The sequence below is a fragment of the Acanthopagrus latus genome, chromosome 23 (assembly GCF_904848185.1).
Source record: "Acanthopagrus latus isolate v.2019 chromosome 23, fAcaLat1.1, whole genome shotgun sequence".
Classification (NCBI taxonomy): domain Eukaryota; kingdom Metazoa; phylum Chordata; class Actinopteri; order Spariformes; family Sparidae; genus Acanthopagrus; species Acanthopagrus latus.
The window spans coordinates 12,168,512-12,229,459 of record NC_051061.1 but is presented as its reverse complement, the minus strand read 5'-3'; the positions used below and the strand labels follow the sequence as shown (position 1 = coordinate 12,229,459).

Sequence of the window (60,948 nt, the reverse complement as noted above, 5' to 3'; positions counted from 1 at the left end):
AGGTGCATCGATCTTTTGTTTCCCCTCCAGGAGAACCCAGAGACTCCCGGGCTTCCCCCACAGCTTTATAGAGACATCGCTTAGGGGGATGAACGCGCTGAAGGTCTGAGAGGAGAGATGTTCGAACCGCCTCGACGGCCTTGAAGGGAACTAGGCAGCGTCAGACCTGCATACTGCCCCGAATTCTACATGGGAGTCATTTACATGGGAGGAAGAGTTTGCTGCGCTAACTGATAACTGATAAACATGTGTAGCGATGCAAGCCCACAGATATTTTTCATACAAACAAAAATGTATGCAAAGCTTCCTCGACCGCTGGAAACCAGCTGCACAGAACTATTTCCAACGTGTCTTTCATCTCGGCAATAAAAGCCAAGATGCCTTTCCAGGGAGCAAGTCCGCACAGGAGTCCCTTTTCCAGTTTTTTCTTTAAAACTGTTATTTACCTTCTCCAGGTGCTTTATTGTAGCGGCAGAATCAGGCAAACGGGAATCTAAAGAGCACAGGGGGAATTAAACTGGATGACAATCATGTCATCACACAAGCCTCAGACCATTTGGGAAATGCCTTCTTTTCTAATCCGCAGCTCTGCGGTGAAAAGTGGGATCTGGTGGTTGACTCCTAAGTGATATTGGGTGTGTTGGGGAAGGGTGGAGGCGCAGGGGGGAGAGAGTGAGGGAGGGCCTGTGTGTGCGCGCCTCTCTGTGTTTGTGTCTTCCTTCGCCGAAGAAGAAAACGGAGCGATAAAGAGGTTTAAAAAAAAAAAACAAAAAAACGAGACAACCACGATGAGCTCGGGATACAGTTTCATGCCTCCCAGCTCACTTCGGGGGGATTCGCTCAGACGTGTGGCTGCAAATCTGACGGAGCCGTGGAGGTGAACCTTCTTGAGCTGCAGCATGTGTCTGTTTATGTGCAGTGTGCGGATGTGCGTGCAGAGGTTCCATGCCTCCAGGGTCTCTTGCATGCATCCATGTGCCTGTGGACGACTATTGTTCAAGTCTGCGTGCACATGTACCACTTGCGGTACCCGATCCCAGACTGTTACTTACTGAAATGCTTGTGGGCTGCTCTGTGTGGCTTTTCCTTCATTGAAAGGCCTCGTCGACTTAAACGCTGATTGCCATGACGTCAGCTCCAAACCGCAGCGCTGCCTTTTATGTGTCACTGTCACCATCTATTTCCGCCCAGTGTGTGAAAAAAAAAAGACTTCATTTCCATCTTCGCGATTCACTGACATGGACGGTCAGATCGAAACACTGCGCTACTGTTCCCGGGCCAGAACCGCCACCCAGATGGATGCGCTCGTTAATTTTCGCGCTCACCCAGCCAGTCAAAAACAATCGGGTGGGACGAAGACGCATGCGAGAAGAGCCGCTGGGTGACAGTCTCATTATTTAACCAGTGGCCATGTGCTCATTTGTGTAAACAACTCAAACCTGGGCGATCTCGGTAAATAAAAACACAAACAGTCATCAGATGGGTGTTAACTGAGCGTAATTACTGGTGTAAAAACCGCAGCAGTTTGTCTCTCTGCGCTCTGGAGTTTCCCATGTTTTTCTAAATTCCAACCTGTCACAGCGACTGTGAGAAAAAGAGAGCTGTCATCCCAAAAGGGGGAGAAGCAACTGCCCTGTCCATTGCTTCGCTGTTGAGTCAGATCTGCTAAAATAGTATCACCTGTCCTGTGAAGGCCAGAGGGGCAGTGTGTGTGTGTGTGTGTGTGTGTGTGTGTGTGTGTGTGTGTGTGTGTGTGTGTGTGTGTGTGTGTGTGTGTGTGTGTGTGTGTGTGTATGTGTGTAACAGAAACAGGAGATGTGCTTCTACCCTGTGGGGCCTGTCTGCATTTCACAGGAATGCAAAATCATGTGGGACTCAAACAAGCAGCGAAGGTGCTGATGGTTGTTTTGGCCATAGGGGACAGGAGTGTACCAAATATGTGACCTCCCAGGAGAAAAAACAGGCTGGTGGGAGACAAATGAATTTGAAATATTGGATGTTTCACAGTTTGAACCATTTAAGTTTAGGTTTCGATGTTTTCACGTTGGACTCTGTGTTTATAACATCGATGCTGGCTGCTCACACACAGTCACAGTGGATGGACATGTTTCCCAGATTTCAAACTTTTGATAGGAAGATGCCGACTACATTATCATTACCGTAATATCGCGGGTGTTTACATTCACCCAGCTCTAACTTCTAAGGAAAAATGAGAGGATGCCTCATGAGAGTGATTAAGGAAGACATCAACAGAACTGAAAGAAATAAGCCTGATAAGAAATTAGTTCTGATGTCATGGCAAAGAAGTTTATGCATTGTGTTGCAGAGATGTCTGCTGAAGTTAGCATGCTAACCAGCTAGCCCCGGCCCGTCCTTTTACATGATACCAGTTTGAGTTCCCAGTCCAGACGCTAACTGCACGGCTAACTGAGCTAAGTAGCTAACGACAGATACAGTTGGCGGTTGCTCTGGTAATATGCCACTCCCCCCTTTGTTTGGAGTGTGACATAGAGGAGGCCTGTTCTTACATTCAGCACCTTAAACATAACACACAACCTTAATACAGATCATCACGTCATATAGATTTTAATTGGTAATGGTGACCATGACCTACTTCACAAGTTTAAGCTACGTCTATAGCCTAGTTTTCATTCTTTAAGTTGAGAGCCCAGAGGCAGAAATGACATACTGTACATTTAAAATACCGGAACAATTGTTTGGGATGGAGGAAAATGAAAAACAGTACATAGACAATTTGCTTATTTATTTTGGTGCCAAGAGTCAGAGGAGTAGGTAGATACCGCTCACGTATCTGTATGCTAAATAGCTACAGCCAGCAGCAGCCGGTTAGCTTCACTCAGTGACGGCTAAGCCAAGACACGGGGAAACAGGTATGGTAGCTATGTCAAAATGTAGCTAAAGCTGCCTACCAGCACCTCCAGAGCTCATTAATTAAAACACAGTGTGTCATTTATTTAAAAGTGATGTGCGAAAACTTAAAACCAGGTTAACTGCCATGCTCTGGTGTTATATTTGCTGAGTTACGTACTATTTCTTGGTTCATCCAGATAAAACAAACAAGACATATTTGTTAATTAGCTTTAGAGGTGCTGAGGGGTAAACTGTGTAATCTTCGCACAGAGCCAGGACCAGCAATTTCCCATTGTTTCTAGTCTTTATGCTACGATAAGATAACTGGCTGTCGCTCAGTGGGTTCACACACAGAAAGAAGGCAAATCTCCCAAAATGTCAAACTATCTAACTTGTGATGTAATGAGATTATGCGAATCTTTTTACAAATCAGCGCAGCTTCAAAAGAGTTGTGGCCATGGTGAAGCTGGATATTTGTCCTCTTTCTTTAAAACACCACCACCACCACACCCTCGCTTTGTCATAAAGCTGATAATCACACTGGGTTGTCTGTGAGCCTTCATTCCTGTGGGAATGTATTCTGAGTCTTTGACCTCATCTTTTTTAACCGACGCACACACACAGTCACGCACGCTCACACACAAGTCTTGCTCTCCTTCCTGGAGCACTCATCTGGTCTCACTTTGGGTTTTCTGAGGTCTGTGCTTTCAGGGACACAACAGAGCTGCCGGTCCAAATGACAGCAGGACGGCTCTTCTGCGGATGTCCAAAAAATACATTTTAAATTTAATTTCGGATTCTGAGGCGATCATTCACTCCCGGAAATTAGTGCCACAGATGAAGGAAAAACATAAAGTTCACTCTCTGTCTTCGCTGCCTGTATTGGCAAAACATGGTGTCCTCTGCACAAATCCAGCACACGGAGACGCCAGCAGGGAGAGGCTGCGAGAGAAACAATTACTGCAGGGGAGACTGACAGGTGAGATTAGAGGGAATATGCCTTCCTGGCACAAACGTAAAAGAATAAAGTGCAAATGTGGAAATTTAAAGTTGCCAAATGCCAACGCTGATGATACGTTAATTATGTACTCCAGGATTCATTTTGATATAGAAAAGCAGATGAATCATAACATCAGAAGGATAGTTGGCTCTCACGTCGAACGCTCTTAAGGAGTTGCTATTAAAAGGTAAAGTGTGTGTGTGTGTGTGTGTGTGTGTGTGTGTGTGTGTGTGTGTGTGTGTGTGTGTGTGTGTGTGTGTGTGTGTGTGTGTGTGTTGCACAATAGGTGCTGAGGGGCACAAAGCTGGATAAGGTATGTGGAATTCCCCTCATTCATACAACGGGGGGTGGTGGGGGGGATCCAGATGTGATCACACAAATAAACACACGTTAAGTGCTTTATTTGAAATCTGCTAATTATCATCCTTTGGCATAAAATACAGTATTACAGAGGCTGTATGTGCTTTAAACACACGTATTCGCTCTCTGGTTGCAAGTTAGATGAGAGGATTGAACCCGTTCTCATGTCTTTACAGTAAAATGTGTAGTTTGAGTCAGCAGCTCTAAGAGTAGCTTTGCAATAAAGACTGGAAACAGGAGGAAACAGGTAGCCTGGCTCAGACCAGAGGTAACAGAATCCCCCTACTAACTCGTCTGAAGCTCATTAATCAAAAGGGACTTTACTCCAGTATCTCCTTGATGCTAGTACATCCTCTCTACTCATGACACGTCAGTTCCACAGTAGCACAGCGGTTCGTGACATCTTTCTCGTTGTTGTCAATCAGTTTTAAGGCAAATTCTATCAGCGGCAAGGGCAATATATTCCCCAGTCCAGAATATGTTCTTTGATTAATTTAATCACAACCCTGCTGTGCCACTCCCTGATGAAAATCACACTAATGCAGTGCTTCTGGGAAACTAACGTGCGTCCCCCTCAGGGGTCCGGACCCCCAGGTTGAGAATGGTCCAGCCTTGAGCAGCGTTCAATAAAAGTTGAATGCAGAGTGTGTGAGCGTAGATAAAAAGTGCAGGTAGATTCCTACATGAAAGCGTTTACAACATGGTTTGTGGAGTATTTTCAGTAACTGTTCTTTGCAAATGTTCTTTTTAGCACGTTGAGCACCACAAGCCGAGCGCCATCCACTTCCATCATGTTCCATTCCCAAAACTCGGCTGCCTCACACTAAAACAATCTAGATGGATAAAATGCAAGACGCCTGACAAACCTGCTGAGTCAGAACACCTCCGTAACTGTCATAATGATGAAGATTATAGGCTTCCTGATTGGGTTATAATCAGAGGGGAATAAAGAGCTCAGGCACCTCTTAACATTTTCCTCCACAGAAGTTAACAATCAGCACGGCCGAAGGAGCAATTTGGACTATTAAGACCTGTGGGGGGTCGCAGGGTCTCGGAAACTTTACACAGGCTCTAGGTGCATAAGTGTCGCACACGTACACATGCATATGAAGAAAAGAGTGTGAGATCATACAGTATTCACAAACACGCTTGCGGTCGTCTCCTTTTTAACACGCTAAAAGTGAGATCTGGATCTCATACGGAGCCTGCTGGGATTAGATGACAGAGGATGAGCAGCCGCAAATTGCAGGGAGCTGGGGTTAGCCGGGTGGGTGGGTGTCTTGGATGGGAGGAGGTTTGGTCGGGTTTTCGGGGCTGGTGGAGGGGAGGGAGACAGTCTGTGGCACCGTACCCAGGGAAAGACTGAGGTAATTACTTTCTTCTCCTCAGCAGTGTTTCGGCAAGATGTTTTCTCAGCGTGCCACGAAAAAAAACTCTCCAGGCAGTCAAAGGCCGCTGACATTTCTGGACGCGCGCGCCGACACAAATACGGCATTTTCCACAGTCCATCACTGCTCCTGACTATCTGTGAGCCCGGCCTCCTTTTAAATCACTCAGCCGAAAAATCCCAGAACCGTCCCGAGATATTTCCATACTCTAAAAGACAGCGCGGTTGATAAATGTTCCCTTGCCTCTGGCGCGCTTCTATCTCGGGCTCCATTTGATCAGCCTCTGAACTCAGAAATACGAGCATGTGACAAGATGCACAGTGTGTCCACGGTTTTCTTTCTGGAGCCTCACTGCCGAGGCCTTCCAAACCCGAAGCCTCTGATCAAGGAAGGATAAAAAGTTAACATGTGGGCACCCGATCAGCCTGTTTTAAAAGCGTCTAACCCCTGAAAAGTAAGGAGCCCTTCCTCCCTGATCTGCCTGAACAATACCTGTGCCACACACACCTCAAAGTGTTCCCTTTGAAGCTTTCAGACCGACCTGTGCTTCGGTCTCGGTGTCCTATCTCCCTGAGCAGATCAGAGCGCAGATAGTGAGAAATGTTTGCAAATACATGTATGTTCAACTCCCCACCACCGTGTTATTGAAGCTGGTGGAGCTCAGAAACTGGAATGTGATCGAGTGATAAAAGGTGACAATGCAGCGGCAGAAGCCATTGAAGATTTCTCGTGTTGTTTATTTTCTCTCTGGGAGCCCTCATGCTTGGGAATTGAACACAAGGCTCTTCGGCCCTCACATGCTTGTGGCTGTTGACGTTTTGTTGGACTGCACCAGAAACTGAGGGTTTTTTTCATCGTAACTGTATTTTTATTACTCCCCAGTCGACATTTACAGTGTTTATAACCGACACGACCCGTCAAGATATGCATTTCACATCCGTATAAAATCTGTTTATACGCTCGGTAAACTCCACATTTTGACATTCGCGGTTCACTGCCGGGAATATCAGAGAGGACGATTCTCGTTCATAAGCCCCCTGTCTCTTTCGAACACATGTTGTCCTGACAGAATTACAACGTTGCCCCAACCTGGAGCGCCTCGAGTTTTCCAGGGCTTTCTTTTTGATCCAGAGCGGAAATCACATTCCAGTGTCATGTATAAAAGCTGTGTTTATCCTTTCATTCATTACACAGCGGGGAGATGTTTGGCCAGCACATGTGCGCCTATAACATGTGGAGGGCAGCCCCACCATGTATGGATGAAGACATCACATGCTGCAGATATTAGCGCCTGATGAAAGGGAGTTCTCTCTGTTTCTCTCACAGGCACCTATTAAGGAGCCTTTATATATATATTTTTTTTAATATATATTTTTTGCTTGTGGAGTGCGTGGAGCCAGCCAGCATCATTGCAGATTGTGAAACAGCGATGAAATTTAATCACAGGATTTGTGTAGACGGGCGTAAATTGTCCAATTTTTTTCGTGTTTGTGTCATATACAAACCCAGGAGATTATAATTGAGTCATGGGATTTCTGTAACGCCGATGTCCATCCATCTATCCATCATCCATCATCTGTACATATTCTATGTACGCCGCTTAATCCTCTGCAGGGTCGCGGGGGGGCTGGAGCCTATCCCAGCTGACTTAGGGCGAAGGCAGGGGACACCCTGGACAGGTCGCCAGTCCATCGCAGGGCCACACATAGAGACACACACTCTCAAAGTGTTCCCTTTGAAGCTTTCAGACCGACCTGTGCTTCGGACAATTTAGAATGATCAATTAACCTCAGTATGTTTTTGGACTGTGGGAGGAAGCCGGAGTACCCGGTGAAAACCCACGCTTGCACAGGGAGAACATACAAACTCCACACATGATTGCTCCACACGTGATTGCCGGTTCGCGTCCGGGACGCGAACCGGCAATCTTCTAGCTGTGAGGCAGCAGTGCTAGCCACTGGGCCACTGTGCAGCCCGTAACGCCGATGTGTTTTGTGAAATGTGTTTTTTGTTTTCTGACATATTGTTGTGTTTATGAAACATATTTTATGAAATCTTGTTTTGTGTAATGCTGTTGTATTTTATGATATATTGCTGTTGTGTTTTGACCTTGCAGGCCACCATATTTTTCACTCCATGCAACAGTCTCAGTTAATGATTGAGGTCTCTGTATGACCCACATAAGCAAACATGACCAGCAAGAAGCTCGATAGGCTATTTGTATGTAGTTATGGTAGTTATTGTTAATGCTCTACACCAGGTCAGATTCAGACTCATTCGAGCCTGGTGAATTATAAAATTAAACTTCACCACAGAAGGCGGTGGTGCCGACACCCCTTTTGTCCACAGGGGCCGCCAGAGTGTACGAGTAATAAAGCTTCCTTGTATCCGCTTTAATGAAAGTGCTTTTGTTACCTTAACCTGGATTCAGGTGTGACAACCCTGGTTCTCTAGAATCCAGTAGATCATATCGTGTGACTGTTTCATAAATGTACCGTGATACGTCGCTCACGTGTTCGAGGGACGTGACGTGGTGACGTGTGGAGGCGGAATGAGACACTTTTCTCTGCGGTTCAAAACAGAAGCAGGTGCAGCGCCCGTAAACATCCACATCTAAGCAACGGGCTCATATACGTTACAATTAAAACAAGATGTCCTGCGAAATGAGTCAGTGGCACACACACACACACACACACACATGTTCAGCTGTAGCTCGAGGCTCGGCCTTTGGGACATGAGGAAGGCTTTGGAGTAGTTTAATGTAATTAACGATCCCGTTTGCTTATACAAGCAGGACGAGCCCCAGAGGTCAGCGGATTCGAGTCCATCTCGTGATTCCATCAGAGGATTGCCACTTCCTTTTCCCTGTTTGCTTCCTCTTGGCCATACAGCTGTGCTCAGATGCCAACCAGAAGGAGTGTTCTAGCAGATAGCACATGCTAATTACAGTCCTGTGTTTTGGGGCCATTTCCTCGTTCCTCCCCATCTCTCATTCTCACATGTGGTTTATCTTTGTATTTTGGGCTCTTGTCTGTCTTGTGTTTTGTGGAGTCTGTCTCTCTCTCTCTCTCTCTTTCTCTCCCTAACCCTCCCTTCTTCTTCCAGACGTCACCCCCGAGGACAGTTTAGTCTGTCTGCCAGCTGTGTGTGTGGCAACACAACAGGCGGATCATCCACAAAGGCGTCTAATCAGTCAGAGGGAAGGCATTACTCAGCTAATGAAGAGCTCGGGGTGAGGTGAGAGGCAACATTTGGATTCAAGCTCGGCCCTTCAACTAAAAATCTGTGGGATTTTTGATCTTAAGTCTTCATCAAATATAATAAACAAATACTCCTCTTTAAATACAAGGGAACATTTGCAGCAGCTGCTCCCTCTGAAGTGAACTCAAGAGTTTTGATCAGACCTCACAGTCAAAACCATTGATGTACTCAACGCACACACCGGCCTTCGCTTTAAATACTTTAGCACTGCACATCATCACAATCTACGAATGTTTGCACTTCCGTTCTTAATCCTCCGCCTGACGCCGCAACTTTCATCTCCCCCCTCTGATCTCGGAGCCTTTGAAACGAGCGGCTCCACACCTGCTCGTCCCCAGACATTTAAAACAGCACGAGAGCTGTTGAACGTACCCCCGCATCCTGGGTTTGTTTAGAATTCCACCACTCCGCCAGGCAAGGAACAGGTTTACCCCGGGCTGTGTAGAGGAGTTTGGGGTAGGGGAAACACAGAGCCCTCTCAGGTGTGAGTTTTACCCATTGTAGGTACCAAGTTAACTTTAGGATGTACTTCCCAAAAACAGGGAAGAGGGGATCTGTCACTGTGCTCTTCATCAGTGGACTTTAACAACCAGTGGACACAGTTTTTTGCCTTTCAAACGAATATTCTACAGTTGCTCAAGTACATTTGACTCAAGGGGGAAGACTGGTTGCAATTAAATCACATCATCAGTAAAAGAAAAAAGACTTTTGCTCAGACAGGATATTCTTCTGTGCTTCACTTGCTTCACCATGTTCTTCAGAGAGATGTTTGTACTCGTAAATCACAGTAATTATTACCCCTTCTTGTTGCACAGAGAGCAAACTACCAGCCTGCCAACAGTGATGCACTGGGTGAGTTATAATTACAGTTCATTTAAGTTTTTTTTTTTCAGGGCACATAGCACCACCAATTGACGGAGGAGTGCCATTACACCTTTGACGAAACATGAAGTCTTGCTTGTTCAACATAATTTTCATATATTACATATATACAGACCCAGAGGTCAATAAAACTGTCTTATACTTTTTCCCAGGGTGTTATGTATACTACTACAGTAGTTATGTACAGTTGCCGTACAGTTGTATACGTTGCTGTTGTGTGAGTCTCTGTATCAGTGGTTCCCAGATGGTGTGCCGTGGACCTTGGATAGTGCAATATACAATCATACAACAAGTAATGAATGTTTTTTTAATGTCCTGTATCAGTACATTCATTTTCCAAAACAGGGTTCGAGTCTATATATAAAGTATTAAGAGTTTAACACATCAGTGGCTCTGAAGCTGGTGTAAAGGAGGAGAAAGTGGAACTGGTTTAAATGCATGCATTGCTGCTTTTTATGGTATTAGCACATAAAGGTCAATATGTACAGAGTGACAAAGTAACAAGTGTTACAGAGGCTTTTTTGCACAGATATACTTAAAGTTGTGCCTTGAGATTTCAGCTTGCCCCTAGGTGTGTTCCTGGGCACGTAAAGTTGGAAAAAAAAAAAAAAACCCTCACTTTATGCTCTTGGTTTAAAAAAAACAAAACAAAAAAGAGGGTGAGACCGGCCTGTTCTTGCTGCCCAGTGAAGCCAACGTCCATCAGAGCCCCAGATCTCCATCAGGATTTTGTCCGGGAGCACTTCATCCACTGTCCCCACCTTCAGCAGCAGTAAAACTTCTCTTCTTTCAAAGCTCACTTTTTCTGTCCATCAGCCTCTTCTGTAGCCAGAAAAACAAAGCTTGGGTTAAAGTCAGATGATAAAGTTGCAATCTATGTAAATTGTGAAGTGATTTGACGTGCATGATTTGGTGGAAGTGAACAAATATAAGATGAATCCCAAAAGCTTGTGCAATTTAATAAAGTGGTACAATAATAAAGTACTGTAAGTGCACAGAATCTGTCCGTTTCAGCTGAAAGGTCAGAACTTAACAACAGGTAATGCTGGGTGAGACTCACCCACAGCCTCAGAGGAAGTCACAGTTTATAGTACACAGAGATCATATTCAGTAAGGGAGGTTTCATGAACAAGTCCAGGCAGCCAAACGGCCTTGAAAGTATCTCAAATACCTCCGTAGAACTGATTAAATGTCCTGAGACAAAAACTGTTTTTGTGCCTACAGTTTCCCGAAAGTCAGCTGAGCTATCAAAAGTAACCAAAACACTGCACGCTCAGATCCGGTCATGGCTCACAGTGCTTGAGTCATTAACAAAACATGAGGTCAAAGGTCAACGCGTGAAGTAAACAGTGCAAGGTAACAATAGGTGTGTGTGGTTAAAAGCAAATGATAAATATTGTAACCGCACACATCATGTATGTATATTCATGTGAAAGATAGAAACCACTCACCTTTGGGGATGAACGTCAGCGAGCTGCTGAATATTCAGAAGCGTGATAGCCCTTCTCTCGGTCCATCGTACAAGAACTCATGGCCCAGTCCATTGCCACACTTCCCACAACAAACCTTTTTGAATCAATTTGAATACAGGCGGTTCACATTAAAGATCTGTACTCATGGATCACATTATTAATAAGTGTCACTACATGTGTGACACGTTCAAACAACTTTTTTTAAGTGCAAGTCAACCAATTGTGTCTGGCAACTTGGAAAACTGTGATCTACCTTTAAGGGTCCCCATGCTTCAGGGTATTTGGAGACACTGTCCTCATGGATTGTCTGTGAGAAGGCCGGCCAAGGAGTAGAGTGCTCGAACTTTGACGTGCTGGAAAATAACTCATGTCCACATTCAGAACACACATATATACCTGAGAGGGGGAAAAGTATCAATGAATGGGCAGACAGAGATCCATGACCTTTTACTTTCACGCCTCACTAAGTGCTACTTCACTACTCACCAGGTTGGAAGTGATTCTTATACTCTTCTCCGCCAGAGAAGGAGCAATATGACATTTCGTCCATTTTAATTTCCTTAAACCAAAGGAAACTTTGGTTGTTTACAGAGAGAGTCGCACAGCTTGGACTGGAATAGACCTGCATGGCCGGATCAAGTGTCAACACCTCCGTCCTCCATGTGTTGGCTCAGAATAAACTCTCATTGATTCCACTTGATGGCAGCACTAACATGACGGAGTGGCAGTGTCAATGTCGAGCGTTCAGTCAACCATAAACGTGTTTTTAAACGTCAAAATAACATTTGTCATCAATTCGTATTGTAGTATATTATATAATAAACATTTCAAAATAATTATACAACTGTGCTAAGAAAATGAAAGACCGGGATGTGGTTTTACCTCCTCACCAGGAAATAAGTTTCACGTTACATTTCCTCGTAAAGGGACAGAACTAGTTTTTACAGCCATCTGGCTTCATCCAGTTCAGTCCAGAACATTACAGACTCTTTAGTGTGATATTAGATTATATATAAATAACTAAAATGACTCTATCAGAAGAAAGAGTGACTTCAACATTTAGAACAAGAACATAGACATCAACTCGTTATTAAAGCACGGTGTCACTTTCATTTAAAATATATTTATTTCATATCAGTTAGTATGTTCCACTCACAGAAAGCCTGTCAAAAGTGTGAAAATATAATGCATTGTTACACGTTTCCTGTATCTAGCACACCAAACACTGCAGGTAAAGGCCACAGTCGATGAATGAAATGTCAAAGTGTCAAACGTAATCTTCTAACAGACTGCTACACTTGCTTCTTTACTTTGACAGTTTGGGGACAGCAGAAAGAACTACCAGCCAAACAGTGAAGGTGAATGAACAAACACTTTAGTCTCTCAGTAGGAAACAGCAGATAGAGGTTGATTCTCCCCATTTAGATTCTCCCCATTAGACAATCTCAAACATTATAAATAAATCTCAATAAACGTCAAACTAATCGGTGGTGATTGTGTAATCAGTGATGCTATCCTGCAGATGTTGACGTTGATTGCATAATAAAAGGTGTTGAGAACAGTCCTCTGTTCTTGTTGTACAGTGAGGCCATCGTTCATCAGAGCCCTGGTGCTCCCAGATCAGGCTTTATCCCAGTGCTCTTCATCTACTGTCCGCACCTTCAGCAGCACAGAGGAAAGTCCAGCAGCACTTCTCTCTAATGGCTCACTTTACTGTCCATCAACCTTATCTGTGGAGAGGAGAGAGAGACGATGAGGTGTGGGGTTGTGTTAGTGCAGAGCCATGCACAATGTCTTACATTTGAGCCAAAGTGTCTGAATCAGTTTGCTCAGAATCACAGTGAAATTACAGGGGATGGTCTGAAAGTCAATGTTAAACGTTTCAAAAAAATACATACCAATATGTGGACCAACAGTCGTTAACTCACAACATAAACAAATATTTTTAATATTCATCTTGGTTTATTTCTTTAAGACTTGTGACCAAGATATGATCATATCTTTGGCATTTACTGCAATTTCTTGTTAGCCAGTAAATATGTAAATACGCCTTCATACATCTGCAGTAGCGTTCAATTATCTGATATACTGGCCTTGCAGATCTTTCAGTCTAGGTGTACATGTTAGGTAGACCTGTTGTAAAATTTGCACATGTGCAAAACTAGTGCCAAAATAGCAAGTTGTGTGATATAATTAGACCTGTCTTACCTTTAGGGACGAACTTCAGTGAGTCGCTGAATATTCAGAAGCGAGACAGGCCTTTGGCGGGTCCATCATTGATGAACTCATGTCCAAGTCCATTTCCACATTTCCCACATCGTACCTGGAAAAACATGAAACATCTGAATGAGGATTTTGAGCATTTCCTCAGGGCCATCAACAGAGCATGCATTTAAGTCCTTCAGTTGTTTTTTTAAGGGGTTAAAAGTAGTTTACACACAGCTCATAACTTACTTACAAGTGTTTTTCAATTGTTCACACTGAATATGAAAGTCTTTTCCTTGAACTGTACCTTATATGCCCCAGCTCTCTCCTTATGTTTGGACACGCTGTCCTCATGGATGGTCTCTGTGAAGGCTGGCCAGGGAGAGGAGTGCTCATACTTTGACCGGCTGGAGAACAGCTCGTGGTCACACTTGGAACACACATAAATCCCTGAGGAGTAATGGATGGGAGATGATGGTTACACGGAGTACAACATGAAGAAGTCACTACTTTAATGGAACAGCTAGTTGTAATGGGTTGGCAAATTTTAGTAATTTAAAGTTGTGATCAAACATCAGTTTTTCATAACGTGCTATTAGTATGATTTTTAATAACTGTCTATATTCAACTAATTATTTTTATACATCATGTTGTAATGTTTGTTTATGGCTGAGTACTTTAAGTTGAAGTTGAAGTTTGAATTTGTTTGTTTTTTTTCATTTGCATTTGTTTTGTTCCGCGATAAGAGTTATTGTGTAACCTGAGCATGGGTTACAAAACCTCTCTAAGTTAGGTAACAGTGTTTGTTAATTATTTAAGCCCATCAGTAGAAATATCTCACCGTGTGACCAGTGCCGACAGCGCCAACAGTTTGTCAGTAAAATCAGCCCACAGGGAACGACGTGGACCATCTGGTCCGATATACACGATGTTTGTAAAGTTATTTAACCCTACAATGAATGGTTAGCTAACAGTGGCTAGCTAACTAGTTAAGGTGAAGTCAGCAGTCTCTAAACACCACCCCCCGTTATGCAGAAGTTTTTAAATAACGTATGAGACAATAAAGTCATGAACGTACCTGGTTTAAAGTGGTTTTTGAAGACCTCCCCACCGAAGAAACTACAAAACGACATCTCAGTTTTCAGGACGGTGTGTTTACCTTCGGCTTCAGCAGCTTCGGACTCCGAGCGACACAAATGGTCCGCTGCTGAGCTGAGAGCAACACTTCCGGTTCGACTGTCTGGCCTTCAGAATAAAACCAGAGAACTTTAAACTGACTCACCGTCTTCAGACATGATTGATACATTTAGACATTCTTTATGGCTATTATCAACTTAATGGTTATATATTTAATTAAATTACTAAAACTTAAGGTAACTATAATACATTATAATATAACACTTCATTCATGCGTCTTTTAATTTAGCACACACACACACACACACATATATATATATATATATATATATATATATATATATATATATATATATATATATATATTATTTTGTATTTATTTATTTTTTTCAATGAACCCCTTTCAGTGTGGTTGCCAAAGACTTTACAGTTCAACAGTCTTCTTAATTGTCCTAAATGACATGAGTGCTCTGAAACACCTAAACAATAAATGTCACAGGGAACTGAATTATCACAAATGACCTCAAACATCTTTCACTGTGATGTGTTCTGTAATAAAACACACAACAAAACAATCAAACAAACTTTTCACATCTGCACATATGAAGCAACATCTCTAATAGGCCAATACCAGCTGATAATATTGACTGACTGATATATCATTCAGGCTCCGGTTTAAATAACACTTCCTCATCTGCTCAGTAAATGATCCACATCAATTTGATGCCCTTTCACATCCAAAATGACAACACTAGAACTGTATTTCGCTATTGTTTAACTTGCACCACTAATGTCTAGAATGTTATACAATAATATTTCTAAACACATTATTGAGAATTAGAGTAAGTTACTAGTTTCAGTTTAGATTACGTTGTGGCTGTTGTTCAACCTCTACGCGGCATTGATGCTTTTATTGTGAACGATCCAAACCGGAAGTGGTGCTGTAACTGCCAGCCGCTGACATTCTGTCGGCGTTGACGGGGGTTGAGCTGGGTTAGCTGAGTTTGCCGTTTGCTGTCAGCTTTCTGTCGCGGATGCTGTGGTGCGATAAGACTCTCCCGAGACATGGACACCAAAATGTTTCAGCTGCGGTCGTTCGTTCATCAGCGGCTGTACACGGCAGCGGAGGAGATCCTCGGGGAGGTGGAGAAAACCATAAGGTTAGCGCTGTACGAAGCCGAAGTTAGTCGCTCCAAAGAGGAGGTTGAAAGTCTGCGACATCAGCTGGACCTTCTGCGAAAGAAACCAGGTGTGTGACTCGGGCTCAGTGCATCTTAACCTGTGCTATTTAGCAGTAAAATGGTAGGTGAAGAAGAAGTAGCTAACACTTAATGCTGCTATGAATGTTTCTGCCCTGCTTCCCACGCATGCGCACACGCACGCAAGCCTCTATATGAACTCTGCTGCAGAAACAGTAGAAGTATTTTAGCAGGGGTGGAAAGTAACTAAGTACATTTACTCGAAAATTATGCTAAGGTAATTTATTTATAGTCACAAGCTACCCAGTATAAAAATTAAAAAAAAAACAGCTGCAAAATTAAATGGGCACTGTGTAGTTTTGTAGAAGAAATTCTAATTTTAAATTTATTAATGAGGTAATAATAAAAACTCAGACATATTTTTTTTCCATAACTGAATGAACAAGCTGTTCTCAGAGGAAAATAATCTTCCCAGAACACTGTCTGAAGCTAGAAAGTTGGAAGGGTCTGCCAGATATCAACAAAGTAAAGCAGTATGAAGTTGTGTCATCCTTTATGGGTCAGTGTGTTTATTCAGTCATGAACACAAAATAAATTAAAGTCTAACCCTCAGTCACTGACTATTGTCAGTTTTCTTTATGTCCCTGTAAATAGGTACCAGTCAACTCCAAATGGCCTGAAATGAGCTCATAAACACTTTCTGGATCAACATTTTTTTAGTTTATTTAGGCAAAAAAGAATCCCCAAGCTACATAGTGCACAAACAAGTGGCAAACGCATGAATGCATCAATAATTGTAATTCAGTATTACAGTGCATCTCAGCTGGGTAACTTTTGCTCCTGTCTCGTTTGTAGCTGAAGCGCCTTCACTGACCAGCAGCAGGGTGGAACATAGAGACGGATATGATGCTCCGCTACTCCAAGAAAGACCAGGACCCTCGACACCAGTGGAGTCTAACTTCAGCCTCAGCGCTGAGGTCCCGGGACCCTCTCAAACCAGCACAGATACGGATAATAACAACTGGAGCTACTGCCTGGTTCAGGCGGACTTTGAGATGCCGCGGATAAAAAAAGAGCAGGAGGAACTTGGCGATGACGGTCAAACAGAGGAGGTAGCTTTTCCTTCTCCTGAAATTGTGAAAAGCGAGCAAGATCAGCCGGAGACGGAAGCGTCGTACGAAATGCAGCCAGTTTCTTCGGACTGCTCTGCGGCCCAGAGTGAGGACATGGACAACGATGAGGCGCAGGTGACAAGCAAACGACAACAGACCACATCGATGAAACAGATAGGACAGATATTGCAAGGACGAAGTGGCAGAGTTAATAATAAGAAGGGCCGAGCGGTAGTGCCAAATGACAAAGGTTCTGCTGCGAATGAAAAGGGACGGAGTTTTTGTCATTTGTGTGGCAAGGCTTTCCAGTATATCGGCTCTCTGATGAAGCACATCAAAACACATGAGAACAAGAGTGATTGCAATGTCTGTGGGATGACCTACCAGTCCACGAAAGAGCTGATCGTTCATTTGCAAAGTCGCCACAACAAAACAAATTTTTGCAACATCTGCGGCAAGACGTTTGCCAACAACCGGTGTCTCCGGCTGCACGAAAGAATACACACAGGCATAAAAGACTACATGTGTCAAGAATGTGGCAAAACCTTTTACAGAAGGGAGCATCTGATTGTGCACGTGAGGACCCATTCCGGGGAGAAACCGTACCACTGTGACGTCTGCGGGAAAGCGTTCAGCCAGAGCCAGAACCTCACGATTCATAAGAGGAGTCATTCGGGGGAGAGACCGTATCATTGTGGCCTGTGTGGCAAAATGTTCAACACTAGTAGCCACCTCAAAACGCACATGAGATACCACTCGGGAGAAAAACCGTACCCATGTGACATCTGCGGTAAAAGTTTTCGCCAGAGCGGACAGATGACGAGACATAGGACCACACACACAGGAGAGAGGCCGTACGCCTGCCAGATTTGTGGTATGAGATACAGGTTTGCACCCAATCTTAAGGTGCACCTGCAGACTCATGAAAAGGAGGCAGCAGTTTAAGCTTCATGCTTTTATTTTGGATGCCTACTAGAAAATTCTAACAGGTTTTAATGTTCAAAAACACATCATTTTTCTCACACTGTCCATGGCTGCAGCACCTCTGTTCAACCTTCCGTCTGAACGCTCCTTAAGGCACCACTACCGAAAAGCCCAGTCTGCTCTCATTGGTCAGCTCTCACAGGCCTGAGCAGACACCAGACCCCACCCATCATGTGTCTGCATCAGTGTTTGATGTTTTCTAAGCACCAAAATCCTGCTGGCATGATTAAATAAAGAGTTTCTGAATACAAGCTGTGTGCTTTTCTCTGTGGACTGAATGTTCTGATACTTTCATCACATTTATAGGCTCTATTATTAAAATAGACATGGACATCTTACCTACTACATTTAACTGTTGAAATTAGCAACTTTAAGAGACTCACGAGCCAATGTTTCCCACAAGGAAGTCCCATGTGGAATATTAGTAACAGTTTGAGTTTACTCATTTTAAACTTTATCAGCTCGCTATCAGTATTATGTGTGACAATGCTGTAACCACATTTACAGACACAGTTCATTCCAGTGTCTTGCACAAGGACACTTTAATATGGTTATGAGGAGGAATGTTACCATAAACCCTTGTAAGAATAACAAATCTACGTATGAGTGTGTTTTACAGTAACTAAGGGTGAACCAGATTACATCCATACTGACATCGTTCCACCTTCAGACTTCAGACTGAATGTAACATGAATGGTGATTTTAGCATTTATTTTATCTTCGTTGCAGTAATCATTTAATCACAGAATCAGACAGACATTTGATCTAAAACTAAATTAAGAAAGGACCATCAGAGTGCAAAACATGTCAAGTGTCTATTTGTGTATATTGTTCTATGTGATGTTTTATTATAGAAAAACCACGTTTCCACAAGGAGGACAATAAAGTTTCATATCACGTGACTGTGGTCTATTTATCTTTCCCTGACCGTGACCACCAGGTAAAAATATTCACACCAATACTCAGCATGAATGTCGTTGTATAGTTTTAAAATTTGATGTACTATAAGTCTACTGTTTCAAGGCTGTATCTAGCAAAAAGTTGTAACTTTGTGTAGATATTCTGTATGGTATACGTGGATCCTGAGTCTGAAACTGATTTGTGGATTACTACAGAAAAGAAAGTCTGGAATTTATTTATTTATTTATTTATTTATTTATTTATTTACATATTTCAGAAAAAAAAATGCTAAAAAGCAAACATATTATTTACCTGGCATTCAATAACTACATTTCCCATGAGTCCTGTAAAGCGCTTCTTTGGTTAAGACTCATGGGATTTGTTGTTAAGAAATTCGTGATGCTAGAGCTTTGACATTTTACAAGCCTAGAGCTTAAAAAAACAAACAAACAAAAAAAAAACACTTTCTGTTTCTCCTCCCCGAGTGAATCATCTTCTTCAATCTACGATCTTTTCTAACCGTGGTCACATGACGCCTGCTTGCCGCCACATCAGGGCTGCAGCGTGGCTCCTGTTTATCTCCCGGTTCTGTGTTCAGTCGTTCACCTTGTTCTCCGCCCATCGTCCGTCCGCTGAGGACACCCACGATGCTCCAGCTGAGGTCGTTTATCCAGCAGCGTCTGAGCGCAGCGGCGGAGGAGATCCTCGGGGAGGTGGAGAGGACCGTATCGTTAGCTCTGTCCGGAGCCCAGCTTCACCCGCCCAAAGAGGAGCGCCACAATGAAAAGCTCCAGCCTGTGCAGCAGACACCAGGTATCCTCGAGTCCAGGGGTGCACAGACCTTTTTCCCTTTTTTTTTGGGGGGGGGGGGCAGACCTGAAAATGAATGGTGGCCTATGGGCTGAAAGCAAACACGTACAGTATTGTATTGTTAAGATGCTAACTGGTTTTAAGGATACAGCACCATCCCTTTAGTTGATTGACTTCCTGTGCAATGTGTCATTCTACCATGTTCAGATTATTAAAAATAAAAGTGATAGGGGTCTTACAAATGAACATTTATGTTTATTTTTACCCCACCAAAATACCCCCCTCAAACAATATAGTTCAGATATACATGATCTAAATTTAAGCTTCAACAAAAGATTTTCTTTATTATCGATTCATCTAACAGCTATTTTGATTTGTGGTTTGGTCTCAGGGCTCCAAACTACATTTTCACATATCATTTATGTAAATGGAGGGTTATGAGTCCAAAAAAAAAGGCTTTAGTTCAAATCAGCACAACAGTAAAAACATATCAATGACATAATTTTCTTCATTTGAATTAACAATATAAAACCTCAGATATAACCTCAGATTAAAAAAAAAATGTATTCAATAAATAGCCGCATCTCAGGCGCGCTGGAGGGTTCAAAGTCTTTATTGTAATGAAATTCTCAGTACACTGTGTCTCTACCTCGTGCCGTCACTAACATTTAACAAATAATTACTAAGGACAGAGGAATATAAACTCATATCCACTCACACATACTGAGGTGGACAGTAGCACACAGTGTAAAAATATGCAAAAACACAACAGATGTGCATATGCAGTCTCATGTAAAAAGGCTTTTGTGCAGGGAGGGAGAGCCAGGACAGAGTGTTTGTTTAGGTCAAATATGTTAGTCTAGTCTTCCTGGCTCATTGATCCTTCATCTGACTCAGGATTGTTCAAGTTATAATCATCTGTAGACCCGACCATGGCTCTGAAACAAAAAGTACCAAACACTTGTCACATGTGAATGAATTCAGCCGCATTAGAGATGAACAAATCACTCACTGCTTATCAGTGTCATATAACAGTTATGCAACCAGCATATGTGAGAAGTTGTAAACAGTGAATTTTTGGCATGGCATGACTTGAACTGCACACACGAAGCTACGTTCTCTATCCTTACAAACTGCACCTATCACTGACGGTTTCACCTCAAACCTCAAAGTGGAGAACTGAGTAACTTTTGCTTCCTCCTCCTTTCCAGCCACACCGACTCCACTGACTGACGGCAGGGTGACCGGACAGGAAGCGCTGCAGGAGGCCGCGACACAGGCGGAGTCGAACCTGAGCGCATCTGCGGCCCCAAGCTCCTCTGACACGACCGCAGACGCTCAGAGCAACGATGGGAGCTCCCGCTTTGTGCTGCTTGACGTGCAGATAAAAGAGGAACAGGAGGTCGTTATTTCTTCTACTGAGGTCGTGACAAATGAGCGAGATCGAGCAGAAACGCAGGCGCCTGGCGAAGTGCAGCCAGTTTATTCAGACGGCTCCGAAGCTCAGAATGAGAGCGGCAGCAGCAGCGGTGAGGAGTGGGGGCGGAGCAGAGGGGCGAAGGCGAAGAGACGGAAGCTTCTGAAAAGCGTGAGGCAGAAGGACGAGGAGGTGTTGCCTGATGGAGACGCTTCTGACAAAAATCAAAAGGACCAACGGGTTTGTCCTGTTTGTGGCAAGAGTTTCCGGTACACGCACGCCTTCATGAAACACATAAAAACACACAAGCAGGCCACTGAGTCCACGATGGAGCTTCTGGGTCGCTTGCAGACGGCCCACAGCAGGCCCCCCGTGTGCGATATTTGCAGCAAGGAGTTCACTAACCTGAACTCGCTGCAGATACATTCAAAAACGCACACGGGGAGCAAAGACTTCAGATGCCAAGACTGCGGCAAGTCCTTCATCCAAAAGGAGCACCTGATTGTGCACAGGAGGACGCACTCTGGTGACCGACCGTACCGCTGCGGGAAGTGCGGGCAGCTGTTTTACACCCGCGGCCATCTCAAAGCGCACATGGAGCGTTTCTCCGGACTGAAACCCCACGGCTGCGACGTCTGTGGCAAAGTCTTTTGCCAGAGGCGACGGTTCGTCCAGCACAGGAAAGAGCACGTGGCAGGGAGCGCTGAGTGACAGCTACATCTACGGACACACCCATGTAGATACTTTTTCTTACGTAAAAATGCATCAATGAACACTTAATTTGCTTGTTTGATTTTCCACAAATGCAAAAACTAAAGAGAATATTACAGCGCAAATGTTCACAGCCTGGAAACAGTGTGAAGGCTTATAGCTAAAATCAGAATAGCTAATTCAGACATTACGGTTGTATAACGTCCTCTGCGACTCTAAAGAGAGCTCTGCAAGACGCAACCCAGTTAATGCCATTATCTTGCATTATGGGAATTGTAGGATCTGATGTTTTGGGAGCCCCAACTAGCAACGAAAAGCCAGTATGTGTCAGCCACTGCTGCTTCAGTCGCTTTGTGGCCGCCACAAACTCGATGACGGTATCAAGAATAACTATTGGATTACCCCTTTAATCTCGCAATAGTGACTATTCAATGATTTTTTTTCTTTGATCTAACTGGGGTTAATCACATGGCTGACTGCTTTATCTTTCATTTTGTTGCATCAAACACTTTATGGCAATATTTTCCCTATTTTGGACGATGAATTTCTTTCCATTACTTCGGGAAACATACGTGAAGGCAGCACAAACCAACATGGAGATGAGTGAATGTGACACAGAACAGGAGAATATTATCAACCCGACCATCAGGACCTTCGCTTTTGTTTTGTGCTTGATTGAAATTTTGCACGAAGCTTCTAAATAAAAGCAGAAAACGAATCAAATATGAGTAATCACCTTTTATTTGTCGCGTATGCGGTATAATTGAAAAATGTAAAAGACATGATATTCATTGAATTTGACAGGAAGTGTGCTTTGTTTTGATAGGCATCATTAACCGGAAGTGAAATCGCCTTAATTGGGATGTGGGGTTTATTTTCGTCATGTTGCACAGCTCTAGTTCAAGCTATCAGTTTGTACAGACGCTATACGATTAAAAAGTCACGATAACTCTGGTTCCTACATCGATGTGACAAAAATGGAGTCTGAGGGAATTGAGTTGTAATCTGGTGAAATACACCAGAAGAGAATTATTTTGCTTCTCATGATTAATGTTTATGTCTGCGTTTGCGGCATGTGCAATGTAGTTCACCATTATTTATGAATTCATCCTCTCAGCTCTATAGTCCGACCGCACAGTTCATCGAATCTCAGTCAGAATTGCAATATGGCCGATTGCAATTACCAAAACGCAGGAGCTGCAATTTATTGGGTAAATGTAAAATGTGTCATTACACACCATTTTATAAATGAAGCATTGTGGTGCCTCAGAGATGCTCCGGCCTACAAAGCATATTCGTACATTACATTACATTTTATGGTTAAAATCACAGCAAAAACCACATCATCGTTGTTTTTATAGATTGTCAGTTAAAAATGAAATGCAAAAAAATAACCATTCCCCCGTCTGTTAGTGTGTCTTGCATATTGTTTACACCCACTTCACAGACAGAAAAGCCGACCGTGGTTTAATTAAACACCAGTCATTAAAAGTCATTGCATATATTTTTACATTGACACGTATAAGCAGTAATAACAGCACAGTAGGAAGATTTAGCTCTGCCCCTCCAGGCGAAGTTTCCCCCAAAAGAAAACATTTGTCCTTCGACAGTTTGGCCTACAGGTGGCAGCAGATACAGCAAAGTTATTTTTAATGTGTGGGGACCGAGGGCCACCAGGCGCTCACAGCTGTCAGTAACTGATACTGAGAAGTCATCGTGTGTGTGCCACCACTGTCACACACCTTCACACCTCTCATAGCTGCGATGTGACGTTTGAGGAGTCACAACACAAGACATTAAAATATAAAGTGAATCATCCGCCTGGAGCGGGACTGAACTTGCATCAACCCACGAATACGGATATTATCGTAAAACATTCTATGTTTCTTTTATTTCCTTTACAGAACAAATAGCACAGTGTGCCAGCTTTTAAACTTCACGTAAGAACTGAATATGGAAGCATTATCGCAACATGTCAGCACCTTTGCCCAACTGTAGTTCTCTTTTTGAAGTGACTCGTGCTTGAAGAACATTTTTTTTTTATGTTACTGAGACTTCAAGTGTATAAATCTGTCTAATAAATGTGGTGCAGGCAGCAGTTTAATATCAGGTCACACAAGATGATGTTGTTACCTCGCCGACAGTATCCCAGAAAGAAACAATCTGAACTAAAAGTCAGAAACTGGCCGCTGTACATCCGTTCCTTATATATCCAAATTTAAAGGCCATATGTATATTTCCCATAATTAAAGGGGCATTGTGTAGTTTTGGAGAAGAAATCCAAACTAAGAGGAGAAGGTGGCAGGGTCTGCCACATATAAGTAAAGCAGACAGGGCATCTGTTTATTCAGTCAGGACAAGAAGAGAGTTTGTTTATTTGGCTTATTCAGTCGTGGGGATCTTTCTCTCAAATCTTTCTCAAAACCACATAGTGCACCTTTAAATCTCAAAATTACCTCCCCAATAATGAGATGAAATGATAACAAGAGGTGGATTTATGAACAAGCGTGCAGTTCAAAAGCAGAAGTGAGAATGCAGTGTCGTTTATAATCAATGAATTAAAAGGATGTAGTCTTGTTAGAGAAGACTGTGTTGAGCTGGAACTCCGGCGTGAATGTTTCCAGGTCGCGCAATTACATAAGTCTGCGTACCGAAGGACTGCGGTGTCAGAGGGGGGAGAGAGTTGAGCCCAGTGTGTGTTCGGAGCAGAGAGGAGGAGTCGCTTCAGTCAACTGTTGGCCTCTCCGGGTCTAATCTGGATTAGAGTTCCCAGCTCGGTCCGCAGTCAGGACTCCAATAATCACATTATTGTGTGTTGGCCTGGCTGACGCGTCCTGGAGCGGAAAAAAAAAAAACAGAAGAAGAAGAAGACGGGAGTGAGCGATCGTGCCGGCGGGGAACGCTTCTGACGCGCTCGCCTCAGACATACAGTATATTCTCATTCTATATATATATATTTTTTTAATAAGATCTTTCGAAGGAGTTTGGGTGATTTCGCGACGAGGATTGGCGACAATCTGAGGAAAGTTGAATGGATATATGCTGGCTGCGGTCGGCGGATGGTGCGCATCGTTCCCCGTGTGCAGCACTCTGCAGCATCCACAGCGATCACTGCAGCCCGCAGACTGAAAACCTCTGACTCTCACATCACAGGAGCAGGATCCGGTACGTGCTCTGCTTCTTTAAAAAAAAAAAAAAAATCATGTATTTTACCCACAGCAGCAGCATCGGTGTTGTCATTTGTATGTTTGGATGAAACGCTTCTCTCCACAGGTGAGGCCGGGCAGGTGCATCTTCGCATCTCTTCCTAATGGCTCTACTTCTTCGCGGAGGGGGGTGTAAAAAGTTAAAAGGCGCTCATATGAATGTCTGTGAAGAACTTGGAATTAACCTTCACTTAATGAGATGAAGTGCAGCCACAGTCTCACCGGCCAGGTGATACCCATCCAGACTAACACACACCTCCTGAGCCAAATGTGTCAGACAGCCAGGGTCAAATGGTAGTTTGAGGACAGGATTAAAGCACAGGGACGCCACTGAAAGAAAAAAAAAAAAAAAAGACGCCAGTGATGTCTCCTCTCCTCATGATCTAGGTTTTCATGAAGTCCTGTGCCATTTTTCTTTTATTCCACTGTCCTAGTCAGAACAGGATATAAAGGCCACGAGAAGGACAGGGGATTGAGAGACATGATTTTTTTATTTATTTTTTGGCAGGATTTTAATCCCACGTCAGAGACAGGGCCGGGGATAAAACTGGGATTTTCTGCAGGTCAGGACATGTCTTCCTCTCCCTTTTAATCCATTTTTGGTGTCCACTCACAGACACACTCTTGAATGCACCTGTCTGTCCCGTCATAGGCAAACACACATGGTCTGATATCACTTTCGCTGTGTGTCTGTAGTTTGCCTCTAATGTGTCCACCCATTAAAAATGTCCTTTTTTCCCTCACTGTTTGGCCTGAAGTCAAATAGCGTGTCAGACACCATGTTAAGATTCGTCGTATCAATGCATAGATTACTTTGTCATGTAATAGTCAAAGTCTCCTACTCGAACACAATAAAGTGTACTGCGTGATGTGACCTAGACAGGACAGGTTTAGACGGGGAACGGTTTCAGTCACTTTTTAAGCAAATCATGCAAAATATTATTTGACTCCTACTTTTCAAAGGTGAGAATTTGCTTCTTTTTTTGTTTGTACATGACTGAATATCTTTTTGGGTTTTTTGACCATGAGAAATTATGATGGGTATTCCCTTACCGTTGCCTCTTTTAGATAGATAAATAGATAGATAGATAGATAGATAGATAGATAGATAGATAGATAGATAGATAGATAGATAGATAGATAGATAGATAGATAGAATTGCAAAATCTGCTCCACTTCCTACTCTCAGGGGACAAATCTAAAAACTTGTATTTTTTCCTCCGGTGGTTTTACTTCTTTCATGCTCCAGCAGAACTTCATCTTCAGTCCCACCTGGAAAGCAGCCAAATCCCCGCTGACTCCATATTCCACCGAGCGGCGAAGGTTTTCCTCTCCCTGTCAGCATGAACTGTTCCAAATTGACTCCGAAGTAGAAATTGATTAGGGTAAATGCGGCGCTGTCCGGGGCAGTTTAAGCACTGGTGGAGCAGCACTTTTGATTAATTCGATTTGACAAACAGCCCAGCAGGTTGGTGCTAAAATTAATATCGCTCCTCGTGTGCAACAGTGTGCAGAGAAGTGAGGAGATAAGTCCGGAGCCAGTGGGAGCGTTAAATTATGTGAGCAGCATGGTAGCAAATGGTCTGCGGCCTTCTAAATCGTCGTCATCCAGGCAAGACTTTTTTATATGAGGGACATTGACTGATTCTTGCTCCTGCTACATTTCATGTTTTGGGGAAAATGTGGCCCTTTAAAAGGCTGGAATAATAGTTTGTGACAGCGTTATCTCCCTCTGTTTGATTTTCCGTGGTGTGAAGAATGTGTGGCTGCACCTGCATTTGCTCAGCGAACAACAAGATTAAGAGAATCAGAAGATGATAAAATTATCTTATCTGAGTCCATTTATAAGCTTCTTTTTCACTGAAATAACACCTGAAATAACTTCCACTCTTGAGACTTGTATGCCTTTTTCTATCATCCCACCTGTTGTCTCTCCTATATGTCCAGTGGCCCTCAGTCCCCCCCAGCGTCCTATTGTATCGTGTTGTATCACATTGTCTTGTATCTTGTCGCATTGTGTTGTATAGTATCGTATCGTATTGTCTTTCATGGTATTGTGCTGCATTGTATCATGTTGTGTTGCGTCATATCATATCGCATCAAGTCACATCATGTTGTATCATATTGTATTATGTGTATCATATCATTTCGTATCATATCGTATTGTACAATGTTGTATTGTATGATGTCGTACTGTATCGTATCCTATCGTATCGTATTGTAATGCATGGTATGGTATCATGTTGCATCTTATCAAATTGTATTATGTTGTATAGTATTGTATTGTGTCATATCATATTGCATGGCATGGAACTCTATGGAATGGTATGCTATCATGTCATATCATGTTGTATCATATTGTGTCGTAGGACTGTCTAATATTTGTCTCCTTTCCTTCCTGCTCTACATATAATTACAGACTTTCTCATAAAGCCGACTCGTGATTGTCTGCACGTCACACTGCATAATGTTTGCGTGGCTGACATCTAGATGACAGCGTATCTGCAAATGTAACTGTGACTGAAACAGACATTGATTGCCAAAGTCATCAGACTCATGTCCAAAGTGTCTGAATATCCTGTCAAAAAAAGCCTCTTTAATTTTTAGGATTACAGTTAATCCTGTCTGGATCGTACTGTAGCTGTTGACTCTCAGTGCAGCCTGCCTGCCATGATTCATGCCAGTGACTGTCGCATGTAAACAAGCTGTGAAGGGCTCGTGGCTTGTTACAGATCCATACTGCTCTTTCCCCAGAGGGATTGTCTAATTGTTCTGGTTTTCGAAGGCATAATGGACATAATGGATAGCGCTTAGGGTGTGGTTGGAAAAAAGCGGCTTGTTTTCCTGGTTGTATTCTTGTCATGGAGAAGCTTAGGTCTTACTCGTGAGTTATAATGGGTATTCCATCATTTGATGATTGAATTCAACTTTTAAGAGGATATTTAACAGGTGTTTAATGTGATGGATGGACCTGCCGGGTCTTCTTCTAATGGTAATAATCAGAAGGTCAGAAGAGGAACTAAATGAGTCACCTGTCTATCTCTCGACCCCCATTGTCTCTCTCACTTGTTAAGTCATTCAAATATGCTTTATTAGCATGAATGTTTAGGTTAAACTACAAAGTTAAAGCAACATTATGCAAATATTCATATTTTTTTGATTCATTTTTTTTAATGAAACTGACTCGTCACTGACAAAACCCTTGTCCAGCCCCTTGATTGAGATAAATAAACCCAGGACATTATTGATTATCACCGGTTGTTTGAAAGAGTTCAGTAGGAGACAGGGTGTAAATCTTGGTTTTGTAAAAGTAAGCGTGTGGATGATCATTTGTTTCTGCATTAGGTGTTCTCTCTCATCAAAGCAGATGCTGTCCCAGATGAAGTCGTTTTCCCCTGTGTTTAACTCAAATCAAACCTGTTAGCTGCAAGCTGAGTTTCGAAATTGAAGAGCTGTTTTGCAACCCTGAGCTATCTGTGAGAATCTGCCCAAGGAATGTAAACAACTAACAGTCACAACATCTGCAGGCGAGCCAAAACAAGAGAAGACAAGTGCACCAGTATATAAAATAAGACAAGAAGACCAGTCAGAAGACTAATGTGCCAATTAGACCCAAACAAGGCTAATGATTAGGATCACTGCGTCTAATTTGGGATTAGCTGTGACTGTGGGATTAAAGTCTCTGTGCTTACGACTCCTCATGATGATTCCAGAAACAAAGCGCTCATCCGCCCACACCTTATCTCAGACTTTATGTGAACTGACACCACACACACAGAGTGAGACACACAAAGTTTCCGTATCCCTGCGGTGGAAGAGCAAAAGGGACAAAAGAGAGAGTGCAGAGGAGATTAGAGAGAAAGGCTGAGAGGTGAAAGGGGAGAGGATATTAGAAAACCAGGCAAGACAGAAATAGGAAGCAGGTCAGAGACGAAGCAGAGTGGCTTAATGTATGTTTTTCTTGTTTCTCAACACATTTACAGAATGAAGTTTCAACATGAAGCAACCCAAGGTGGATGTTACTAGCACCTTGCTCCATCTCTTCCGGACCTGCCGCTCCATCTGTTTGACAACGCGCTCAAAGTAGCTCCTGGTTGACGGCGACAATGGAGGAGAGCAAGCTCATCTTCAGTCTGGACCGCCGCGATGAAGGCCCCATTGTGGCCTTTTCCAAAGACAAACCACCGGGCAGGGAGAGCCAGCCTGACCTCACGCTCGGGATAGATTTGGACCTGAGCCACCGCTCCCAGCCCCCCTTCCTGCCTCACTCCCCCTCATCCCCTGGCTCTTTAGCTGATTTGTCGGCGTCATCAGCAGGCCTGCTCGTCACCACCAACCTGGTCAAATCCTCCTCTACAGACCTGGAGCCGAGCGAGAGCGGCTCTCTGCGGAGCAAACCGCTGCTCAGCCTGGTCAAGTCCCTGAGCACCGAGATTTCCCGCCGGGTTGAGCCAGAAGTTAACCTCTCTAAGTCAGACTCCAAGCTGCATTTGCATCCCTGGAAGCAGCTTACGCACCCGAGGATCCCCGAGGCCAGGCCTGAAGCAGTGGAACTGAGTGAGAAAGAATACTGGGAATCGTCTCCCTCCGTGCCTCCTGCTGAGCCCCGGGGCAGCTCGCTGATCGCGGAGCTGGAGGACACACGGAGGAAGTTCTCTGAGGCCATGCAGGACCCGCTGAGCATGCTGAGTAAGATCATGGGGGACGAAAGCTCCGGCAGCCCCAAGCAGGGGAGGGCCTCCAGTGCTGGAGACTCACCGGCCTCCCAAGGCAGCTGCGGAAGAGACTGGGGCGGCGAAGATATTGAACTGAAGTGCCGGAGGAGGGCTGATGGTGAGCACAGAGGTGTGTGCGACAGTCCTCTGAGAAGACTCCAACAGAACTCCTTAATAAAGTCCTCCGTCTCCCCAGAACACCACAGCAGAGACAGCCAGTTGGAAATCCGCACTTACGGGGATGTGATCCAGGTGGTGGAGCTCCAGAACGGATCCGGAGGGTCCCATCATAGAACTTACCCCCAGTCACGAGTCACGGTGCCCGGCTCATCACTGCCTCTCCACTGGCTCTTCCCTGTGGGTCTTCTAGCTTACGGTTTCTTTGTGTTGCCGCTGCCCTCCTATGTGACAGGTCTGTCTGTGGGGGTGGCGTGTGGCTTCATGTTGGGCCTGGTGGTGGTGTTCATGTTCGCCCCGCGACGCTCATCCGCAAGACGCAACAAGGGCTCATGTTGGAGCAAATCAAGCCCTCTGAACACGGATCCACTGGATGGGGAGCTCACGGATACAGAAATCCTTGAGGTACCCTGTCTGCATGTTCCTGCTTGCCCCATAGAAGTTGCCTCATTGAGTTGTTGTTCGTTGAAGAAAAAAAAACATTAACCAACACACAGCTACACACAACCACGCTGCCTCTCACTCTGACACCACCAGTTTTTTGTTGTTAATGAGCAATTTACCGACTCAACAAGCCTCAGCTGTGTGCTAATTGGAAAATGCCAGCACGTTAACACGCTAAAGTAAAAAGGGCGACGATGCTAAGTCTCATGCCTGCTAAACATCAGCATCTTAGCATGCTGTTGGTTAGCATTTAGCTCAAGGCACAGCTCTGCTAGATAAAGCAGTAACAGTTTGGCACCTCCTCCTAAGGACTTCTTGTTTTCCTGAATGGTCGTGAGGCTCAAGCACTAATGTTTTTTTCGGGGTGAGTGCTAAAACCAGCAAACAACAGCAGCCAACTGGATGCTACCAAAGATAGTACTATCAGTGGTGATTAATGGATTAGTTTTTAAGTAATTACTGCATTAAAAAAATACTGCCCCCGAGAGCAGCAGTTTCAGCGTTTTAAGAGCAGGTTATTTTGATAATGGCTTTCTCAGAGCACTTCTTGACAGCTCTGCTGAGAGGGTGAAGCTGACTGCCTCTAGAAACGCAGAGCTAGCAGGTTCAAATAAGGTAAAGTTCACAAGGACAGAGGAGTTATTACAGTAACAGCAGGCCGTACAGCAGTGCAGTTTCATGGACTCGTCCGCGGTGTTAAATGAGACAGATGGATTGTGCTGTGTCTCGTGTTTCCCCTCCTGCTGAGCTGTATTGTCGCAGCTTGGAACACTATATGAATTTAGTTCGCCTGAGCAGAGGCTTTGCCAGGTTTGCATATTTTCTGATGTATATCTTTACACTTAGTCAGTTAAATTCACCTGAATCTAACCTCAACACAGCTTTCAGTGTAAAAGGAAAAGAAAATGTGAAGTGACTTGTGACTGTCCGAACACCCTTCTAATTTTCCCCAGGGCTGGATGAATGAGACACACAGCTACGACCCTGAGACTTTCCACCCCTCCATCACTCACTCTGTCTACGTCACCCTGGAGGGCAGCCGGCTGCGCCTGGCGTACCCACGTGCCAACATCCCCCGGTGGGCAGGGTTCGAGGAGGCGCCCCACGAAGCCTCATTTTTGCGTTCACGTGCTTACCAGCTGGCTAACTGTAAGGTCAGCACTTTCGTAAAATATTGTCATTTCTGGGTAGCAGGCGTTTCCCTTCAGAGTGAGACAAGGTGACCTCTCACCTGAACTCTCATCTCTCTGCACCCGGATCGTCATCCAACACGGAGGTGAAAGACCAGAAGGATTACGGCTGAAGTGATGATGCTCTGAATAAACTCGACCCGGCTCCTGTCCCACTGATACACTGAGGCAGAAGCTTCCTGTAGAGTAACAGAATAATGCTAACAGTCTAATCAATGTCTCAATGGCAAACTGTCACCACAATTTCTGCCTGCCAGCGTCTCTAGTAGACAGAAAATACAGATTAAAAGACAATGACACTTTTTCTTTAAATCCTCTACGTTCATTCTTTTCCCAGGTGTCTCTGTTGCCGCCTGGTTTGGCTCGCAAGAGGGTCTGGAACAAGAAATACCCCGTCTGCCTGACTCTGGCCGAGGGGGAGGCTGTTGAGGAGAGCGTGGTTGAAGGGCAGGAGGAGGAGGAAAAGGCAGAGCGGCACGTCATGGTTGCGGACCACCAGCTGCCCGTCACCCTGTACCTGTTTGGCCGCACAGGAAGAGAGAAGGAGGAGTGGTTCCAGCACTTCCTGTCCGCCTCGCGGGCTGGAGCCAAGGGCAGCGTGAGCGGGGAGGAGAGCTCGGGTGAGAAGATGTTTTGGTTCATCGTGATGAGGAGCAATGCAGCATGACAAAATCTTTGCTTTAAAGGGGCTGTAAAGATTTGGCCAGAATTTCAGCAAAAGAACCAACATTATCGACAGGATTTAAAGACACAGCAGTCTCACAAGTAAACAAAATAAACCCCCCAAATGTAAAGAAAGGAGACATTTTACACCTATTTTCCTCTTAGTTTACCAAACTGAGGCAACCCTTATTGCCTCTTTAAATACCTCGTTCAGACTTGACACTAACTAAATAAAACTCACCAACACAGTTTTGGTTTGTCATTCAACAATCACCTCTGATTTGGTCGAATTAAATCCTCCTTTGACAGAGTACAATGTAAACATCATAGTCATAGTCCTGATTGGAGCTGCTGTAAATCACCTCCTTACTGTCGATATCGGAGGCTGTGTTCAGTTCAGTATCAGACGACTGAACCCGATCGAGTTTGCCACTTGCTCCATGGCTAACTGTGCTTATTATCTAATGGAGACAAGTTACTACAGCCAACAATAGCTACAGCAAAGTGTGTAATGAGCGTAGCAGTTAGCGGTTATGCTGTCCCCCAGTAGCTGTGGAGCTTCAAATTCTGGCCATTTCTTGTCAAGTACATCTTTAAAGATGCATTTAGTTGTTGTCGAATGCAGAGAAGAATCACGCAGGATTTGACTCTTTCTTATCTGACTTTTCTCTGACACTCAGAAACATTGTGCGCTGGAGAGGCTATAAAAGAAAACACAGAGGGATTGCCTGACTTGCCCGGAGCTATGAAAACAAGGACGCTTTTAGACTACAGCACCTACATGACTCAACTGCTCGTCTCCGAAAGTTGCAATCCCGCCACCAGCCCCTGCCAAAGCGACAAGGGAAGCCCTACAACCAACAAGAAGGTCAATAAACACTTTAATTTTGCTTTTTAGATTTAGTATCGCATGAGCAGTTATCAGAACTCCTGCTCTGCTTATTCTCTGCATGTTGTGCTAATACTTTACATAACTCCTATTGATCAGCACAAGTCAATATCAGCTACTGTTTCATTGTTCTGCCACTGAGGTCAGACCAGCACTGGGATTGCTGGCTCAGCCGAACACATCCTCGCTGACTAGAACAAAAGTCAACCTGAAGAAGTATCAGGTGTCGCCTAGCTGGAAGGATATTAATAGGAACTTACTGTAGTGCATCCGCAGTGGGCCTGATGGTTTTGGATTGGCACACCAAGTAGACACCGTCTGTCCTAATGTAGCAGAATTTGTATCTCTCATCCCGGTTCAATCAGGTCATATAGCCATCTGTTATTCCCTGCAGATTCACAACGAAGAGCATGGATCTGGAGGTCAAGCTGGAGCTGAGCCCAGCACGAGTCCAGGATCAGAGGGATGCTCTGCAGAGGGCCAGCCCACGTGGGTGAACTCCCTGGTGGGAAGGATCTTCTGGGACTTTCTCAGAGAGAAGTACTGGACCGATCAGGTGGCACACAAGATCCAGAAGAAACTGAGCAAGATCAAGGTGAGGCAGAATGAGGAGACTAAACTGTGTGTTTTCACATTAATCTTCACATTCACGCCATCATCAACAGCATCATAAGTGTCTTATTGACGAATGACGTGACTACATGACAGTGTAGGTCAGAGCTCTCTCTGCAAACTGTGTCACATCAGAGCTGGTTTGTCCACAAGGCCAAAATGTGATGGGACATTAAGGCTCGTCAATGCTGCAGCCCTCTTTCCTGCGAGAGTGTGTTTTGTGAGTCTGCTGATAATGCACACCCTTCTGCTTCCAGAGGCAGGAGGTGGGGAGTGGAGAAGCACTGATGACATCTCATTACTCATCTCCGACTCTCCTCCCTGACACACACCATCCTTTAAACTCCACTACCTTTCTCCTGTGTCCTCACACTCACACACATTGCAGGTTTCCCCTACTTGCTCATTTGTTTGAAGTAATTAGCTTCCTTTGTGGAGCCCGGAGTATTTGTTTTACACAGATTTATTTTGGAACTTATTACGTCGGTGTTGCTGTTTGTGTCATTATAGTTGCCGTACTTCATGAATGAGTTGACACTGGCTGATCTGGACATGGGCACGTGTCTGCCTCAAGTCCTCAGCACCTCCAAGCCTACACTGGACCGCAGAGGTATGATGCACCGAACACGTTTATAACACTAATGATGGCTGCATTCCATTTAGGTGAGCCAGTTCCAGAGATCTGGTATGTGCAAGCTCACTCACTGGGACACTTATACAGGTGTAATATGTCAGAAAATGTATTAAAACTATTTCAACAGAATGTAGAGAAGTAACTGTTTTGACATGATGACATCTGTGTGTTGTGTTGCAGAGATATCTACTGAGGCTAGCATGCTAACCAGTTAGCGTAGGCCATCTTGGTCCGAAGCTTCCTCGTTAGTGGCACATCTTTAACACTGCTGGTCGCACATGTACTTTTCCTGCTTTGACAATCAAAATATCTCAGCAATTATCGGATGGATTGCGATGAAATTGTGTTTCAGTAGGACGCTGGGGATCCTCTCACTTTTTCTCGAGGTTCCCATTTGTGTTTTTCAGTGAAATATCTAACTATTTGAAGGATTCCCATGCAATCTATGCAGACATTTATGTTCCCCCTCAGAAAAATTGTAATAACTTTATATAGCGGCTACATTTTTTCATCCTGATGATAGAATTTAGATCAAAGCATTGCTGTGCCTAATAACTAAAGCCCCACTGAGCTGTTAGCTTCTGTAGACTCACCAGTTGTTTATTTTCTGTGTGTGACGGATTCACAAAAGAAGTACAGAGTTTGTTGTGCCTGCCCTTAAAACGCACCATTGTCTCCTGCCTTAAGCGTAAGGAAATAGGATTATCAGTCCCCTTGGCCTCGACTAAGCTCACCTGACAATAACAGGTCTGAGCTACCCTCTGTTGGTCTAATGTCCCTTTCTGCAGCAAGGCTGTACCGATCCAAACCAAACCGTCAATCACCTGTGTGCTGTTTTCTTTCTTTCCTCCCTATATCACCCAGGCTTGTGGCTGGAGCTGGAGGTGGTGTACACAGGCTGCCTTCAGATGACCCTGGAGACTAAGATGAACCTCTGCAAGCTGGGCAAAGACGCAGAGGACGAGGCTCACAGCGCTCCAGAGACGCAGCAAGTTGGGTGAGTGCATAAACCGATGAGAATCATGCTTGAGGAGGAGTTAGTCATCAGTAGTTTGCATTAAAAAGCCACCGCTGGTGTGTTTCGTAGCTCCAAGCCCAGGCTGTGTGTCCTGGCCGACAGTGATGAAGAGTCGTCCAGCGCAGGCTCGTCCGACGAAGAGGAAGCCCCCCCCTCTGAGCCGCAGGGGTCTCCGGGAGACAAGAGCACAGCAGGAGCAGCTGAAGGGTAAATTGGCAGCAAAAGTACAGGTGCACTTAATGACATTAACGGTGGCATCACAGCCCACCTGTGCTGTTTTGTAACTTCTCATGTCTTCATGTCTTTGTAAAACACTTTGTAAATTGTTTTTGAAAAGTGCTACATAGAGAAACAGTGCTGTGTCAGAAAAAGCAGCAAAGAAAGAAAAGTAAGTCTGGTGGTACTTGAGTCTTGAATCATGAATAATGACTTTGCAACTATATCCAAATATATAATCTTTGTAGAAACAGTAACATTCTTTGAGAGTATTGCCTTAAGTTTGAACCACACTTGATTTTAACATTCTCTTCAGTCATTTTACTCCAGATTTAGACACCTATCTGTCTGCTGTTGAGTGAAATAGTTCAGTATGTCCCAATCCAGGTCGTTTTTAGATTAATAGTTCTCTACCACGTTTCACCTTTGTCGCTCTCCTCCCTCAGGCACACCGGTGGCAGCACAAGCAGGAAGATCTTGAGGTTCGTGGACAAGATAGCGAAGTCCAAGTACTTCCAGAAAGCCACGGAGAACGAGTACATCAGGAAGAAGATTGCCGAGGTGTCCAACATGCCTCTGATGCTCAGCGTCGAGGTCCTGGAGCTCTCTGGAACTCTGGCCGTCAACATCCCACCTCCCCCAACTGACAGGATATGGTACTGAGCATTTTTTTCACTTCTTCCTTCCTTCCTTCCTTCCTTGTTTCATTCTCACCCAGTCTTTTCTCACTCTTACTCTTTTGCTTCAGGTACAGTTTCCGGGTGCCACCCAGATTAGACCTTCATGTGCGCCCCACTCTTGGGGAGAGGGAGGTCACCTTCACTCATGTCACTGAGTGGATTGAGAAGAAACTGCAGTGCGAGTTCCAGGTGAAACATCTTCTGTATCGCTGAAACAATAACATCTAACTTTATTCTGCGCTAAATACTCATTTGTTTGTCCCTAACCCCCCCCAACAGAAAGTGTTTGTCATGCCAAATATGGACGATCTGTATCTGCCCCTGATGACGTCTGGCCTGGATAACCCACCCGCATCCCACCAATCCTCGATCCACTCATCCCATCAGTCCTCTATGGAGTCCCAGGATTACCTGTCAGAGTAGCGCCCCTCTGAGGCGTGAATGGGATCACGTCGATGCTGCTATTGCTCTGAATCTCGAATAGATTCAGAGGCTGCCGCTGCTGCGAACCAGGTTCGGCCTCCTCCTGCATCCTGACCAGTGCAGGAGAGATGCCTGCTGAAGGGACACTGAGCACGGCAGTGACCTCAGGATCAGAGGGTGGCGCTACAGTGCCCCCTGCTGTGAAGATAAACTAACACCCTGACACCAGTGGGAGAACGTGAAACACTGGTTCAGCAAAAGGGACATTTCTTTTTTTTATTTAATGCTTACACTGATAAAAGATGCAAGACTGGAAAACTGGATTTCTTTACTGCACATCAAAGCAAGATGCTGACTGAACAGACCATTCCTCCATCTTCTTATCCGCTGATCCTTCTGTCGACTGCGAGTTTGAACTAACTAGAAACTGAAAAACATGGAGATGATAATCTGACCTGAATACGTTCCAGCAGTGGTGCATGTGTTGATCTGCTCATGGATTTATCAGTGATTAAAAACCTGCTCGAAGCTTAAAATCTATGTCAATTCTTTATTACTGTTTGAATATTGACACTTAAGAATGTGTGAGAATCTTCTTCAGGCCTCTTCAGTCTGAGGCTCCGGCAGCGTTTTCAGGGCGTCCTTCTTCAGCGGCCCCTGAGGGTAAACCAGAGGTCAGAGTTAGAACAGTGAAGAAGGTTTCGGGAATGATTTTTTATGAATGCTGCTAATCTTTTGCTGTGTGCACATCAAACTTTTCTCACCATGAACGCCCTCTTCTCCTGAGCAGTCTGGAAGCGGCCATGGCCGAATTTGGAAGTGGTGTCGATGAATTTGAGCTCGATGGCCTCGTTGGACTTGCGAGATGTGTGCACGAGCAAAGACTGTGCGAAGGAATAAAGATGTGCACACATCTCATGAATTTGAAGCTTACTTTATACTTTGACAGTAAATTAGATGATTTGTCTGCTCCATGTGAAGTCAGCTACTACAAGCTTCCTGTAAGATGTAAAATTAGACTTTAAAAAGCAGTCTACCTTTCTGAGGGTGAGGATGCGTTTCTTAGCCCCTATCACGCAGCCCTTCACCATGACAAAGTCGTTATTCACTTCGCCATAGCGTGGGAAGCCTCCCTAAGGGGACGGGACAACAGGGAACAGGAATACAACAAAGAGAAAGGAGACTGTTCAAGAAAATATTGACTTTCACTCTCTATGAAGCCGCTAATAATAAGATATGTTCTCCAGAACTCTAACCCTAAGTCTGAGACTGGCCCTCCCAATCCCTGGATGCCCATTGGATCATGATTATGGCATTTGTTCTCATAGAAACTCAAAATTTGAGCCAAGATGGAATGATATTGCTGTTTGACAGTAACTCCAGACGATGCCGAATACATAAACGAGATCTGTCCCAGTGTCTGGCTCTGGGAGAGTGGGAACAACTGTCAAAATGTTAGCATGTTCTGCAAGTGTGGTCATTACATTAATGTTATCGGCTACATAGAAATTGTTACCAGTATTTAAATGAGCTGAAAATTTCTTTAAGTTCGTGTTAAAATATTGTGTACCATGGGCGTGATGGTCTTCTGGCTGGTGTCGTAGTTAGTGGAGGCATTGTTCCGGATCACCTTTCCATCCTGGATGTGCACTCCCTTACCGATGCGGTAGATCTGAGGACACATGGAGGACACGTCAGTGTATACTTTCCCCTCAGAACAGTGGGACGATGAAGTCCTGGTGGTGAAAATGGACTTTTTAACTCTCCACTTGCCTTCTTGTTGAGCTCAGTGCGGTGGTGATAGCCCTTCTGACCAGCACGGGCTATGGTGTACCCAACGCGGGCCGGATGCCAGGCTCCAATACACGCCACCTTCCTCAAACCCTTGTGAGTCTTCCTGGGGAGCTTCTTCGTGTGCCAACGGCTTGTCACACCTATCAGCACAAAGAGCCAGCATTTAGTATTTAAATAAGTACATTTGTTCTATAACTAGTCAGAGTGTGTCTCCAACCTTTAAAGCCGTGACCCCTGGTGACTCCAATGATGTCGATCATCTCATCCTGGTAGAAGACGGCGGAGATAGGCACGGCCTGCTCCAGGTGCTCCTTTGCCCAGTCCACCTTGTCAGAGATGCTTCCTCCATTTAGCTGCACCTCCATGATGTGAGCCTTTTTCTGAATTATGGGCAGCAGTCGCATCTGGAGATGGAGACGCTCGTAAACAAGTGGAAGGAGTCCGGAAATCTAGGAAGACTTTTCAGGATGACTAAAAGGCTAGAAAGCATCTTGCTTTCGGACTATTTCTGTTTATAAGATCCCCAACTAGGACTGACACTATCTTTATTGATGATTCTGCCAATTATTTTCATGATTGATTTTTGTCCGACCCCCTGCAACATTGCATCAAGAGTTAAGATCTTGGTTGACTTTCATACTGTTCACTGCCAGCATAAAGGTTTCCCCTTGGCAAATCCTGGGTGAGCAGCCAGGCCCTGCCCAGAAAAAACTATTTTTAAGTTGCCATTTGACACGGCGATATCCTGCAGTGCACCCAACGGGCTAGAGTGTCGTTGCCAGAGTTGTTTGGATCTTGACAGCAGTGAATTTGAGGCGCGGCGGATTTTCTTTCCATTGCATGTGACGAGTTGGACTCGAGAGATTGGTTGTGAGCAGCTGCCGATCGTTAGACATGAGACAGCAATTTTTGGTGTTTTTGAAGCCTGGATCGGATCGTGGCCTACCTGAGAGTGGACGATAACCCTAATGGCTGAACAGTATTTCTTCATCCTTTCAAAGTCCTTGTCCAGCTGTTTCTTCCCCGTTTCATCCTGCCACTTCTTGCTGTACTTGGTGAAGGCCTTCTTCTTGCTCTTGTACCTGAAACACAGAGAAGCTCCATTTAGGCATCAGAGACGACAGTGCCGGTAAAGCAGGGGACCCATGGGAAATCACACACCAGTTCTTATAAAATCTGCGCTTGCACTCGTCACTGAGATGCTCTGCGAAGACGGTTTTGAGGGGACGCAAGCCACGGACGGTCTTAATATATCCCACGACACCCACCACAACAACCGGAGGAGTCTCAATGATGGTGACCGCCTCTACCTCCTCTCGTTTGGCTTGCTCTGCGGGAGAAACATGGAAGACATTTATGCGCTGAGATGTTTTTACCTGCCAGTATGCAGTGGAGCTCAATCAAACATTTGATTTTAGCGGTAGACATGTGAGGCATTTAAGGGGTTATTATCAGACAATAAACAGCAGAGAGGGGTAAAAAAAAAAACAACTGAAGAATATATTTTGGTCTCTGTTTGACATAATTCATGGGTCAAACTGCATTAAATCTGCCTATAATCCTGTCAAACAAACATCCCATGCATCCACATTGCAGTAAGTTCAGTCGCGCATACTGAGGCCAGTGCGGTGCACCTCCCTCAGGGTGTGGGTCATGCCAGCCTTATATCCCAGAAAGGCGGTGAGGTGGACGGGTTGGCTGGGGTTGTCTTTGGGCCATGTGCGCACCCTGCCCCGGTGCTTCTTGCTACGCTTGTGGGGCAGGAACCCCATGTGGCCATGGCGGGGTGCATGGAACTTGCGGTGAGACTGTAGAAGGACAGAAGCCACACAGAAACGCAACTTATTGACATGTATCAGAACGGAACAATAAAATGTAGTCCTTTGTCCTGTTTTTGAAACGTTTTTGGCCGATATTCCAAAAATTCTTCAGATAATAAAATCCTGTTAAAATCCTCTGAAAATGAAAAATAAACTGACATAGGTTATTAACAGAATATCATCTTCAAGTGTGCTGCCTTTCTGTCCAGGACGTGTGTTTGCGCTTAATAAACAGAACTCAGACGAGGGGACGCCGCATGTAAAGAAGTCGCTATATCGGTCCTCCACGTGGTCTCCTCAAAGGTCGCCATTACAAGATAACTTTCAATATGGTCCATCTTCTCTTATGATAGCCAAACAAAGTGACACACGTACGTTCACATGTGGAAGTCAAAAGACACACAACAATCCAAATGAAGGTATCCTTTATGGTAGAAAACAACCAAAAAAAAAAAAATACAGGAGGAGCACTGACCATGTCTGCACACTTTCCAGTCGAGGGATAGAAAGAGAGAGGGGCCAGTGCTCATGTAAGTGTCATACATAAGATGAGACACAGTGTAAGGGCTCTAATTTGGTGGTTGGCCCAGCTGAGGAGACGTATTCGCTTTCAAACAAGGCAATCTCTGCCAAGGTTTGACGGGAGAAGATAGAGAGGAGGAGGGAAGAGGGTAAAGTTAGAGGTCTGATGAGGAGAGGAGGCTCAGCGGACGGGAACCACAGGACCAAGAAAGGAGAGAGAAAGGAGGAAGAAAAGTTTTCATTGTCGTGAGGCCGACATCCACCGGTTCTGGGACTGATACTGATTCTTTTCTTTTTCTTTGTAGAAATATTTTCTAAGATAACCAAAATAACAAATCATCACAATCTGAGATGTTCATATTTGGAATATATAAGATAAGATAAGATCCTTGAATTATTTCCAGAGGGGAAATTCAAAGACAAAGTTGCAAGGATAAACAAAATAGCAAGACAAAGATTGAAATAAATAGATAATAAATAATAGATTAAAAAATGTATACATAAAAATAAAATAAAATAAGGAGGGGGTAAGGACAACAGTTGAAAAATAGCAGGTTAAAGTTGCAAGTGTTGATATAAAATGACACGGTGTGATTGGTAGCAGCAAGTTAAGTAAACAGTCGTGACTTTGACAGGTGCAGCAGATAATCTGAGTCTGTGTTTGTCTGGGGGTCTGTCTGTGTGTGTGAGCAGTGAGATGACAGACTGTAGCCTCCATTGCTGCTGTAGAATCTGATGCCTTTGGGTACAAAGGAGCGCCTGAAACACTCAGTTTTGCCCCGTGGTGAGATGATGCAAGGTCCAAGTAACCTGTATGAGTCCAACCTCAGCACTTCCTCCTCACAGATGATGACTGGGGCAGGCGGCTTCATGTTCCTCCAGCAGTCCACCACCACCTCCTTGGTCTAACTGATGTTGAGCTTCATGTGGCGATACACATCTTATTACATGTCACCAGACAGCACGTTTTTCTCGCGTTGGAGTGATCTGTATCTTTCTCCAGAGTGCTTTCGGAGGAAAGCAAGACAGACGTGTTTTCCATTTTGCTTTGTATTTATAAGCTGAGATTTGCGTCTTTGTCAGTGTTGCTTGTCAGAGCTGTATTGTCCAATTTAAATAATTAAGATCATTTTTGGAAGCAGATTACTTTGCAATGTAGCCATGTTACCAAATTCACATTACATGGCAATCTGGTAACACATTATAGTAACCATCATTAACAAACTGGGCTGATTATATTTTTATACATATTTTTTGTAATCTGATTATTGTCATTCGAATTAAATCTGTATTGCCACTGTTGTGTCACGACTCAACCCAACTCATACATAAACAAAGACATAAATGTATAATTGTAGACAACTTTGCATATTTAGTTTAAAATAAACGATGACTGATATCAGAGATCATTTGGAGTGCCTCAGACTGTCACTGGCTCTGCACCACCACCTGCTGCATCTCTACAGTACAACAGCTCCACCTGTGACCTTTGACCTTCAATCTTTATGTTTTTTAAAATAATGTCATTGGGCTTGTACTACAATCCTCATACGGAATAACATTTGCACTAAATAACAATGCCATAATGATAAAAATAAAGACTGATCTAAATTTACAGTTTTATATTAGTGACCTCTAATTCCGCCATTGTGTTGTGTCTTCTGCGCATGCGCCACTACAAGGGAGCGCTGTCGAGGTCGAATTGACTCTTGGTTAAAATAAAAGAGGCAAAATGCCTTCAGACTTTGATAAAGGAGCGTATCCGGAGCCTCCTCGGCAGACTCCGGCTGTGGACAAACAGACGGCACTGCCAAACCCAGCTCTGATCCTGTCCAAACTCTTTTATTACTCCGTGGACCTGCCTGTCACCACATTTAGAGGTAACTGAAGCTAACGGTGCTAACCGGGCTTACAGGCTAGCACAACAACAGAGCTATCAGAAGCGGTACAGACATATTGACGGTATATGTATGCATTATAACAACGTTGTCAATGTGGCTTTCTTGTTAAATATCACGCGTAAACATTCGTAAGGGTCTGTTTTGTCGTCATAATGGCCAGAGTAAGCTAGCTGCCCAAGCACTTGTGGCTAAGGTGTTATGCTAGCTAGCGTCATTAGCGGACAAATCACACTGCAACAGCCGTCATGCTCTTGCCCGAGTTCAACCATGTCCTGAACTATGATCTCCTCTATCATCCAGATGCTATTGACAGCATTCGGTCTAAAAACAAGGCTGTCTACTACCACCAGAAGTTCCGCCGTGTCCCTGACCTGACCGAGTGCCAGGAGGGGGATTATCTGTGCTACTATGAGGCTGAGATGCAGTGGAGGAGAGACTAGTAAGTCACTGGTCGAGATGAGAGTTTCATGATTGTGTGGCCAATGTTGCTCTGTGGGTGATCATAACTGAAATGATTATACTGAACAAAAGCTCAAGCAACTCTTCGCGGGGGCATATACGATCCTCCACTACAGTTATAAAGTAATTGTCATGGCAACTCTTTTATTTTTACTACTACTGAAGCCCTGTCTTGTGGATTAGATCTGTTTTTTTGTTGTGATGTCTTTGCACAGCAAACATTGGAAAGGTCAGTAGACTATTTGAGAAAAGGAGTAGTAACAGCCATATGTTGTCTGTGACGTGTATTGAACCTGAGAAGAGAGAACTGGGGGGGCGTCAGTAGGGGCCCTTACTTAGATTTCATCCATATTTTCCATGTATTATTGTATACATCAAATAATGAATGCGTTTAGAATTTACTAAATTAATTCCTTGTATGCATATTTCCTAATAAGGAGGCAAAGTCTTTCCAGAACAAGAGTCGGTCGCTCTTACAGCAGTTTATTAATCCCCAATGAGTTTTAGACTGAGATGCTCTACAACCACATATGGGTGCCTTTTTTAAATACTAAGTCATTTAGAGACAAACAGTGGGCCAAATATGAAGTTTTTGTTAACGAGGACTCAATAGTGAATTCATACACCTGTAATGGTGCTGTAGTGGTCAGGGTGCCTCTGTCAGCTCTGGGGATACTGTGTTTCTTGTGGCCCCCCTGCAGAAAGTTGAGTCTCCATCAGACATGAATAAGAGTGTTCTCCTGTGTTGTTTACTTCACTTCTCAGCAAAGTGGACCAGGAGATTGTGAAGGTGATCCAGGAGCGTCTGAGGGCCTGCCAGCAGAGAGAGGGAGCCAGCTACATGCAGAACTGTACCAACGAAATCAAGCAGTTCAACGAGGTGTCCAAGGACTTCCAGTCCCGCTGTAAGTAACATGCTGCTTGGATGTGTGTGATTTGATGTAAAGAACACTGTGCAAGCATTAAGAAATCTGACGTGGCACATTTTGTAACGGGCTATAAGGGATGCTGTATGAAGATCTACTGTTATTGTAAAAATGTGGTTTGTTGCAGTGCTGAACCAACCAGCTGACAGAAATGTACTTAGCAACTAATCTTGGTAATAGATTTTAAAAATAAACAAAATCCTAAATATAACAGAAAAATTCTCATTGCAACTTTTTTGACAGATGAAAGAGAAAAACTTGAAGATGCGAGAGATTATCTCGGGGGGGAATTTCTTTTTTTTTCACCTGTTCTAACATATTTATGTTTTGGGGAAGCATGATGGGTATTTTGTGAATTTGATCATGAAAATAATTCGTTCTAGTCCCTTTCATGTTCTGCCTGGCTCCCACTAAATGTGTTTTAATTGATTCCAGATGGAGACCTGGGAGCATACGGCAGTGCAAGGAAATGTTTAATGAAGCAAAAAGAACGGATGATGGCAGCTCAGGCTCAGAGTGCTTAAGAACAGTTCTCCAACTATCTGTCCTGTGTAATAATTGTAAAATAAAATGTATGTGGTCAATTGCGTCTGTGTCTTTCCACATGTGACACTGCATGTGACGTATTGATAGCATCTGATTTACATACAGGTGACTTTCTTGCATATTAGATGTTGCACACCAGAGTGTGAACTGTTTACCTCTAAGTTGTTAGCTGATTCAGTCAGTATACCCTGACTCATACAGGGTTATGGTTTATGTTCAACCTTTACCTTTTGCTGGATGCATTAGCAGTGGTTCCCACATTGTGGGCTCAGCAGGTTCTTGTTAGAACCATAGTTTATTGCAATATGACAAAAAGTTAATGGATGAATCTAATTTACTGTATCAGTAACTTGCACACATTCAAATTTCCATGCCATCTTGTCCTACAATAGTCATTTCACAATCTTGGCACTTGATGAATGGAGCTATGCAGTGCTGCAATGACTTGTACAGCTTTAAGATTCAAGCACTTTCAGGTGCACAAGACAATCTCAACTCTCAAAGCTTTTTAGTTATAACTGCAACAGCAAAATGATTTTTAAATTCCTTTTAACTCAGTCTCTAACCACTAAGTTTTTTGTTAATGTGTCGATAAAATACCAAATTGTGCATTTCTCATTCAAATTCAACCATATTCCCAAGCTTTCAAGACTTCCTTATTCGTCATGACTTTAGCATAAACAAGACGTAAACATAACATGATGTTTCAGAGCGTTTATTCAACGATTCTCAGTATAAAACATTTAGGAGGTAGCTGCCTGGACCGCACTCTGTCCCCTCTGCACAGACATCCTGGTGTGAGTCTTGGCCAGATGGTCGGTGAACTCCTGGAATGAGAATAAAGAAAAATTAATAAAAAAACTTCACATGTTTAAAACCATGAAGAATCAAGTATCAGCTGTGTACCGTACCTGGTAGGGAGACTTGGTGAAGACAGTCTCCTTCCACAGATCAGGAGTCAGGTAGCTGTAAGTCTTGGAGATGGCATCAAAGGTGGCCTTGGCTGAAGAGAAAATAAATGAGTAGATATTAAAGATGACAGTCCAAGCTCAGTGCTACTGCAATCATTTTTTGGGAAAATGTAGAGTATTGAAAGGGGAACAGAGGAGACCACTAAGATAGTCTTTCTGCCGTGCATTACAATACTCGTTTCTTTCTCTCCTGGTAAACGACAACAACACCACTTGACAGGTGAAGCTGGGCAGAGCGAGGAGAAAACTGAGACAATCATTTGGGGCATCTTACCGAAGTTGCCGAGGGTGGCTGTGCAGCCCCTGGCAGAGGTGTAGCAATCGTCGATACCAGCCATCATGAGCAGCTTCTTGGGCACAGGGGCGGACACGATGCCAGTACCACGGGGGGCAGGGATGAGACGCACCAGCACAGAGCCGCAGCGACCAGTCACCTTGCAGGGCACGGTGTGGGGCTTTCCGATCTTGTTACCCCAATAACCTCTCCTGACGGGGACAATGGACAGCTTGGCCAGGATGATGGCACCACGGATGGCGGTGGCCACCTCTTTGGAGCACTTCACACCCAGACCCACATGACCGTTGTAGTCACCAATGGCAACAAAGGCCTGTAAACCAAACCAAAGGGCAATAATGAGTACGGTAATCTGAACCAGTGGCAATATGGGAAGACAACACTGACAATATAAAGCCCTTGATAAAAGGTGAGTGACAACACACCTTGAACCTGGTGCGCTGGCCAGCCCTGGTCTGCTTCTGGACAGGCATGATCTTGAGCACCTCGTCTTTCAGACCAGAACCCAGGAAGAAGTCAATGATCTCAGACTCCTGCAGGAAAAACAAGCGGATTTGAGCATTCAATGGACCACCACAGCTGTAAAACGTAAAATGTTCTCAACAACAACCACCTCTTATTTTATGAGATTTTGGTGTAGCAATACACAAAAGTGCATTACACCATAAATGTGTAGGGTGCTGCAGGCATATTATAGCAGTTCTATTATATACAAATATATATCGGATTTGCCTCAATACAATCACAAATTGAAGCGTAGCCTCAGAAAGTGACACACGATCCTGTGCACCAATAATGCGCAGTGTACAAATGGAACCCTGCTCTTTTTTATATTTTAACCACATTTTGCACATGTATTAATTAATTATCAAATCTCCACAGTTAATTAAATCCTGGACCATCTTTGTCATTTTAGTTCAACACATGCATTCAATTATTCTTTAAGTTCGTTTTATCCCCCTCATAGTGTACACAGACTAACATAATATTAAGCTAAGCTATAATTTTAGAAGTTGCATCTCAGGCTGCTTGAGTGTCTGGCATTGGGCAAACCTTGTGTAAATGGACTGACTTATTTTGAGAGAAAACGATGCAAGACAAAAAACATTAACACCACACTAAACAAAAATTGTATTACTTAGAAAAGCTCCTAGACCAGCCCGGGAAGACCACTAGCGTTATGCAGTTGATATCATGCAACTGGTCTTTCTCATGTCCCCTGTTAGTACTTGAACATTAATCAGCAGTTGTCTGGTAACATGGTCTCTCCCTCAAACGCTGCTTACCTTGATAGGCAGAGAGTACAGGTAGATCTCCTCCAGGGACTTGATCTTCATGTCCTTAACCAGGCGGCCCAGCTTGGTGACTGGCACCCACTGACAAAACAGAACATCTCCGTGAATAACTGGTCACGGTTTTCGACTCAAATGTCCACGAAGCGCTTATTAGAACGCTGAAACTTACTTCCTTGTCCTCGGACTTGCCGCCCCGGGCACCGCGGCCCCTACCACGGCCTCTGCCGCGTCCACGGCCACGACCGCGGCCACCTGCGCCGAAACCTCCGCGAAAACCTCCTCTACCACCGGCGTCGTCCGCCATTTGCTATAGGACAAAACAAATATCATTAATGTTTCCATAATTCACTCTCACAAGAAAACGCTAAAGTTAGCAAGTATGTCTAGCCATCATTTATCCCACTCATCATCCTCCGCCATTTTTAACACCATGGACTACCCTTCAATATTTACAAATATCTCCAACTATTCTTAATAGTGCTCGTAAATATTGGCAGGGTTTTGAAACAACATGTCCAGGTATCAATTCTTAGGTATAATTAATATATTTAGCAAGACGATGTGTGAGATAAAGGAGGATTTTGGTAAGAGTGCGTGAGTCGCCATTCAACTTACGTGATCTGTATAACAGGAAGAAGACCTGCGAGAAGTCTCGCCGGTTTATAAATACGGGCGTTATCGCGATATTTCCTCTGAGGGGAAATGTACTTCTGCCCCTAGCGGCAGCATTTTCCAGATCTCACCGGTTATTCAATGATGGGAGTCAAATGTTGGTATTGATTTTATTCATTATGTTGCTGATGAACGTGTTTATATTATAGCATTTAAAAAAAAGAAAACCAACTCCTCATTGTGATAAAAGATCCCTGAAATTGTAATTTTTATTTTATGTGCAGTCACATGCCTACTTATGCTCTCTGATAATGCCATGTTTTTGTTTTTGTTTTGTTTTTTTTTGTTTTTTTTAAGAATCATGAACCATGATTTCTCATTTGTTGGACAGATGCATTGCTGAGTTCATCCTTCTCCATCACTTGTCAACAAAGATTCAGCCTCCTCCACTCTTCTCTTCACTGAGGATCAGACAGGATGACAGGGCTCGGTCAAATGCTTTATTTATAAAAATGGAAGAAACTACAGCACAAAAACTGTTACAAATTCACTCATTAGAATCACTGCCTACATATTGAAAAACACACACCTTCAAGGAAATTAACACATGAAGAAATTACACACACACACACACACACACACAGCAGCGGTAAGTGACTCGTCCCTCAGCAGTTGCTGTTGTTGCTACTTGGAGTCCCACTTGAGCTGCCACTGGTCTCTCCTAGGTCCTCCTCCTCTACCTCGTTCAGGTCGTCCATCACCTCCAGGCTCTCGCAGATCAGCCCTATCTGCCTCTTCATGTGGGCCATGGTGCTCTGCATCCTCCTCATCTTCCTCTGCAGGGCGGTGGCGATGGCCCTGTGGCTCCTCTGCCTGGCTTCGTACTCCTGCCTCAGCTGCTTGTAGCAGTTGTGTTGAGCCTGCGTTCGGTGGGAGAGAATCGTCCCACAGCCCATGTGGCACGGCTGACGCCAGTGTTCGCAGTGCCGTGCATGGGTGTCCAGGTCCCTGCGGAGGAGCTGCGCCCGGCAGCCCTGGTATGGACACGGGATGAGCTCGTACAGACAGCTCATGCTGTGGCAGTACTGCTCCGAGAGGGGGAAGGTCTCTGCACAACCACGGATCTCATTCTTACACTGAAGCCAGACACAGATACACACACAAGAACTTGAGTAAATGTACATCAGTTTTACTCCACAGCTGGAGATAACTTGTGTTGAAAACAACTATTTGTAATTTTGAAGACTGGGTTAACAATTAGTAGAATGATTAGTTAAAATGTGTTCCAGCTTTTCTCATTTGACAATGATTTCCTTTTTTTTCTGTTATATATTTTAATTGAATGTCTTTGAGTTGTGATCAGCAAGTGGGGAAAAAAACAAGACAATTCTGAATGTCAATTTGAGCTGTGAGAACTGTTGCAAAGGGAATTTCTCACTTTTTTTCGGACATTTTAAAGTCTGATTGATTAATCAATTTATTGAAAACATAGATATTCACCATTTAAAGGGCTATAGTCAAATTTTGACTGTAAACATTATCACATGAATATCCAATTGAACCAATTCACAAGGACTGCTAAACAGCCAAGGCAAAAATCTTTACCCCCTCCCCAGAGCCACGAGATTAGATAGTACAGAGCCATCTCTAGGCCATGTTTTTATCTTAGTTTGATTCTTCTTCTTCTCTCAAAGCATAAATGTAGCTTCTCAGTTATAACAGGTCACATCACTGTACATAAATTTCATCACTGAACTTACCTTGATCTTCATGCGGCCGATAGATTTGCTCAGCTTGAACATGACGAAGATCAAGCTCGGGTTCACAGGCTTCCTGCAGCAGGGGCAAGTCTCCTGCCTGGAGAGGATGGATAAAAGTTAGTCATGTTCATCTCTATAGATAAGACATGGATGACGTTATTACAGTACAGTTTTACAGTACTCTTGTCCAGTGTTACGTTCAGTACCTCTTCAGCCACTGTAAGATGCATTTCTTACAGAAGATGTGGTGGCATGCAGCTCTCACTGGGCACCTGAGGACCCCCTGGCATATGGTGCAGATCAGATCGTAGTCTGGAGTGTCCACAAACAGCTCCACATCATAGCCCCCGCTCTGTGTTGACACCTCTGGGTCCGCCTGGATGTGGCCATTATAAACACAACATTATGGCGAGTTATCATTGTGTATTATTCCGACTTTTGAGTTGTGTCAGCTGAGACGATGGACAGACTGTACCAACAGGTGAGTTAAATGTCTCTACAGCTGCCTATAACAGGTCCACACTGTTTTCAACAGAAAGACAAGAGGTGACAAAACAGAATTGTTCTGGAAAGTCGTATGACTCATTACAAAATAACAAAAAGCAGGTGTGATCTTTCTGCCAAAACTACCAAAACACAAGATCAAAACAAAGTGTGTGTTTGGTATTATTTCATTAATTAATTCAAATGTTTCAAAAAGAAAATACCATGACAAGACGTTTTTTGTTAGAATTGAACACAGATAATAGGAAAGTAGTGGTTCGCTTATTAAAAATACAATGTGAAATAAGTTCAAAATCCACAGGGAACATGTGTTAATAGCGCTGAGAAATAAAGTCCAGATGAAGAAAAACAAAGAGAAGCTGCGGTCTACTCACCATGATGACAATCCCCTGTTCCTCACCGTGTTTCCATTCCCGGTGCTGCTTTACTCCATATCGGCCCTCTCACATGTCACACACGGAACACACACCCGCGTTATCAATACAACACACATGAACATTCCTGACAGAACAGGAAGGAGGGACCCCGTGTATGTGTGTGTGTGTGCGCGGACAAATGACAACGAAAATGATAAAAAAAAACGAAGGCAGAGAATGGCGCTCATTATGGAGCGCGTCGTTTCCCTGCTGTTCCAGCATCAGTGAAGCTCCGCATGTCAAACAGGAACTTTTAACATGAATAGCTCCAGCTGAGGCTATTGTTGTGATCCTCGGGAATCAAATTTAAAAGGCAAACGTATTTATAAGCCTATAATGGCCGCATTGTATTCACACTTTTTTTATAAGCTCAAAATAAAATAAAATAAAATAGCCATTTGCGTGCCTTTTTTTTATTGAATTTCTGTTTGTTTACATGCTGACAATAGAAAAGGCGATTTCACTGTGTTGAGAGCGACAGACTGCCTGGCCAATCAGAGCTCAATGCGCGCTGATGACGCACAATGCGTGCGACTTGGTTTTCAACATGCGGGAGCGATGTGTAGACTTCAGCCAACGTGTGAAGTGAGAAAGAAGTGATTTACATCAACATATCTGCCAAAGTATTCAGGTTTTGGCATTTCTCGTGAGCAAGATGGCGAATATCAACCTCCAGTTCAAAACAAAGTGAGTTTTTGGCGCATGGCACGTGCATGGAGCAAACGTTGCCAGCCGGCTAAAACAAGCTAGGCTAACATGTCAGTTAAAGTTGTTATGATTTACAGTCGTGTGTCTGTTATTCTCTTACAGTTATGCTGTTTCCAGCAAGATTGAACCGTTTTATAAAGGAGGGAAAGTGCAGGTGAGTCTTCCGCTCTGTGTTATGTGTCACAAACAGTCTGGAATTATCCTCAAATAATTTAATATTACATTGCTATACAGGTGGGAGACTTTCAAGTAACACTTCAAAACAGGAATGGTCAAAAGCATGCAAAGCGACCAAATGCCCTGACTTCTATTGCCTAGTATGGGAAAACCTCCCAGACTGAGTCGTAGTAAACTGATTTTGACATCTAAAACAGTGTGACTGCTCCTTTAACATCTCTGTCTGTTTATGTTCTTCAGATCAGCAAAGATGAAAAGTACATCTTCTGCACCTGCGGATCTCGTGTCAATGTTTTGGAGATCAGCACGGGGAAGATCGTCCACAGTGTGGAGCATGTGAGTCCAAAGTAATAGCTATAATATGTCCAACAACAGGGCATCTATTTCCAAGTTTTACATGGTAATGTTTGCTTTTTGACGTACATTCGTTCATTGATGTATTTATGACATTGGTTTGTGGGTGATATTATGAGAGCTGAAATAATTGAGTGATCAACCAAATAATCGGCAACAGTTTAGATAATTATTCAGTTAATTTATTAAACAAACATTTCAGAGGTTTAGCAAATTAACTCCTCTCCAATTAGGCTTGCGGAACTCATGATTGGCATTTTTCACAATTTCTTTCAAAGAAAGATAATGAATTTTTTGGGGGGTTTTTTTGCTCTAAATACGATGTCACCTTCTCACTTGGACTCCTGTGTTTTTGATGAAAAATGATATTCTGAAAGTGTCCAATGACTTCAAAGTTTATTTTACACTTTTCATTATCCTAAGAACTTTTCTGTGTTGTAATTTTAGGATGATCAAGAAGACATCACATCTTTCGCACTGAGCTGCGATGACGAGGTACAAACACTTCAACCACCTTAGTTATCATGTTATAACTAAGGTATACGAATTCATCACATCAGCCCTTAGAAGACTATTTAGTATATGTTTATGTCTCTTCTCTGACCCACCGCAGCTGCTGGTCACAGCCAGCCGAGCTCTGCTGCTCAAGCAGTGGGACTGGAGGCAAGCTCAGTGTACGCGCTCCTGGAGGGCCATTCACACTGTTCCTGTAGCCAGCATGACCTTTGACTCCACCTCTACTCTCCTGGCCACAGGTCAGCAGTTACATGATTCATTTTGTCTTTTATGTTTCTGCCACATAGACATGGTGCAGTTTGCAGATCTTGTCTTCTTGTTTTAATGCAGGTGGGTGTGATGGCACGATAAAGCTTTGGGATGTGGTGAAGCAGTACTGCACCCACAACCTGAAAGGGTCATCTGGGGTTGTACAGTAAGTTCAGATATCTATTAACAAGAAACTCTTTGAATAATATCAAAGTCTTTCCAGGGCAAGTCCTTCCAGTCAGCAGTCATCTTGGCAACACCCCCAAGCAATCATTGGCTTACAAGCTCAGCTCCTTATTTAAATGAAAAGGGAGAGCCATAACTTCAAAATAAATGTCTTGTCTGTCTCTTCACAGCCTGGTACAGTTCCACCCAGACATCAGCCGGCTGCAGCTCTTCTCCTCCTCCCTGGACTGTGGCATTCGGCTGTGGGACCTGCGCTCCAGTCAGTGTGTGTGTGTGCTGGAGAGCCACTACAGCGCTGTGACCTCCCTCAGCTTCAGCTCCGACGGTGGCACCATGGTCAGGTACAGTGCAATCAGCCACTCAACAAATGGGTTGTTGTCTTGTGTCCTACTTTAAAGCCACGTGTTCATCATGTGTTATTGTTTGGCGATGTTTATTTGCAGCTCTGGCAGAGACAAGATCTGCACAGTGTGGAACCTTAAGAGTCGGAAAGCCAACAGAACTGTACCTGTCTATGAGGTAAGACGATAGAGGAAGAAGAAGAAGGAAGATGTTCAATTGGTGCACATTTCTAATGCCTTAAGCAACTAACATATGGAAACAACTTCATCTCTCTGTGTGTTGTTTTGTCTCCAGGCTGTGGAGAGTGTTGTTGTTCTGCCTCAGAATAAAGACTACCCTGAGATCGGAGTGACGAGCAAAGACTTGCATTTCATCACAGCTGGCAGCAAAGGTTCAGCCTTTGAATTGTCCAAAACAACTAAACAGTCTCTGTGTTTTCTGTCTAGTATATCTTCCTCTCTTACTCTTTTGTAGGTGTACTGAGAGTGTGGGAGGCCAGCACGGCGCGTTGCGTCTACACCCAGACCCTCACAGCCGTCTCTGAGGTGGAGGAGGAAGACAAGGAGGACGACCCCCGCAGCTTAATGTACCTCCTTCACATGCCCTCCTCCTCCAGACTGGCAACAGTCACGGCAGAACACAATATCCTGCTCTACCAGCTGCCTGGTCTCACCACACAGCAGCAGGTGGGTTATGAGGACACACATATATAGATATTAAATTCCTGCCTTCTCTAACATCAAACTAGAGACTAGGGGCCTGGTTTCATTGTCATGTTTGCAGGATTAATGGACACCCTCTTCCTCTGTGCTTCCTCTCACAGTTCGTGGGTTACAGTGACGAGGTGCTGGACGTGAAGTTTGTGGGTAAAGACGACAGCCACATCGTGGTGGCCACCAACAGCTGCCAGCTGAAGGTGTTCGAGCTGCTCACCAACAGCTGCCAGATCCTGTACGGACACACAGGTCAGTCTCACCAGCAGAGGGCAGCAAGTGTATGTTTATAAAGATGCATGTTTAAAATGGCAAAAGATACTTGTCTGCTCACCAGAGGGCAGAAAGTTTCCACAATACTGCAGTGAGTGTGCTTTGCCCCATTCAAAGATCTGTAATCAATATTTTTTCTCTTACACATGTACACAACACTATAACAACTATTAATGTAAGAAGAACAGGTGTTCTTCAGTCTATGTGCAACATTTACTGGCGATTACGGAGATTTTCTACCACTTGGAGAAACTTTGGTGACTAGAAATGACAAAATGAACTAAGCAATTTGAGGGTGTTTATTTGGGCTCTGGGAAATAGTGATCATTTTTTACACTTTAATTTCTTAACCAATTAAACTTAAATAATTAGGAGATTAATTGATTATGAAAATAATAGTTAGTTGCAGCCTCTATGTGTCAGTGGATAATTGATATTAAATGAATAACAATGAAAATCTTTATTTATGGAGAACGAACCTGTAACAAACTTGCAAATGTGCTTTACACAGAACAATGAATGAAACACAATAGACATTGAAATACATAGGATAGGATAATGTAAAGATTACAGATTAAACACTGGATTCTTCTTCTTTCATTTAAGTTATGTAAATCATAGATGACCCATCTTCCAAAGGCAAAAATATAACAACAGCCTCCATAACCTATGGTAAGATTTGTGATATTGAAAGCTGTCATTAGAGGAATCGAAGGGTCCAAAGAATTCAGATCTGACACAGCCGGGTTATCTCAGCTTTGTTTTGTTGACCTGCCGAGCAGGTTTTATAGATGTTTATCTACACTGACTCTCAGTACTATTTTCTATCTTCCTCAGATACTGTCCTCTCATTGGACGTGTTCAAGAAAGGCTTTCTCTTTGCAAGCTGTGCAAAGGTGAGCACATGTCTTTGCACCCTCCAGCAACACTGCAGACAAAGAACACTGAACTATGCTAATGCATGCATTCCATAAATCTCAGCCCAAAACTCTGTTTCAACACATTTAGATTAACATCTGTGTGTTGCGTCTTTAGGACAGGTCAGTGCGTGTGTGGCAGATGGACAGTACCAGTGGTCAGGTGCACTGTGTGGCCCAGGGCTCCAGCCACACCAATGCTGTGGGCACCATCAGCTGCTCCAGGTAAAACCCCTACAGTCACACAAGTCTTTCTTATCACATGCACCAACAGAGACAAAGAGTTGTGTGGTAAATGTTTTAAAAGGGGGGGGGATTTGGAGAATGATCCTCCATCTTTGTGTATGTTTGTGTCCAGGTTGAAAGCGTCCTTTGTAGTGTCTGGCAGTCAGGACTGTACTGTGAAGGTGTGGGATCTGCCGGCAGACTTGTCCACGTCCAAGGCAGACGTACATCAGCTCACCCCTCGCGCCACAGAGAAGGCACACGATAAGGTACAAGCACATTTCAGGAAAGAAGGAAAAAAAACCTGCAACTATTTGTAGGCATGTTGCAGTTTACATGTGTGCATGGCAAATGTTTTCTTAGCACTATGTCAACCTCCTGGAAAAGATTATCACCAATGCATTACTGCAGTAAAACATGTGGCGACTGTGAGCCCTGTTCATAAAGGTCACATGACTATATCAGAAATACAGCTGACCATTCATTCAGTCCCAAACAAAATAAAACCATTTTTTTTTAGATTGCAAACTAGAGACAAGTTGTGTCCAGAAGTCAATATAAATATTTTGGAACGACAACTTGTGAGCTTTTGCTAAAAATGTTGCACTTATGTTGCAACCCTCAAGTTTCCAACTCGTGTTTTACGTCTTTAAGATCGGCATGTGTCATCGTGATTCTCTTTTTACTGAATTACAAACAAGTGACCATTGCAATTTAGAGGTGACACGGCAAAGAATCGCATCATCTATTTTTGGATCCTTTGTCAATCAAAAGAGCAAGAAGTACGTGTAATTAAATCTATTCAGTGTAAAACGAGCTTTAGCTGATTCATGCAACGCTTCACATTTAAAGATTCGCTGTAATTTGAAGAAAGGGCTTGCCGTTGTTTCCACTCCATTCTGACGCTGACACCTTTCCAAAGAAAAAACAGGTGTCAGATAACCTTCCTTTCTGGGGAATAGTGGATAATAGTCTTTATTGACATTTACAAAAGAAACTAGGTGGATTTGGCTGTAATAAGGTAAAGGCTATGGACTGATGCAGACAGAGAAAAGGCTTTGCAATATAACTACTGACTTCTACCTGCTTTTGTCTGCATTGAGCATGTTTACTTTGAATAGTTTAAATTTTAATATCTTCTGACAATATTTGCATACTTGCAGGACTTAATCTGTGTCTGCAGTTTGTATGATACCTCATCATAACAGGAGCAGGTTTATTGATTAACAGACATTTTGATAAATTGGGTTAATGCAGAAATTGAGACCAAATCGACTGATTAAATGTACGTAAACACAGTCGTTCTATGAGTAGTGGTGGGATAACAGGAAGAAGTTGAAGGAGAACTGTTTCACGAAATGGTAAATTATAACACAACATCATCAAATTTCTTCAAGATTACACACAATGTTGCTATAAAATAGTGTAACAAACCTCTGATCTCAAGTATTAATAATGCCCCCAGCATAATTTTGATAGGAGTATTTAGTCATTGCCCAGAAATATATGTTTTCAGTCTCTCTCTCTCTTTCTCTCCAACACTCACAGGTGAGTCACTCTCCAGCAATTTCTTTGTTAACACATTTTATGTAAGCTGGTCCTTCTCATAAGGAAGTGCAGAATACCATTTGCTCACAAGCTGAGCTGAATGCTGTCGGCATTTTTCTGGAAACACAGTTTCCTGCCACACCTGCACGCTCCTCACTCAAGATGCACGATACAACAATTGATGGTCTGTCCCTCACCAGTGCCTGGTTGCTTCACTTTTCTCTTGTTGTTATATTCCCTCAGAAATATCTGATTCAAACACAGTGACAGAACGTCAGTCACAACTGAGTGAGGTTACACTGGAGGAAGTGAAGTGTCAGAGGAATTTAGATGATCTGTTTAGCAATTAGAGCTCCACTTGTATTCTCTCCACCCCCCCTTTTCTTGTCTATCTAGTTTCTCAGCACCATCTTCTTTTTCAGACAGAATTTCCTCCTTCAGAGTTGCTTATACTAAAATCTTATCAATTATGTGATCCCTATTTCCTGATGTCCCTTTGTTGCCCTTCCTCCAGGATGTCAACAGCGTGGCCGTGTCGCCCAATGACAAGCTGGTGGCCTCGGGCTCCCAGGACCGCACAGCCAAGCTGTGGTCGCTGGCGGGGGAGGGGAATGTGGGCCTCCTGGGGGTGTTTCGGGGTCACCGGCGCGGCGTCTGGGCCGTCTGCTTCTCTCCCGTCGACCAGGTGCTCGCCACGTCCTCCGCTGACGGCACCACCAAGCTGTGGAGCCTGCAAGACTTCAGCTGCCTCAAGGTGGGACTTCACCAGGGGTCACCTATCACACAGTATGATAAGTGAGGCCGCACGTTAGTTGTGTGTGTGTACAGAAAGTTACCTTGCTTTATCAGTGAAAGGCTTTAATTCACACTGACACACTTACTGGACGTGTTGTGACATAATATCTCCCTTTTTAATTCAACAAGTGGTTTTCTAGTATGTTGGACCTGATAATGTCAAGATAACACTTATCTGCAACAAGACAAGTGTTTTTGAAGCTATAGATTATTTAGATTCCCATAGCTGACTTTGATTTAGATATATTTGTGACAGTAAAAGTAAGAATCACAGGATTGTTTTTTTTTTAATTTTTATTCTTTTAGACGTTCGAGGGCCATGATGCGTCAGTGTTGAAGGTCATCTTTGTGAGCCGGGGCACTCAGCTGCTCACCAGGTAACCCCCACCTGCCGCTCATGCAAAGCATTTCTCCATAAAAGTGCATGTTGAAATATTGTTTTTGAGTTCAGGTTTATTAAGAGGTTCATTGTGAAAATACTGTGCGGACTTTGCAGAGAAACCAAACAGTGTCACATTGTTCTGCATCAGGAAATCCGAACTCACAAACCCTCACGCGTGCTTATCTTGTCATCCCAGATGTCCGATCGTCATGATTGATTTCTTAGACTCGTAACCACCATTTGTCTCGCTTGCTTATAAGATGGAATAAACAAACAAAACAACACTGCAGGCTCAAGTGACCAAAATGTTTTTCGAAAAAAACCCAACAAAATATTGGAATATAAATCTTTTTACCAGCGTCCTTACAACACAGTAGGTGTTTTCCATTAAATTTTAGTGGGCAAAAAAGTTTGTTCACTCCTGCTTTATTGTTCACTGTTTTAGCAGCTCGTACGCAAGAAATCAACACATTTTATGGCTTTTCACTAACAGGAAATTATGCAACATTGTCTCCTCTTAAGTAAAACAGTTGACTTCCAGCTCTAACTCAACCTCGCTCCTGTCCTCAGTGGCTCCGATGGTTTAGTAAAGCTGTGGACCATAAAGACCAACGAGTGCGTGAAGACGCTGGACGCCCACCAGGACAAAGTATGGGGTCTCCACGGCAGCCGCAAGGATGACAAGATGGTGACCGGCTCGGCGGACTCTAACATCACTGTGTGGCTGGTGAGTGTAGTTTTGATTGATTGCAAGATTAGAAAAGCAACAAGGTTTTCTTGTCTTGCCATTAGAGTTGCCATTTCCTCTCAATTCTGTCAAATAATTCACAAGATACAAGTTTTAAAAAAATGAGATGAAGGTTAAATAGAAATCACCGGAGTAGGTTTCACAATCAGTTGGCAGTGCACTCGCTGGTTGTTTGCTCACTATCTATCTATTTTCAATCTACTCCTCTTCTAGCTGGTTATTTTTGGGTTGACCTTTTATTCGGACTGACCTCTCCCATCTCCTGGGGGGGAAATGGGAAATATTTGTGCCAGCAGGGATTCACAGATAACCACTAAAAATGCTGTGTCTTTTCTACTGTTAGGATGTGACTGATGTGGAGCTTGCAGAAGAGCAGGCCAAACAGGAGGATCAGATACTCAAGTAAGTTACTCAGTGGGCGGGGGAAGGGGTGTGAGGAGACGACGTGCTCCTGGAGCTGGAGGAAAGGATGCAGTTGTTCTGCCGTTAACATTTCGCCGCCGCAAGTAAAATGAAATCGCAAAAGAAAACCTAACATTCTGCAGTCATCTGATCCTCTCATTAACGTGATTGCATATGTTACTGAACCACATCTCCAAATGGTTCATGCTGTTGTAAGCTAGAAACTAGCTTTTCACAGTTCAGACCGACTCTGCTGTAAAGAATGCAGGAACACGGCGTGGTGATGTTGGTGCGTGTTAGAGGCCATCAGCTTAGACATTATCGCCAACGCACTATGACCAAACTAGCTGGCACAGCCATGACCATTTTATCAGTGACGGGAAAGACAAAAGTCTGACGTTACACACATTATCTTGTAGATATGAAACAATGATCACAGGCTGATCTGAAAGCAAACCTCCCTCCTCCGTCTGATCACCCAGACTGAAGTGGGAGGCAAACACATACTTTTGCTGGTGCTCAGAGAGGCTGGAGGAATCGGCCTCGAACCTGACTTCGGCCCACCTTTCCCCCAACGTTGCGTCATGATGTCTGTTTGCCTGTTATCTGGTGAACAAACACAGACTGTGTTAGGCTAAGGTGGACACACTGGGTCACAGGTCAGGCCTGGAGAAGGTCAGGGCTGCCTGTGTGTCTGATAAGACTGAGGGATCACAAGACCCTCAGACAACTGATTATATGGCTTAAACATACTTAAATGTATGTTTCCTCAGCACCACTGACAGAAAAGACTGATTATGATTGATATGAAAGGAATTCCTGGAATAAATCTGTCAGACTTGTTTGAGTAAAAGATTTATGCAGCTGATTTAAAGATTCCATATTGCAGAATGTGAGATTTAGATGTCCCTTGATTATTAAACTGGTTAAGGTATGAATATTATGAAAGTATCAAAAGAGCACAGCCCATATTCATTTCTGAACATTAAAGCATGCAAATATTTAACACAATATGAGACCTTTAAGATATTGTTTGTGAGAAAAACTAAACACTTATGTACATTTAACTTTGCATGTTTTATGGGAGAGTTATAGTTTTCCACAGTTGAATGCACCTTAAAGGACTACTTCTGTGTTTAAGATATTTTTGAGCTCATTTGCAGCAAACATTGAGAATTGTTTACATTTTTTAATGCATTCAGGTGCCGGTTTGAGGGATATGAACATATATCTGTGCGTTTCTTTTGTGTGTGTTTAGGCAGCAGGAGTTGTGCAACCTGCTCCATGAGAAGAAGTATCTGAAGGCCCTGGGTCTTGCCATCTCGCTGGACCAGCCTCACACTGTGCTCACTGTGATCAAAGGTAATTTGTGCTGAAACTCTTTATGACGGATGGGGAAAATGACATGCAACAAAAACTCCCAAGTCAAGAGGTTTCACTGTTTCGCGAGCAGGATGTCTCCATCCTTCATTGTTTCACCTTTGGTTGACTTGAGAAGTCGTCATGTCAGCCTGTCCACACTCATTGTGGACAGCTGCTCTCTTTATGAGTGTAGTAACTCAAGCGTTCATGCGTGCACAACACCGTGAACATATACACTAAAGCCGCTTGAGTTTTGCAGTGGCACACTCCTTTGTCTTGTCCTACGGCAGGTGAAACAAGCAAAACAAAAATGCAGTGAAGCTGAAAGGCTATCATGTCCCTCAGTACTTTTAGAACACAATTGCTGGTGTAACATGACGAAGAAGTTTCTGAGACATATCACATATTGTTTATGTTACTAAGTCTTACTACTGTTGTGTTTTTCTTCTAAGTATCACTGTGCTCATGTCTCTTTTTGTCTTTCAAACAATGGGTGGGTGGATGATCCGTCTTAAGTTACAAGTGTGGGGACGTCATTCATGATGCAGACAGTGGAACAGCATTCGTGTCATACATGACATGTTAAACAAAAGGCAGAAACATTCTTGGTTTTGTAACGATAAGGATAAGTGGTATCGATCACAGTTGTGCAGT

General features: G+C 43.7%; 9 protein-coding genes and 1 pseudogene across 11 annotated transcripts in view; 5 read left to right on the top strand and 5 right to left on the bottom strand.

The window, feature by feature from the left end:
• Positions 1 to 10,061: 10,061 nt before the first annotated feature.
• Positions 10,062 to 11,919, bottom strand: LOC119014099 (annotated as a pseudogene).
• Positions 11,920 to 12,336: 417 nt separating this feature from the next.
• LOC119014097 (methionine-R-sulfoxide reductase B1-A-like) lies at positions 12,337 to 14,675 on the bottom strand. The gene is made up of 4 exons (XM_037089017.1): positions 14,518 to 14,675; positions 13,747 to 13,889; positions 13,443 to 13,557; positions 12,337 to 12,964 (listed from the first exon to the last, which is right to left on the bottom strand). The coding sequence occupies exons 1-4, from the start codon at positions 14,570 to 14,572 to the stop codon at positions 12,945 to 12,947; spliced, it is 333 nt and encodes a 110-aa protein (XP_036944912.1). The 5' UTR covers positions 14,573 to 14,675; the 3' UTR covers positions 12,337 to 12,944.
• A 764-nt stretch (positions 14,676 to 15,439) lies between these two features.
• Positions 15,440 to 18,122, top strand: LOC119014080 (zinc finger protein 501-like). Its single transcript, XM_037088997.1, has 2 exons — positions 15,440 to 15,825; positions 16,631 to 18,122. The coding sequence occupies exons 1-2, from the start codon at positions 15,642 to 15,644 to the stop codon at positions 17,830 to 17,832; spliced, it is 1,386 nt and encodes a 461-aa protein (XP_036944892.1). The 5' UTR covers positions 15,440 to 15,641; the 3' UTR covers positions 17,833 to 18,122.
• A 983-nt stretch (positions 18,123 to 19,105) lies between these two features.
• On the top strand, positions 19,106 to 23,355 carry LOC119014085 (zinc finger protein 37-like). The gene is made up of 2 exons (XM_037089003.1): positions 19,106 to 19,584; positions 20,793 to 23,355. Exons 1-2 carry the CDS (start codon positions 19,419 to 19,421, stop codon positions 21,707 to 21,709), a joined length of 1,083 nt encoding a protein of 360 aa, XP_036944898.1. The 5' UTR covers positions 19,106 to 19,418; the 3' UTR covers positions 21,710 to 23,355.
• Positions 23,356 to 24,529: 1,174 nt separating this feature from the next.
• LOC119014067 (testis-expressed protein 2-like) lies at positions 24,530 to 36,962 on the top strand. 2 transcript variants are annotated; one of them, XM_037088974.1, is made up of 12 exons: positions 24,530 to 24,874; positions 28,899 to 30,212; positions 31,205 to 31,405; positions 31,779 to 32,061; positions 32,785 to 32,972; positions 33,388 to 33,588; positions 34,116 to 34,215; positions 35,104 to 35,236; positions 35,327 to 35,464; positions 35,920 to 36,129; positions 36,222 to 36,342; positions 36,433 to 36,576. In XM_037088974.1, the coding sequence occupies exons 2-12, from the start codon at positions 29,022 to 29,024 to the stop codon at positions 36,574 to 36,576; spliced, it is 2,910 nt and encodes a 969-aa protein (XP_036944869.1). In that variant the 5' UTR covers positions 24,530 to 24,874; positions 28,899 to 29,021. The 2 variants fall into 2 exon arrangements, with proteins under 2 accessions (XP_036944869.1, XP_036944870.1); XM_037088975.1 differs by lacking the exon at positions 24,530 to 24,874 and having other exon boundaries at positions 29,022 to 30,212; positions 36,433 to 36,962.
• A 150-nt stretch (positions 36,963 to 37,112) lies between these two features.
• Positions 37,113 to 40,817, bottom strand: LOC119014082 (60S ribosomal protein L3-like). 2 transcript variants are annotated; one of them, XM_037089000.1, is made up of 10 exons: positions 40,666 to 40,817; positions 39,986 to 40,178; positions 39,532 to 39,700; positions 39,317 to 39,452; positions 38,588 to 38,774; positions 38,350 to 38,510; positions 38,147 to 38,248; positions 37,614 to 37,709; positions 37,341 to 37,460; positions 37,113 to 37,233 (listed from the first exon to the last, which is right to left on the bottom strand). In XM_037089000.1, exons 1-10 carry the CDS (start codon positions 40,666 to 40,668, stop codon positions 37,174 to 37,176), a joined length of 1,227 nt encoding a protein of 408 aa, XP_036944895.1. In that variant the 5' UTR covers positions 40,669 to 40,817; the 3' UTR covers positions 37,113 to 37,173. The 2 variants fall into 2 exon arrangements, with proteins under 2 accessions (XP_036944895.1, XP_036944896.1); XM_037089001.1 differs by lacking the exon at positions 40,666 to 40,817 and adding an exon at positions 40,350 to 40,581.
• A 1,545-nt stretch (positions 40,818 to 42,362) lies between these two features.
• On the top strand, positions 42,363 to 44,582 carry ndufb10 (NADH:ubiquinone oxidoreductase subunit B10). The gene is made up of 4 exons (XM_037089018.1): positions 42,363 to 42,592; positions 42,914 to 43,052; positions 43,838 to 43,977; positions 44,434 to 44,582. The coding sequence occupies exons 1-4, from the start codon at positions 42,445 to 42,447 to the stop codon at positions 44,520 to 44,522; spliced, it is 516 nt and encodes a 171-aa protein (XP_036944913.1). The 5' UTR covers positions 42,363 to 42,444; the 3' UTR covers positions 44,523 to 44,582.
• Positions 44,583 to 45,243: 661 nt separating this feature from the next.
• Positions 45,244 to 47,838, bottom strand: rps2 (ribosomal protein S2). The gene is made up of 7 exons (XM_037089011.1): positions 47,721 to 47,838; positions 47,275 to 47,412; positions 47,097 to 47,186; positions 46,236 to 46,343; positions 45,790 to 46,123; positions 45,456 to 45,547; positions 45,244 to 45,371 (listed from the first exon to the last, which is right to left on the bottom strand). The coding sequence occupies exons 2-7, from the start codon at positions 47,407 to 47,409 to the stop codon at positions 45,288 to 45,290; spliced, it is 843 nt and encodes a 280-aa protein (XP_036944906.1). The 5' UTR covers positions 47,410 to 47,412; positions 47,721 to 47,838; the 3' UTR covers positions 45,244 to 45,287.
• A 35-nt stretch (positions 47,839 to 47,873) lies between these two features.
• rnf151 (ring finger protein 151) lies at positions 47,874 to 50,818 on the bottom strand. Its single transcript, XM_037089014.1, has 4 exons — positions 50,356 to 50,818; positions 49,684 to 49,853; positions 49,478 to 49,574; positions 47,874 to 48,853 (listed from the first exon to the last, which is right to left on the bottom strand). Exons 1-4 carry the CDS (start codon positions 50,356 to 50,358, stop codon positions 48,383 to 48,385), a joined length of 741 nt encoding a protein of 246 aa, XP_036944909.1. The 5' UTR covers positions 50,359 to 50,818; the 3' UTR covers positions 47,874 to 48,382.
• A 73-nt stretch (positions 50,819 to 50,891) lies between these two features.
• Positions 50,892 to 60,948, top strand: part of tbl3 (transducin beta like 3) — a 13,437-nt gene continuing 3,380 nt past the window's right edge. The window contains exons 1-19 of the mRNA XM_037088976.1: positions 50,892 to 51,084; positions 51,208 to 51,259; positions 51,523 to 51,618; positions 52,084 to 52,131; positions 52,250 to 52,391; positions 52,483 to 52,567; positions 52,758 to 52,928; positions 53,031 to 53,106; positions 53,224 to 53,320; positions 53,404 to 53,615; positions 53,753 to 53,894; positions 54,753 to 54,811; positions 54,951 to 55,057; positions 55,191 to 55,326; positions 57,120 to 57,359; positions 57,707 to 57,777; positions 58,353 to 58,509; positions 58,874 to 58,932; positions 60,191 to 60,294. Coding sequence (XP_036944871.1) covers positions 51,053 to 51,084; positions 51,208 to 51,259; positions 51,523 to 51,618; positions 52,084 to 52,131; positions 52,250 to 52,391; positions 52,483 to 52,567; positions 52,758 to 52,928; positions 53,031 to 53,106; positions 53,224 to 53,320; positions 53,404 to 53,615; positions 53,753 to 53,894; positions 54,753 to 54,811; positions 54,951 to 55,057; positions 55,191 to 55,326; positions 57,120 to 57,359; positions 57,707 to 57,777; positions 58,353 to 58,509; positions 58,874 to 58,932; positions 60,191 to 60,294 — 2,086 coding nt within the window. The 5' untranslated portion in view covers positions 50,892 to 51,052. The remainder of the gene's footprint in view (positions 51,085 to 51,207; positions 51,260 to 51,522; positions 51,619 to 52,083; positions 52,132 to 52,249; positions 52,392 to 52,482; positions 52,568 to 52,757; positions 52,929 to 53,030; positions 53,107 to 53,223; positions 53,321 to 53,403; positions 53,616 to 53,752; positions 53,895 to 54,752; positions 54,812 to 54,950; positions 55,058 to 55,190; positions 55,327 to 57,119; positions 57,360 to 57,706; positions 57,778 to 58,352; positions 58,510 to 58,873; positions 58,933 to 60,190; positions 60,295 to 60,948) is intronic.

What these genes read in the sequence shown, in the direction of transcription:
- LOC119014080 (XM_037088997.1), top strand. Translation starts at nt 15,642, where the DNA reads ATGGACACCAAAATGTTTCAGCTGCGGTCGTTCGTTCATCAGCGGCTG. An exon ending in CCTTCTGCGAAAGAAACCAG is followed by an intron (nt 15,826 to 16,630) that starts GTGTGTGACTCG and finishes TCTCGTTTGTAG; the next exon opens with CTGAAGCGCCTTCACTGACC.
- LOC119014085 (XM_037089003.1), top strand. Translation starts at nt 19,419, where the DNA reads ATGCTCCAGCTGAGGTCGTTTATCCAGCAGCGTCTGAGCGCAGCGGCG. An exon ending in GCCTGTGCAGCAGACACCAG is followed by an intron (nt 19,585 to 20,792) that starts GTATCCTCGAGT and finishes CCTCCTTTCCAG; the next exon opens with CCACACCGACTCCACTGACT.
- LOC119014067 (XM_037088975.1), top strand. Translation starts at nt 29,022, where the DNA reads ATGGAGGAGAGCAAGCTCATCTTCAGTCTGGACCGCCGCGATGAAGGC. An exon ending in GAGCGGGGAGGAGAGCTCGG is followed by an intron (nt 32,062 to 32,784) that starts GTGAGAAGATGT and finishes TCTGACACTCAG; the next exon opens with AAACATTGTGCGCTGGAGAG. An exon ending in GCCCTACAACCAACAAGAAG is followed by an intron (nt 32,973 to 33,387) that starts GTCAATAAACAC and finishes TATTCCCTGCAG; the next exon opens with ATTCACAACGAAGAGCATGG.
- LOC119014082 (XM_037089000.1), bottom strand. An exon ending in CGCAGATTTTATAAGAACTG is followed by an intron (nt 39,453 to 39,531) that starts GTGTGTGATTTC and finishes TCTGTGTTTCAG; the next exon opens with GTACAAGAGCAAGAAGAAGG. An exon ending in AGAAGACCATCACGCCCATG is followed by an intron (nt 37,710 to 38,146) that starts GTACACAATATT and finishes CCGTCCCCTTAG; the next exon opens with GGAGGCTTCCCACGCTATGG.
- ndufb10 (XM_037089018.1), top strand. Translation starts at nt 42,445, where the DNA reads ATGCCTTCAGACTTTGATAAAGGAGCGTATCCGGAGCCTCCTCGGCAG. An exon ending in GCCTGTCACCACATTTAGAG is followed by an intron (nt 42,593 to 42,913) that starts GTAACTGAAGCT and finishes TCTATCATCCAG; the next exon opens with ATGCTATTGACAGCATTCGG. An exon ending in CAAGGACTTCCAGTCCCGCT is followed by an intron (nt 43,978 to 44,433) that starts GTAAGTAACATG and finishes AATTGATTCCAG; the next exon opens with ATGGAGACCTGGGAGCATAC.
- rps2 (XM_037089011.1), bottom strand. Translation starts at nt 47,409, where the DNA reads ATGGCGGACGACGCCGGTGGTAGAGGAGGTTTTCGCGGAGGTTTCGGC. An exon ending in GCCAGCGCACCAGGTTCAAG is followed by an intron (nt 46,124 to 46,235) that starts GTGTGTTGTCAC and finishes TTTGGTTTACAG; the next exon opens with GCCTTTGTTGCCATTGGTGA. An exon ending in AGCCACCCTCGGCAACTTCG is followed by an intron (nt 45,548 to 45,789) that starts GTAAGATGCCCC and finishes TTTTCTCTTCAG; the next exon opens with CCAAGGCCACCTTTGATGCC.
- rnf151 (XM_037089014.1), bottom strand. An exon ending in ATCTTACAGTGGCTGAAGAG is followed by an intron (nt 49,575 to 49,683) that starts GTACTGAACGTA and finishes CATCCTCTCCAG; the next exon opens with GCAGGAGACTTGCCCCTGCT. An exon ending in TCGGCCGCATGAAGATCAAG is followed by an intron (nt 48,854 to 49,477) that starts GTAAGTTCAGTG and finishes GTCTGGCTTCAG; the next exon opens with TGTAAGAATGAGATCCGTGG.